Source organism: Asparagus officinalis, chromosome 4 (genome assembly GCF_001876935.1).
Source record: "Asparagus officinalis chromosome 4, Aspof.V1, whole genome shotgun sequence".
Classification (NCBI taxonomy): domain Eukaryota; kingdom Viridiplantae; phylum Streptophyta; class Magnoliopsida; order Asparagales; family Asparagaceae; genus Asparagus; species Asparagus officinalis.
Window position 1 is genome coordinate 26,536,003 of NC_033797.1, and position 72,089 is coordinate 26,608,091.

General features: G+C 36.6%; 1 protein-coding gene across 1 annotated transcript; it reads left to right on the forward strand.

The window, feature by feature from the left end:
• Positions 22,636–52,881, forward strand: LOC109837028 (protein ENHANCED DISEASE RESISTANCE 2-like). The gene is made up of 22 exons (XM_020405109.1): positions 22,636–23,318; positions 23,397–23,471; positions 24,756–24,809; positions 26,311–26,376; positions 32,681–32,787; positions 33,763–33,827; positions 33,927–34,043; positions 34,175–34,215; positions 34,308–34,408; positions 34,488–34,583; positions 37,781–37,845; positions 37,924–37,995; positions 41,057–41,212; positions 45,475–45,710; positions 45,782–45,821; positions 45,920–46,074; positions 46,171–46,272; positions 47,615–47,659; positions 48,513–48,653; positions 48,795–48,890; positions 50,913–51,014; positions 52,421–52,881. The coding sequence occupies exons 1-22, from the start codon at positions 23,181–23,183 to the stop codon at positions 52,532–52,534; spliced, it is 2,184 nt and encodes a 727-aa protein (XP_020260698.1). The 5' UTR covers positions 22,636–23,180; the 3' UTR covers positions 52,535–52,881.

Here is a 72,089-nt window from a genome sequence, read left to right on the forward strand (position 1 = left end):
GAAACCCTCGCCTCTCACAAAATATTCTTGAATCAGGCTACGCCCTCTGCTAACCCTAGATTATAAGAATATTGACTCTCTCTCTCTCTCTCTCTCTCTCTCTCTTTCTACTACATCTTCTCTCTACTCTCTTCTTCTTAATTTTTTTCTCCTACAATAGAAGAATACATATAGGAAAATCAAAACCCTATCTCTAGCCTAACTTCCTAATTAGAATAGGATTCAAACTCCTAATCATGATGGAACCCAAATTAGAATAGGATTCAAACTCCTAATCATGATGGAACCCAAACTCCTAATCATGATAGATCTCTAACCCTATCTAACTAATCATGATGGAACCCAAACTCCTAATCATGATAGATCTCTAACCCTATCTAATTCTCATGAAGTTCCACAAAGAATCAAAGACACAATCCCAACAAGACTACAAAGCTCACAAGTTTATTCAACAAGCGGTCCAACAAAACCTACCGTTTGCAGCTAGCACAAAGATGAGCCAGACACAGAAACGTGTCGGTCCACTTATTTTCAAATATATTAACATCTCGATATCAGCTAGGAGTAAATATGCAAAAACGCAAGCCAACAAGCCTTTAGTCTAGCGAAAAATGGCTTGTTCTGCCTTCAATGTCTTCACGAAACACGTATGAACATTAATAATCATGGGTTTCGAATCGATCTTAATCAATTGCATTCGGACGTTGGAGAGTTCATTTGCTTAATCATAATCATCTATTATTTAATGAATGTTGGATTTGCGATGCAAACTTGGATGGGGTGAATATGGTTGCTATCGTTTTTCGCCAAAAACTCAGAATATGTAGTGAAAATATAAAATAAAATGATTAACGATAATCAAACAGAAATAGCAATCAATTATGAACACACAAAGATTTTATAATGGTTCAGATAATAATATAACTTTCACCCTTCCTTCTCATGAAGGAGCTTCCTTAATATGCAAAGAGCTATCCTGAATCGCAAACCCGATTCAATATGCTTACAAGGTCGCATCTTAGAATCTACTTGAAACTAGTCATCTAGCCTAACTCTCCACAATGAGTAACACCTAGCTCTAACTAGTCCTAACCCTCAATTTCCAACTGGTTTGAGTGCGCCTTAAAAACAAACTTAAATAAAAACCAACACAAATAGTTAAAAGCTCAAAAAACAAAGAAAGATCTCTTACATCCCTTTTATTAAACAAATCGTCCTTAGATTAATATGAGTGTAGATGTATGAAGAATGGTGTAGAGAATCAATCCAAGGGCAACTCTTCTCGCTGAAATAATATGAGAGGGTGTGAGCGATAGCGAGAGTTTGTCAAGGCGCTAGGGCACAAATCCTTCAATGAAATCTATCACGAATCAAAACTGTAAAACTCTCCCCCCCCCCCTCTTCTCAATGATTTAAAGTCCTCAATAGGTCCCCCCCCCCCCCTCTTCTCAATGATTTAAAGTCCTCAATAGGCCCGGAAAGAGATGTCCTAGACTTGTTAAAAATTGGAGACAAAATAAACGATGAATGACTAAGATTAAATCTGCAATCTGCCGTGTTGACCATCGATGGTGACTCTCAACCATCGATGGCTAAGAGACCCATCAATGATACGAAAGTCTATATAGTAAATATCATCGATGTATGAAATAGGCCATCCATGAGCTTGTCCTACCATCGATGGTGGATGCCTACCATCGATGGTGAGGAGCCGAAATCAGCTTTTGAGCTGAATTTCGAGTCGTTTTGCCTTGTACACTTCTTATACATGTATTTACATGTACTATATGTGACACCCCTGAGTTCACACAAGACTGCAGTCCAAGGTAAAACCAGAGATGTTAAACCTACCATGCACCCACACTGTGCATAAACATGTTTCACCAATCACAGTAATATCCTCTAGTAGAATCAAATAAATGTGCAGGTACAAACAGGCAAAATAAAGGGAATAAATGTAATAGACATGATATAGAAGAGATATCTCATAAAAAGGGAATAAATGTAATAGACATGATATAGAAGAGATATCTCATAAATAAAAAGAATCATGTCTCAACTATAATGTAATAGACATGATATAGAAGAGATATCTCATAAATAAAAAGAATCATGTCTCAACTATAATACATCTAATATCTGAATAATAAAAATATCTTAACATGAATCAACTAAAAATCGTACTAAGGCATACTGCCTTTATAATATGAATATGGAACTCTAATGTCTGGATAAAACTCAAAACTACAGTGGAGTCTCTACAAGTAAAAAATACACGACGGCGACTATGCCAGAACTCTGTCACCATTCGGCTCTCCGAAACTCCGAACTACCTGAAAAGTAATTTAAAAGAAAAAGAATAACAACAAGAGTGTCAGAGCGCTACAACAAGATTACCTCCATCCGTCCCTAAGGGAAGGGCTACTAGATGGAGTGAAGGCTCTATCTATTAAACATAGTCTATCTAGATTTATTTTCCCCGTATCTAAGTAGGATTAATATTTAGAAACCTACAACACGAGACGTAGTACGTCGAGCGAAATAATCAAAACAAGGAAACCCTCATATATATACCATATGTCTCAAGTTGTAGATATCTAAACATTAATACCGAACTAAGAAAAGACAATCTAATGAAACCAATAATTAGAAATCCATAACACGAGACTGGTACGTCGAGCAAAATAATCAAAATAAGAAAACCCTCATATATATACCATATGTCTTAAATTGTAAATCTCTAATCATTGATCCCAACTAAGAAGTAAAGAAGATAGTAAAAGAAATAAGAAATCAACACATCATATTTATAATAACTTCTACTATCACTGGAGATATAGAATAAAATACCAACACATAATTTTGTATATTTTCAAAAGTAATGTATCTCAGTCATATAGTTCAATGATAGGTCGTATTCATAATCGGCATCTGTCATACTTAGGCTATCAAGTAATAGTCTCAGTGCAACGGACTACCCTGTAGGTATCCTGAACTGTATACACGGCTCATTAGTCTCATCGCAATCTCAATGCGTAACATGAGTGCGGGACGTACTACCAAATAGGTATCCTAGAAATACGGCTCACGAGCCTTATCCCACCCTAGTGCGGGACGGACGGCTAGATAAAGCCTCCTAAAATCCGACTCAATGGCCTGTACATATGGAATATCAACGCACTACCTCATGTAGTACTGAACTGAGCTCATCAACGATATCTACCTCATATAAATTTTTGTATCTCTGGTATGTCGATGCACTATCCTATATAGTACTGAGCTGTGCTCATCAATAACATTCACCTCATGTATAAACCATGTATATCTGGTATGTCGACGCACTATCCTATATAGTACTAAGTTGTGCTCATCAACGATATCCAACATGTATATGAATGATATCTAATTCAAATATGATCAAATCAAAATTTATCATAATCCCCTTGGAATTCTCAAATGTGTAACACAACATATTCATGACTATACGTGTAACATCAAGCGGCTCAAAACTCCACGAACGCACCTCAAAACGGCGCAACACAGCTCCACAAAACGAGCAGGAAAAACAGACGGGATATCTGTTAGTAAAATAAGCATATCTTTCTCTAGAAAAACTATTTTTACAAATGGTTATCTGTTTTGAAAACTAGATTCACACATCTTTCAAATGACATAAGTTTGGTTCAGTTTGGAGTTCATTTGTTATCCCAAATATCCAGTTAAATATTTTATATGTGTAGCCGTTTTTCTGCAGGACATGTTATCAGTAAACATAACATATATTTCACTATACAAAGTCTTTTTAAGAATGGTTTTCTGTTTTAGAAACTAGATACATATAGCTTTCATTTACAACTAGTTTGGTTAAATTTGGAGTTTGTTTGCTATCTTGAATTCTTAATTAAAGATTATACAAGTGCTGCAGTTTTCTGCAGAAAAACATATATATATAGTACATCACTTAAATTTCTCATATATGACTAAAATTATGAAAAACCCTAATGATCATGATCATGATACTATCATAAACAGCAAGGTAAGATTATTCATCTAGTATTTGTTTTAAGGTTTACTATCAAAAATCTGACTTTTAACACCTCAGGTTAAGATTAAAGCATGGAAACACATATTCAATATCATATTAATCATCTACACTAGTTATTTAACTATGAGGATATGTTTGGATGAAGATAATCTTGCCTCAAATATTGTTCTAAGTTTCTAAGATAAACAACAAGCAATCCATGAGCACAAACCACCCGTTCTCCCTCGTCACACGTCGATGAGCTCGCCCTCATGTCGGTATTTTGCTTCACAAAGCTCTCCAAACTCATAAGAATAAGATCTAGGATTTTTGAGGGGAGAGGGTGGATGCTAGGGTTCATAGATATGATAAAAGAAGATAATTTTTGTGAAAACACAGGTATTTATAGAGGTAAACCCGAAACAAACCTGTTTGACCCGAACTAGGAAACCTAGTCTGACTAGGAAAATAACCTTCGGTATTTTGGCCATAACTTTTACATCCGACCTCGGAATGAGGTGATATAAGATTTGTTGGAAAGCTCTTGAAGATACATATAACTTTGGTATTTTAAGTTTTTCCAGATTATAACTGTTTCAGTATGTAAAATGAATATATTTTTAACTGGTCTTTTTTCCCAGATTCAGGCCCCTGCACGTGTGCATGATATCACTTCTATATTCACATATATACATTGAATTGATCTCAAATCAATTCTTAGCATATTAAAACATTAATAAATATTATTTTTTCATAATACAACATATTTATTATTTATTATAAAATATTCAAATTTTTAGGGTTTTACATTCTTCCCCCCTTAAAAGAATTTCGTCCCCGAAATTCCGCAAACGTATCGTAGAGGTTAATAATACATTACCATAAATCTTCAGATATAAAATATTGAAATATCTACACTTAACACTCTAAAATGCGAATATTCCCACTTAACCCCTAACAAAACGGAACTAGTACGTCGGGCAAAAAATCCAAACAAGGAACCCCCATATATATACCATGTGTTCCGAATGATTAGAAGTTAAGTGTTAACACCTTATTCTAGCGTTAAATTTAAATATGACCATATGGGTAATCATGAACACCAATCAAAATCAATCAACTTACATGTTCAAAAAGGTTCGGGTAGTCGCGATGCATAACATCTTCGCGCTCCCAAGAATCTTCCTCGATATCTATACTTAACTATCTAGAATACAAATACTCCTACTTAACCCCTAACTAAGCGGAACAAGTACGCCGGGTGAAAATTCCAAATAAGGAACCCCCTATATATATACCATATGTTTCGAATAAATAGGAGCTAAGTGTTAATACCACCATTCTAGTGTTAAATATAAATATGAGCATATAGATAATCATAAACATAGACAAATCATATCCAAACAATTTACTTGCTCAAATAGGTGTAAGTAAATAGGTGCAAGTCGTCGTGATGCATATCCTTATTGCGCCCCAAGAAACTTTCTCAGCTCGTTTCCGATTCCATTGAACTTTAACTAAAGATATCACTTTGTTTCTAAGTCTCTTGTCCTTATTGGCAAGAATACACACATGAATTGCAATAATAGTTATATCATCAAGAATCTCAACCTCTGACGTGTCTAACATTCGCTGCTGCTCCTCGTCACGTAGATGCTTCTTAAATATCGAAACATGGAAGATATCGTATATACTCGACATCGATGCTGGAAGATCTAGCCGATATAAAACAGCTCCAAAGCGCTCCACTCTCCTGAATGGACCAATATACCTCAGGGAAAGTTTCCCTCATCTACCAAATCGCTGAACTCCCTTCATTGGTGATATTTTTAATAATACATAGTCCCTAACCTGGAACTCTAATGGTCATCGTTTCTAATCTTTATAATTCTTCTGATGACTCTGAACTAAAAAGTACGCTCCTGAATTATTGCTACTTTTCTATAGTCTGTCTCACTAACTCCGGTCTAAGCAATAGGTTGTCCTCTGGTTCTGCTCAGCAACTAGGCGATCTACAAGGCCTCCCGTACAACGCCTCATACGGTGCCATACCAATTGTTACTTGGTAACTGTTGTTATAAGTGAATTCAATCAATGGGATGTGATCCTCCTAACTGCCCTGGAAATCTATAACACAAGCCCGCAATATATCCTCCAACCCTTAATTGACTCTCTCCATTTGTCCATCTGTTTGTGGGTGAAACCCACAAGAATATGACAACTGGCTACCGGAAGAATTCTGGAAGCTCTTCCAAAAGTACGAAGTAAAAACTAAGCCTCAGTTTGATACAATCTTCTCTGGAACTCCATGAAATTTCACTTTCTCCTGGATGAATATCCTCGCATAAGTCTTTGGTCTAAAATCAAACTGGCTGAGGATGTAAAGATCTCGGTACAACGAGTATCTCAAAGTTGAAATCTGATGTCGATGCTTCTTGTTCAATGTGTCTGCCATAATGTTTGCCTTCCCCGGATGATACTGAATCGCGAACTCATAACTATTAATAAACTCAACCCATCGTCACTGTCTTTGATAGTTCTTTCTGAGAAAAAGATATTTCAAGCTCTGGTGATCCGAAAAAAATATCTCGAATTGCATTCCATATGAGTAATGTCTCCATGTTTTCAGTGCGAAGACCATTACTGCTAGATCCAAGTTGTGTGTGGGATTGTTCTGCTCATGCGTCCTTAATTATCGTGAAATATATTCTACTCTCTGGGTCTATATCAAAATACCCCTAGACCCGATAATGGTGCATTTGTAGGTCTTATCACTACTCGGAAACTTAGTCTTCAAAGTCTTAAAGGCCTCCTGGCACTTCGTGCCCCAAACAAACTGTACACCCTTTAGTCTTCAAAGTCTTAAAGGCCTCCTGGCACTTCGTGCCCCAAACAAACTGTACACCCTTCTTTGTAAAACGTGTAAGCAGTCTTAAAGGCCTCCTGGCACTTCGTGCCCCAAACAAACTGTACACCCTTCTTTGTAAAACGTGTAAGCAGCGTCGCAAATCTTCGAGAAGTCCTGAATAAACTTTCTATAATAGCCTGCTAATCTTAGGAAACTACGAATATTTGTAGCTGTTTTCGGTAGTTCCTAATCTAGTACGGCCTCCACCTTAGCTGGGTCTATTGCAATACTCTCCTGGCTAATAACATGGTCTAAAAATCTGACTTCAGAAAGCCAAAACTTGTACTTGCTGAACTTGGCGTACAACTGATGCTCCCGCAATGTCCGTAATGCCAAACGAAGATGCTGCTCGTGCTCTGCCTCTAATCTCGAATATATAATGATGTCATCAACAAAAATGATCACGAATTGGTTCAAGTATGGACGGAAAACCAGGTTCATCAAATCCATGAATACATCGGGTGCATTGGTCAGCCTAAATGGCATGACGAGGAACTCAAAAGATCCATATTGAGTCAGAAAGATGGTCTTGGAAATATCCATCTTACGAACCCGTAACTGATGATAACCAAAACAAAGATCAATCTTAGAGAAATGCTACGCTCCCTGTAGCTGGTCGAACAAGTCGTTAATCCTCGGTAGTGGGTACCTGTTCTTGATAGTAACCTTGTTCAACTCATGAAAATTTATACATAGGCACATACTATAGTCCTTCTTCTTCACGAAAAGAACCGGCGGTCTCCATGAAGAATAACCTCTGCGAATAAAACCCTGAGATAATAACTCATCTAACTAGGTCTATAGCTTTCTCATCTCAGCAGGTGCCATACGATAGGGTGCTCGGGATATTAGTACTGTACCTGACTGTAACTCGATGCAAAAACTCGACCTCTCTCACTGGAGGTAAACCCGGTATGTCCTAAAAGACATCCTGGTACTCTGAGACCACTCACGTCTCACTCAAATCGGCACCACGATCCCGTAGCATCACCTTCTCGATGTACGCCAGAAATGACTCCACAAACTGGTTGCCTTGTGAGGTCGCTACTATCAACTCAGACCCATAGGATGCTCGCAAGCTGACTGTTTTAGCAAAACAGATACTAACATAAAACATGGTAGGATGATAGCTAATCCATACCGAGAATGACGGCGAACACCGATATCTACAAAATGATTAGATCTATGATAAACTCGGACTCATCTAAACTGATGACGCATCTCCTATGGACACTCCCTAATAGGGACACCTCCCCCTAAAGGAGTAGAAATAGATAACGGTACATCTAAAGGATGTGCAACCAGCTGAAACCTATCCATGAATGTATGAGAGATAAAGAATGAGAAACTTCTGAATCGAACAAGATCCGAGCTAGAAAAGAATAATCACTAAGAAAGCTCCGCTCGCACCATGATCACGCGGTACGATTGCATAAACTCTGCTGGTGGCTGGTGACTGCTATGTTACTGGCGGTAGAATTTATGGGACTATCTATCCCTTAGGAGTTTCCTAGATAGTGCGAATCTGGCATGCTGGTCCCTCTATCCTCGGAATGGTAGGTGGTGCCTCGATATTCTACTACTGGCCATAACCGTGGTCCTGCGACTATTGACCCTGACCACTGATCTGCTGATGATGATAAAAAAAATCCTTACCCCATTGTTGGGTTTCTCACAGTCTTACAAAAAGGTTTATTGTCCTTGCTCTGGTCTCCGGACAATTCTACTTTCAAAATTAACTCTTAGTACGTCTCTCTGCCCCAATCGGGTTAGGTCTAGCTGCTTCCCGAAATAGTAGATGAAATCCTTCTATGAAATTATCATTCGCTGCTCCGGTATAACTGGAATCAGTGCTATCCTCCGGCGTCGTCCTTAAGCTGAATATAACTAATCTCCGTCTATGTACTGAGTCAACAATAAGTAAATATAAAAATATTTCCCATATATTTTCTCCATTTATAGGTTGTAACTGAATCCGATGTGCCCTAAAATTTTTGTGCTCCCAACTTCTAATATCTTCCTCAATCTTACCGAGCCAAGCTTTCTATTCCGCGACTCTATTAATAGTTGGATGTAGCGATGGTGAGACCTTCGGCATTACCTCTTCAATAGGTATGACTGGTACAACTGGTGGTGGGACTTCAGAGAGTAAAATTTGGCTTGTTACTCACTCCTCGGGTGTTGCTAGTCTCTGCTTCTGTAATCGGTGTTACCAAGTTGATCAGATACTTTGGAGCCTACTACGACTCGGGTTCTACTTGCCTAGCTCTCCGGGTACAAGCTTTACCTCGACCACGTCCTCGTTCTAATGTTTATAATACCAAGAGGAGAGCTTATTTGACACAGTAAGTGAGATCCCAATCATAAATAACATAACATATACCAATAGGAAAAATCGTATCACTTATCATTCATGCATTTACTTTTCAATCAAAGTAAGGTAGTTGTCACAAAAAAAAATTATAAATTTTCGAATATACGTATATAACGTCCTCACTCATTCTAGGAATTCCTAGCAGACTCTATACACGATTCCTAGGAAACTCTATACTAACTCCACGACTCGACACAGGAATAATCCTAGGATGTTGGAACTAGAGCTCTGATACCAACTGTGACGTCCTTGGGTTCACACAAAGCTGTAGTCCAAGGTAAAACCAGAGAAGTCAAACCTGCCATGTACCTACACTGTGCATAAACATATTTCACCAATCACAGTAATATCCTCTAGTAGAACCAAATAAAAGTGCAGGTGCAAACATGCAAAATAAAGGGAATAAATGTAATAGACATGATATAGAAGAGATATCTCATAAATGAAAAGAATCATGTCTCAACTATAGTACATCCAATATCTGAATAATGAAAATGTCTCAACATGAATCAACTAAAAATCGTACTAAGGCTCACTGTCTTTACAATATGAATATGAAACTCTAATATCTGGATAAAACTCAAAACTACAGTGGAGTCTCTACAAGTAAAAAATACGCAACGACGACTATGCCAGAACTCTGTCACCCTGTGGCTCTCTGAAATTCCGAACTACCTGAAAAATAATTTAAAAAAAAGAATAACAACAAGAGCGTCAGAGCGCTACAGCAAGATTATCTCTATCCGCCCCTAGGGGAAGGGCTACTAGATGGAGTGAAGGCTCTATCCATTAAGCATAATCTACCTAGATTCATTTTCTCTGTATCTAAGTAGGATTAATATTTAGAAACTTACAACACGAGACGTAGTACGTCGAGCGAAATAATCCAAACAAGGAAACCCTAATATATATACCATATGTCTCAAGTTGTAGATATCTAAACATTAATACAGAACTAAGAAAAGACAATCTAATGAAACCAATAATTAGAAATCCATAACATGAGACTGGTACGTCGAGCGAAATAATCCAAACAAGGAAACCCTCATATATATACCATATGTCTCAAATTGTAAATGTCTAATCATTGATCCCAACTAAGAAGTAAAAAAGACAGTAAAAGAGATAAGATATCAACACATCGTATTTATAATATCTTCCACTATCACTGGAGAGATAGAATAAAATACCAACACATAATTTTATATACTTTCAAAAGTAACGTATCTCAGTCATATAGTTCAATGATAGGTCGTATTCATAATCGGCATCTGCCATACTTAGGCTATCAAGTAATTGTCTAAGTACAACGGACTACCCTGTAGGTATCCTGAACTGTGTACACGACTCATTAGTCTTATCGGGATCTCAGTGCGTAATATAAGTGCGGGACAGACTACCAAATAGGCATTATAGAAATACGGCTCACAAGCCTCATCGTACCCTAGTGCGGGACGGACGACTAGATCAAGCCTCCTAAAATCCGACTCAATGGCCTGTACATATGGAATATCGACGCACTATCTCATGTAGTATTGAACTAAGCTCATCAACGATATCCACCTCATATAAATTTTTGTATCTCTGGTATGTCGACGCACTATCCCATATAGTACTAAGATGTGCTCATCAACGACATTCACCTTATTTATAAACCATGTATATCTGGTATGTCGACACACTATCCCATATAGTACTGAGTTGTGCTCATCAACGACATCCAACATGTATATGAATGATATCTAATTCAAATATAATCAAATTAAAATTTATCATAATCCCCTTGGGATTCTCAAATGTGTAACATAACATATTCATGACTATACATGTAACATAAAGTGGCTCAAAACTTCGCGAACGCACCTCAAAACGGCGCAACACAGCTCCACAAAACGAGCAGAAAAACAGACGGGACATCTGTTAGTAAAACAAGCATATCTTTCTCTAGGAAAACTATTTTTATAAATTTTGAAAACTAGATTCACACATCTTTCAAATGACATAAGTTTGGTTCAGTTTGGAGTTCATTTGTTATCCCAAATATCCAGTTAAATATTTTATATGTGTAGCCGTTTTTCTGCAGGACATGTTATCAGTAAACATAACATATCTTTCACTATACAAAGTCTTTTTAAGAATGGTTTTCTGTTTTAGAAACTAGATACATATAGCTTTCATTTAAAACTAGTTTGGTTAAATTTGGAGTTTGTTTGCTATCTTGAATTCTTAATTAAAGATTATACAAGTGCTGCAGTTTTCTGCAGAAAAACATATATATAGTACATCACTTAAATTTCTCATATATGACTAAAATTATGAAAAATCCTAATGATCATGATCATGATACTATCATAAACAGCAAGGTAATATTATTCATATAGTATTTGTTTTAAGGTTTACTATCAAAAATCTGACTTTTAACACCTCAGGTTAAGATTAAAGCATGAAAACGCATATTCAACATCATATTAATCATCTACACTAGTTATTTAACTATGGGAATATGTTTGGATGAAGATAATCTTGCCTCAAATATCATTCTAAGCCTCTGAGATAAACAGCAAGCAATCCATGAGCACAAACCACCCGTTCTCCCTCGTCACATGTTGATGATCTCGCCCTCGTGTCGGTATTTTGCTTCACAAAGCTCTCCAAACTCGTAAGAATAAGATCTAGAAATTTTGAGGGGAGAGGGTGGCTACTAGGGTTTATAGATATGATAAAAGAAGAGAATTTTCATGAAAAACACAGGTATTTATAGAGGCAAACCCGAAACAAACATGTTTGACCCGAACCAGGATACCTAGTCTGACTAGGAAAACAACCTTCGGTATTTGGCCATAACTTTCACGTTCGACCTTAGAATGAGGTGATATAAGATTTATTGGAAAGCTCTTGAAGATACCTATAACTTTGGTATTTTAATTTTTTCCAGATTATAACTGTTTCAGTGTATAAAATGTATATACTTTTAACTAGTCGTTTTTTCCAGATTCAGGCCCGTGCATGTGTGCATGGTATCACTTCTATATTCACATATATACATTGAATTGATCTCAAATCAATTCTTAGCATATTAAAACATTAATAAATATTATTTTTTTTATAATACAACACATTTATTATTTATTACAAAATATTTAAATTTTTAGGGTTTTACACTATATCATCTCAATTAAATATTAGTATTAAATAAGAGTCTGTTATCATTAATCTTGCTATATCTGGAATTTATGATTGGACAAGAGTGAATAGAAGATCTTCTGCAAGGATATCAGCTGAGCTTGAGAACAATCCTATATTAGGGCCAGAGGTTATATAAGTCAGTGACAGTTCAGTCAGAAGCTAACAACAGTTGTTTTGTTTGGATTGTATATATTAACATTTTTTGTTTTGTTTTGCTCGTTGGTTAATATAAAACTTAGTTTCTGATAATTATATGTATAGCTGGCTTTGGTTCCTCATTATATCTGTGTCAACGATGAATGACGATAAGGCCTTCTCTTCATCTTCATGGATCTCTGGAAGAAGAAGGTTATACATCCCTAATTATTGACACTCTTTTTTATAATTTCAACATTGATACAGTTCGTGCCTGATAACTTTTTGTACTTAACACTTTTGATTATGAATGAACGGGGTATCCCCTTATTTTTTTGTCAAAAAAAAAAGAGTCTGTTATTACTCAAACAAAATATATTGTAGGGACAGCATCCTAACATTGAAATGTTACGAGTCATTCCCAATTCAGTTTTTTTTATTCTCCATATTTGCACGGATATTCCTCTTTCACTCAATATCAATACAGACCATCCTTTAAGAAATCAATTAGTTGTGATTGGGTAGCTAGTTTGTCTCCATTGTATGTTTTTCTTTATATTTAAAGTCTAAAACTTAATACCACTACTATTTCTTGATCAGATACGATGTCACTAGGTTAGTACCATGGATTGTAAATGTATGAGAAAAGACATTTGTTTTAGATGTTTGAGCATTGCTCGTGAACGAATCCAATTGTTATTAAAAATAGATTAAATTTCAAACCTTTTGATGCATGTACAGAAGATATTAGAACACGTTGATGCGTGGTCTGCAATAACTTTTTCCTTTAATCTGAGGTTATACATATGAAATAATTTCTTGCGCTGCATGGATCAAAATTATAAGGCTAAATTGCACTTAAATGATCTATAGTTAATTTCACCAACCATACACTTTAATGTTCTCTTCTCTAAAATCATGCACTTAAATGCCCCAAGGCATTTAAATGCTGCAGAGAGAGAGAGAGAGAGAGAGAGAGAGAGAGAGAGAGATTTTCTCTATGTATCCAACAACATCCTATAACAGAGGATCCCAAAGTGAGACTTTTACTATCTTTTGGGTGTTTTAGTAATGACATTTACAATCGAAGTGTATTTGTATGCAATATGTAGACAATAAGGCACTGGCGTGCAATATTTTGAAACTTTAGGACATTTCTTTGCAACGCTAAGATACATTGGATATTTAAGTGCACGATTTTAAAATAGAGAGCATTAAAAGACAATGTTAGTAAAACTATAACGCATTAAAGTGCAATTTAGCCAAACCGTAAGTTTTTTACACACCTATCCATGAATCACGGTACCAAGGTTTTTACACATTTGTCCATGCATGAATCACCGCACTGTAAGATTGACATTCCACATTTTCCAAACAACCTAACCACTGCAAAGATTGTCAAATTGAGTCTCAAGCACATAGTTTTCCTGAGAGGCTGAGACCAAGATTTTAGACTAGAAAAGATATAAAAAATATGGATCACATTGGTAACGGCTTTGAGTTTTGGACGAATGAGGAGAAAACACCTGTTATAATCACGGATATTCTGTTCCAGACACACACAACAGAAATTTTATTCGCATATTATAATTAAGATTTGTAAATAATTAATAAAATTATAATTGACAGGGTTTACTAACTTTAAATCTTTTGTCAAATCTAGTTGATTTGTGCAGCGTCGCAGCGTGAAACGTGTATATGATGCATATTTTTTATGTTTGAGTTGTATTTAGAGAAGAGTTCCATTTAATTAGCTCTTTGCTATGTTTTCATCAAGCCTAGTTGTCCGATACTCCCTTGTATATTTTTTGAGATTAGTCCTGCAAATCAATGAAATTGCTATTACCTCGCTCAACATTTAATTTATTTTGAAACTGATCCCTCACATCATTGAAATTGCAATTTAATCCCCTAGTTCTAAGTTATTCCCAAATTAATCCCTCCAATGAAGAGGAGAAGTAGCAATTTGAGGGATTACCAAGTAAAATCTATTGCTATGAACATCAGTCCCCTAATTCTTATAAGTTATTTCAAATAAATCCCTCCAATTGTTACTTCCGCACTTGGTGGAAGGACTAATTTGAAAATAACTTAAGAATTGGGAGACTTAATATCAATATTAATGATTTTAGGAATAATTTCGTAATGGCTTAAGCTTTGATGGACCTAATAGCAATTTGACTGATGTGAGGGTCTAAATCAAAATATGAAAGATTAAAGGGACTGATACAGGAAAAAAAACCCTTTTTTCTAATTTGACTTAGAATATAATGTACATGCATAGGAGACACATGCACATATGAAAAGAAAATGTCATTTCTCATGTCAGTTTTTTGGGACTACTAGTTCTTGTGCACGTGCAATGCACGTGGTTAAATATCATAATAATTATTATTTATTTATTTTCTTACTATAAAATAATTCAGATTCATTTTGAAGTAAAATCTATAAACATGAATAATTACATTTGCCATAAATTTTATTTAAATATTTTTTTAAAATTTTATGAAATAGAATTGTGTGTAAAACTGGGATCAATACACTTTTCTATACTTGCATACACAATATTATTCTTTAAAATTTGTATATATCAAACTTCATGTAACATCTTTATTTAACATCTTTATTTATCGCATCAAATCCTGATCTCCAATTTGTTTATCTTAGTCATTAAATGTAGTGTTAAGTTAAAAAAAGTTACAATAATATATTGTTGATTTGTTAATAAAAATATAACCAAATATTTAATATTAAGATGACTTGTATAAGCTCAGCTAAGATCAATCCTTCACCTTTATTTTTTTCCTGGGCAATTCTACAGTAGTGTCTTTATCATCTATATCAATTATGATATCAAGTTGGATATAATAAAGAGCAAAAGACAAGACAATAGTCTAGAAATATATTAGGATATACTTGGATCCAGAAATATATTAGGATATACTTGGATCAATCAAATTATATTATTACTCATAATTGATATGCATTAGAGACAAAATGTGTTGACAATCTTAAACTATAAAATAGTCTGTATCGGCCCTCTAACATAACTTTTTTAATGCAAGTAACTCTCAAGATTAATTTTAAAATCTTTCGGGTTAGGAATAAACAACTAACAAGTTTGCAATGCAAGCTAGGGGAATGTAGTACATTCTTAAGAATTATTAATCTTCAATTACTTAATTTATTTATAATGACAGGATCTCATTATTAACTAACTACAATGCCTAATACATTATTTTTGTTGGTGTTCAAGGCAGGCAGAGGACCCATGTGAGCCCTCATTGCAGTGAATGTTATACAATTTAAGCACAAAAGAAAACAGGAGAGTTGATCAATGGTGTAGTTAGTAAGGGGGAAACTCCAACAACTTAATTTGGGTATGTGAATATATTATAAATGAAGATGGAGAATGGTTGTTTTGAAAATAGTGAGTGTGTGTGTAATGATCATGAACTTTCAATACTAGTTAAAATAATTTTTTTGGTATTTTAAAATATTCAATTATTATTTTTAAAAGAGTATTTGTATTTTTCTCGATTTTTCATAATTTTTATGATTTAAAGTCCAAGTTTTATATTTATTTAAATAATTTAGATACTTATAGATTTATTTAGTGCAGTAAATTTTTTTAAAATTTATCCGTTGTGTTATCGATACTATTACGTATTATTTTAAATAATATGTTGTATTATTATTATTATTATGCATTATTTCATATAATACGTTGTATTATTAATTACGTATTATTTGTATAATTTTTTGTTTTATTATTTTACTGTTACATATTATCGGTTGTATTAGTACAACTGGTACGTTTTATTATGTAGATAATTCTTCCATAATTATTTATTTTCAAATGTAAGTAATTATATTTTTATTAATTATACTTGTTTAATTATACAATTTGTTGTATTATTACTACTATTGTGTATTATCTGTCATATTAGTATAATTGGTACATTTTATTGTATAGATAATTTTTCCATAATTATTTGGTTTTAAATGTAAGTAACTATATTTTTTATTAATTATTCTTGTTTAATTGTATAATTTGTTGTATTATTTCTACTATTGTGTATTATCTTTTTGTATTAGTATAACTGGTACGTTTTATTTTATATATAATTTTTCCATAATTATTTGTTTTAAAATTAAAGTAATTATATTTTTATTAATTATTTTTGTTAAATACCCTAACCCTAATTTCTTTCATATATATACTACTACTATTATACTAATATATATTTATATATATGATATATATATTATATATATATAATGTTTTTTTCTTATTCTTTCTGCTCCTCTCCTCTCGTTTCCACGCCCGCCCTCACCCTCTCTCTCTCTCTCATCTCTCTCTCTCTCTCTCTCTCTCTCCTTCTCTCTCTCTTCTCTCTTCCCTTCGTCTATCCCGCTCTTCTCCAAACCCACCGCCACCACTACACCCCCCAAAAACAAAAACAAAAAAAAAATTTCGCTTTTTTTTTTCCCCCTCCCCTCGAACCACACCGCCCGCCAAGCACCCCCAACACCACAACAACCTCCTATCAACCACCAAATACGCACACGCCAACACCTCATCCCCGACGCCACCATCTTCACCTCCGCTTCCTCTCTCCCCTCCTTGACCGAGCAACCCCGTCGGATCCCGCACAGCCCCATCGGAGCCCACCGAGACACCCCGATGATCCTGACAACCTCCTCCCACCTCCGGCAAGCTCGGACAGCAAGGGAAGACTCCGAACAGCGAGGAATGAGCCCGAACAGCTACCGAGCAGCGAGCAGATTTTTGCAGTTTTATGGCGACTTCGCATGCACTTTTCGATCACCTCCAATCTTTGTTTTTGCCGATTTCTTCTCTGGTGAGTAGCCCTACATGTTGCCTATCACCTCCAATTTGTATCACACTCTAACTCATTTTCTATCTCTCTCAGTAATATTTGAAACATCGCTCGACGGTAACAGCGAGCAGAAAATAGCAGCGCTGTGCCGACTTCACATGCGTTTTTTGGCCACCTCCGGTCTCCGTTTTTGTCACCGTCTTCGCCGGTGTGTAGCCATTTATATTGTCTATCACACGGTATCTCCCTCTCACTTGGGCTTATTTTTTACCTCTTATTATATCGCTTTGAATATCGCTAATCGCTACTAACACCTCCCTTTTTGTATTCTATCACACGATTCACTTTCCGACGAGCCACGGAACCCGTTGTGACCCGTACAGCCGTAACAACCCCCGCTGCTCCGTTCACACCCACGAACCCGAGGTAAGATCCCGATATTCTTTGACTCGTCATTCAATTTTTAGATTATGTTGTAGTGTGTATATTGTTATTAACTACGTGGGCTTGTGGATGATTAATATTAATAATGATATTATGATAAGTAATTTAAAGAAATAATTATTTTGTGTAAAAGTGGTTATTTTGACATGTTTTTAGAATTATTATGATGAGAAAAGAGATTATTTGGAAAAGGGTTTGGTTTTGAATAATTATTAAAATAAATAATTTAAAATAATTTATTTTGGAAAATGAGTTATTTTGAATTGTTAAACTATTTTGAGAAAAGATTATTTTGGAATAATTAATATAATTTAAAGGAATTTTATTTTGAAAAAGAATTATTTGTTTTGGAATTAATTAATTAATGATCTTGTTTTGGTGGTTGTAGACCGCGATATTTCATGTGTAAAACAATCGTGGTTTTCAATTTTCTTTTTGACCGTAGTTGTATTTGATGTTATTTAGTTGCTAATAATTTTTATGAGTAGTTTAGAAGTTCGAATAACAAGATATTAATAAAACCAGATTGCATGCATGATTTTACTATTCATAATTACATTTTATGTTTTGCGATTTATTTTAATATATTTGACCTGTCATCATGTTATTACATAGAATCAGTTAGATTTTTTACTGTTCCTTGTTATGTTTGAGAACCATTAGTAGTTCATGACTTAGTGGCCTCGTGCGTCATGAACAGACCTAGTGACATGTGTGGGTGTGTTGACTGAATTTAGGAGGTGGACCAGAAATCTAGTTTAGGTTATGATTGTTGACTTAGAAAAATGAGAAGAGTTAGGATGGGAAAATCTTAGTTCGCATGATTGAATGTGATTGTTGACTTATCTTCCAGGCTCACACCAGTGACCTGTTTCGTCCTGGGGTAGGTTTGTTGGACCAAGTGACCTGTTTCGCCACTTGGGCCTGTGACCTGTTTCGTCACCTAAGCTTTGCCTGAGTCCAGACCAGGCTGAGATCGGATTGTGTGTAGTCCTCTAGCCGCATGTTTTGTAGGATTGGATGCGCGTAGGGGATTGTGAACAGTCAGCCTTCCGGTGATGCGAACTTGGACCTATTTGAGAGGTGGACCAGTGAGTTTTAGGATGGTTAGTATGCGACCCGGTTACCGTATGCAGTTAGCTTTATGTTTATCTTGTTTTAGTAGTGAATTTGCATGTTGATTTTGTTAGATTTCCAGTTGCACGTTTCTTTGTCATTTCTGTTGGTGTTTTATTTTTCGCATTGGCTTTTCGTTCGTTTTTTTTCTTTTGTGGGGTCTTGTCGTGTGCCATGCACGCTGCCGTACACCTGTTTTCTCTGGTGTACATCAGACTTAGAGGAAAGACAGGTCCAACTGGGAGATCGCCAGGTGCCAGAGGATTCTCATCAGGAGTGCCTTGCAGATAGAGTTGAAGAATAGGCCGAAGTTCAGTTATCTCTTCTTAGTTGATGGTCTTAGTTTATCTTTTATAATATTTCCTTTCTTTTCCGTTGAACGAGGTATTTTATATTCTTTCAGTTTTCAATTGTTCAATTTTGTATAAGGACATGTTTAACCCCGAATATTATGTCTTGGATGATATTCACTTGTGATATGGATATTCTGTTCTGAGTTGTTTATTATATTCTCGCTATCTGTGATTAGAGACTTGTGCCTTTGCATTTATGTCTTGACGCTTAGCGTATTAGGTTGAGGAGAAATGTTTATTTTTATTTATTCTCCTTAATCTAATACGTCGCAGACTTGTTCACGTTCCGATTCCCTAGTATTTTAGAAAGCGGGGCGTGACAGTGTGAGGGTAATTAATATGTTTTATATTTGTGTGGTTTTTTTCATTCATTTTTAAGATATTTATGGTCCTGTGGATATATATATATATAGCTATATCATTACTACTCTCTTTTGGTTTTGTGGAAGAATTTGGGTGTAAAAAATAAAATAAAATTATCTAATCCGATTAAAGTATGATTATATAAGTTAAGCCCATGCATAAAATTTATATTAACTAACACCTATATGTAAGTATTACAGTTGGCATTGAGATCTAAAATACGTGTGAGATTTTCTTTAATTTTTATATAAACAATATTTACTTAAGTAATTATAGTATAATTAAACTTTGTGGTTTGAAAAAAAGATCAAATATACAATATCATTAATTGCTTTAAAATATTTGATCTTTGCGATCTGAAAAAAAGATCAAATATACAATATCATTAATTACTTTAAAATAATCTAATCTAATCTAATTAAAAGAAAATAGATGAAAGTGATGTGAAAATTATTGCAATTTCATAATTTATAATTTTTAAACAATCTAATCTAATTTAATAATTTAATCTAATAAGAAGAAAATAACAAAGACACATACATGTTGAATGAGATGAAAGTGTCATGAAAATTATTGTAATTTCTCATCTAAAAAGAATCAAATATACAATATAATTAATTATTTTAAAATAATCTAATCTAATCTAATGATACTCCTTTTAAAAGTACGAGTTCAAAAAAAAACTTTCCATGGTCAATATTACCCTTTACTATTTTGGATTTTTTATTTAAATCTTGATCTATCTTAATCATAATTACATCCTCTCCAAATCCCATGTGAATTACCTACAGCTCAATAGTTAAAAAAAATAAGACTAACAAAATACATGAAATAACTCCACAGTATTAATTTATTAAGGTAAAGAACTAAAAAACATAATATGTGAAGTATTACAAAATAACCTAAGAAGTTTCAAACTTTGTATGAAATATTCTCAAAATTTTAAAATTACACAAAACATCCCGATGTTTCAAAACTTAAAATAATGATCATAAAATCTAAAAATTAATAGCAACATATGAAGAATTTAAAATTTACAATTAACACCATCAACGTTTTAAAAATTATAAAAACATCCTTAAAAGTTTAAGTAATAAGAAAGCACCCTGAAATTCTAAAATTTTAAAACTTACAGACAACAAAGATAAATTCAAAGGATTACCATCACACACCTAAAAATTTAAAATTTATAAAAAATAGCCTTGGAGTTATAAAAATTACAAAAACTCATTTAAATTAAAAAATGATTAAAAAACCTTAAAATTTCAAAACCTATTACAAGTACATATCAAATCTAGAAATTATCAGCAAACCACTAAAAAATTAAATTTTATAAAAATCAATCTAAAGTTTTAATAATTATAAAAAACACCCTCAAATTTTTAGAGTTACAAAAATATCCTGATATTCAAAAACTTATCACCAACATATAAAACATGGAAATTACATGTATCCAAATTAAAAGTTAAAATTTTTAGAAAACACTTTTAAAATTTCAAAATTTATAAAATATACCCTCAAAAATTCAAAATCAGAAAAAGGACTAAACTTTCAAAACATAGCAAAGAAAAGACTGGTTGTTTGATATTCTTTCATTAAGATACATAAATTTAACTTCCATTTTAAGGTTTACTATCCATTTTCAACATCTAAATATAGTCTAATTTTATCGAAAAAGATAAATGTGGAGAAAGATTGATGTCTGCTCAATAAAAAATAAAACGGAAGGCGTATGATTTTCAATAAATTGTATTCTTTCTTAATGGATTAGTATTTGAATCCAAATATATTATCCTCTCATTAATTTGTTTAGTTTTTGCACGTACGCCATTCATCTTGTATACATTTATAAATTTGGTATTTAATAATTTCATTCAGTTTTACATTTCAATTTAAATTATATCATTATTTTCATACTATGTATATCCAATAAGAATTCATCAATTTATCAACTTATTCTTACTTAATGGATTAGTATTTAAATTCTAAGGGTATTTTTATCTACCAAAAGATTTTTCCAAACTCATACTTTTAAAGGGAGTATGATATGATAATTTTATACTATTGTCATGTTTTTCCTACATTGGCTTGAAAGATACTATAGGCTATAGCATATCAGCATATGGCACACATGCACATATACAGCATACATGTCATTTGTTGTGTCGTTTCGGACTATACATACCACACCATTGTCATGTTTTCATGTCCTATCTCGACAATCATGTCATATTGAGTGCAAATTAATATAAAATATATGCATAGATATTCATTTGTTCCTTTTTATGGATATTCGTACTAATATCATTTAAAATCTTCTTTAATTTTGGGATTTTATCAGAAATCCTATTTTTGACAAAATCCCAACATCAAAAGGAATTTTTGATAAAATCTCAAAGCTAAAAAGGAAGTTTTGTGATAATCCTTATACTTAAGGGGAGCTTTTAGATATTTTTTCAAAGGTAATGGGGTTTTTTTAATCGTCCAAAGATAACGGGGATTTTCTGATATTTACCCTCAATTTAAATTATAGTTTTCTTCAATTTCACCATTGCCACTTGTTAATATTCAATTGATATATAGCAAGTATTTGAACTTGATGCAGAAACAGAATTCGCATCTTATCATTCGACGTATTGGATTCAGTTAGAATATGCATATACAGATTCCAAAATAACAAGACAAATTAGGAGAAAAAGAAATAATATTCACCTATATGCGCTCCAATATTCCATCCAGATGCGTCCTTTTGTCACCCTGCCGAAAAATGCTTGTCCCAATTTGAATCTAGTATCTGAATCTCATGCTCATATTTGGTGGGCCCCACAAGTCCCGGTCCGTATCAAATGCCGAATCCGGTGATTAATTCCGCTTACCAAAGTGTAACCATCGTTGGCCCTAGGGGGGGCAAGCTCGGAAGTCAAGACGAAGCGGCCAGCCAGTAGACATCCAGCTGGCACGATCGTAAATAACCCCCAACCGTGTTGGCATTTCCCCAAACACCTCTCCCACTCCATCACGCTGCCGACGTCAGACGCCCCAGACCCGGCGCTGACGACACCCAAAATCGCCGGCGAGTGCTGCCATTTTCGCAGTTAGCCCCTCAAGGATTCCCAAACTACCCTTACCGAAGAATAAAAATATTGAAAAAGTTGCAGACCAGTAAAAAGCCCCAATCGCACAGTTCTCTTCTTGTTTGTTTCTTTTAGGACTCTTGTTCTTCGCGATCGGGCCCGGGATCGAGCTCGAAGGAGTCAAAAACCCTAGTTCCCTCGATCTCTCCACTTCTTTTGTCGGAATTTGCTTGGAATTTAGTTTGATATTGGGGAATTCAGCGATCGGTTAGGTTTTGCAGAGATCCCCTACTCCCTTCTTCTTCTTCTTCTTCTCTATATTGTTGAAGATTTTGGGGGCAGGGGAGAGATCTGGAGCGATGTCGAAGGTGATTTATGAAGGATGGATGGTTCGGTACGGGAGGCGAAAGATCGGGCGATCGTTCATCCACATGCGGTATTTTGTGCTTGAGACTAGGGTTCTTGCTTACTACAAGAGGAAGCCTCAGGATAACATGGTAAGTAGAGATCTTTACTTGTTTAAATGCTTCAATCTCAGTATTTAGTAGTGATTTTGTTGGGAATTTTTTTTGTAGGTGCCGATTAAGACTCTGCTTATAGATGGGAACTGTAGAGTGGAGGACAGGGGCCTTAAGATGCACCATGGACATGTAAGTGATGCTTGTTTGCTCATTCTCAGTCGTCCAAGAAGTGAATTTGCGATTTGATCTTGATTATGCATTGGATTTTTGCTATTTTTTCCACATTCTTGACCTCTATAATTCTAGGCGAATCAATGTATTTTAGGGGAAAACACATATCGAAATTGACATAATTGATCTACAGGTTGGTCAGGTAAAATGGGTTTGCCTGTTCTGTTTAATTTAAACTTGTATGTTTAGGGTGTGCGTTCGCAAATGGGACTCTAACCTCATCTTACTTGTATCTAATTGAACTTCTCCATATGCGTATATCAAAAGTCAAGTTCTAAGTATGTCACCATAAGTGAAAAACATTGAAATTCAATGGTCCCAAGCATCTTAATTAAAAGTAGCCAAATGATAGTGAGACTTACAGTTCTGTCATTTCACATTTCTTGAAACCATGAGTTTCAAAGTTACTTGATGGAGCCTCCCCTTTTGGAGGATGAAGAGGTAGGCACTGAAGGGAGATTTAGGTTTGAAGGCTAGTTAGGGTTCAGAGAGAGAGAGAGAGAGGCTAGCTAGGATTCAGAGATAATCTGAAGGCTAATTAGTGTTCATAGAGAGAGAACAAGGAAAATCTGAAAAGATAATGGGATGGGAGAAGAAGAGAGAAATATTAGATCTGGAGAGAATTTTGCACCCTTCTTGCTTTGGGTTTTACACCTTTATTAGATTTTCACCAGGAGATTTTAGGTTTGAAGGCTAGTTCGGATTTAGAAATAAAGAATAGAATAAGAAAAATCTGAAAATACAACATGAAGGGAGAAAATATAATTAAGCTTGGAGAAAGTCTTAACTTCCTTGCTTAGGGTTTCCCATCTTTGTTAGATATAAGCATTACACCAGCAACCCAGCAAAATTTTAGGAATCTGACATGTGGTAAGCGAAACTCCTGGCGCGTTCAGAGGGCTGTTATGGCCTTATTTGGATTATACATTTGGCTAGCCTTGTAAAATTAGCTCCCTATTTTATGGCAAATTGTATCTTGAAACTTGTCTAATTATCTCTTTGAGTTATTTACACTTTATGGAAATTAATTCTGAAAGTATTTCTTTATTCTTTTCATTTTAAAATCGTACATTATACCTTTCCTTTACCATGAGGTATCAAGTTATTTTTTCATGCATTTGTACAGATGTTATTATGAAGTTATGACCACATTCTTCTTTCTCTTCTGTATAAATATTTTAACATATTTTGTTTATCAAGTTGTTATAGTGACGGATATTCTGTCTTTTGTTTTGTTGGCAGACGGTTTATGTTTTATGCATCTACAACAAAAAAGAGAAGTATAATCGGATTACGGTGCGTGGAGATAAATATTTATTTTCACTTGTTTCTTTCATTTCTACCTTCTTTTCCTAAATGAATTATTTAGCCACGTACTTAAATATCGCCATGTATATTGTTGCTTATTTCATTTTCATTACCAAAGCATTAGAACGTACCTATCGTCCCATTAGTTGATCAAGGATTTGAGCTAATCAATTTTTGTCATGGAAAGAATTAACTTTTTCAGGGTGCAATGAGGTTTTATGTACTCTTGTATAAAAGCAGAGATCAAATGTATGAAATTTGTTGCATGCTTATATACATGTATACGTATGAGATGCAGAAAGATGGCTTAGTGCAAATATTTGTTTACTCTTTTCGATAAACATAATATAATAAGATTTTATTGTCATAAAGGAAACCCTATACGAGTTACATGTTGCTGAGCAAGACTATTGAGATGCATGAATAAAAGTACTCTGAAGATGAGATATGTGATGAGTGCATCTGTAAGAAGTTACTATTAGCTTCATTGTGGGTTATTAGACAAGGCAGAATATATACTTGTTGTGGATACGCAATGACGTCCTGTGACTGTGCACTAGATAGAAGAAGCAGTAGAATAATGGTCAACTAGTCAAGGACCAATGAAGACTAATGGTAAGCCTTAACTAACTTGTATTTAGTTAGCAAAAGTGGATATCAAAATTGTCTTACTCGGCAGATGTCCTTTAATAAAGGTGAATGAAGAAAGAGGAGTTGAATCGCCTCTCAACTAAGAGGCTAGATTAAATTTTGGTCATAGGAGTTGAATCGCCTCTCAACTAATAGGCTAGATTAAATTTTGGTCATTACCTGCAACAAATACTTCCAACCTAATGAAATAAGGTAAAGAAAAATAAAGAAAGGAAGGAGGAAAACGGAAAAAGAGAACTGGGATTATTTTTATTAACTTAGACATCATGTTCTAGACTTTAGTGTACGACATAACTGTATGACATGATTGTCAATATTTTAGAACTGCATCCCTACGACATTATTATATGTCTTGAAGCTCATGCTTCTAATGCCAGTTATGCATTTTAATTCTTCTTGGTTGAATGTGAGCCATTGTTAGCGGCCCTAGTCTGGGTCTGGCTTAAATTATTTAGAACTAATTCTGATAGGGCTACCACTAACAACATCAACATACATGTACCTTGCGTCCCTGCTCATATGCAACCTGGCTTCAATCTTCTTATGGTGAACCAGCATATGTGCCTGACTTGGATTAAATTAATAAAATTTGAAGTAATCCTAGCTTGGTCTGAGTTTGGTTTAGTAAAGGCAAGGTAGGCATTGCACATCAGAATTATATTTGAGATGGATTTCTTCTATATTTTCCTTTTCATAATGTTGAATAATCATAATAGGCATATTTATCTAAATATTTTTTTCAGGGATAAAGGTCCATTTACTCCTATATACTTAGGCGCTGATATTTCATGATTTTATTTCTACATAAATTTTCTCGTTGACTATGTTATTTCAACAGATGGCAGCATTTAACATACAGGAGGCCTTGATTTGGAAAGAGAAGATAGAACTTGTCATTGATCAGGTACGTTACACACGAATCAAGTTATTGTGTATCATCTTTTTGGTTTGCTAAAGATGAAAATGTTATTGATTTTCAAGATGGGATATTGTATTGCCTGTATGATTAAATTTTTTTATTAGAAAAGCATTAAAAGGTTGAAATTTTTTTGGTCTGTAAGAGTAGCTAGTTGAATGCAAATAACGTATATATGTTGTTTTATAGATCAATATAGCATGTTATTTAGGGTTCTATGGGAAATCTATTCACATATTAGACCCTAAATTGTGATATGTGCCATTTAGTGATTACTAGTACTCTAGGAATACAAGCATGATGTGCAAAGCGTGGAGAAATAAAAGCTACAGAGTTTCTTAGTTATACATTGTCGTGAAGTTGTAGTTTCCAATTAGATGATGAACCTCAGATTAGAATAACAAATTCGTTGAATGTTGGTATTTATATATTTCTGCCTTCTGAGATATCAGAGATGCACATCTTACAGATTCTGAATTTTAATAAACAATGCCTATTTACTAACCAAATTAGTACATTGTCAGTCCGTGAAATGTAAGAGGTTATTGGAAATTGTGTCTGAGGTTTGTTTTTTAAGGTTCCATCCTTTGTCTCTTTCCCCTAAAGAAAAAAATTAGCCTTAAGTGTAAGATCTGTAAATTATAAATTGCCAGTAATAATCTCCAAAATATTTAGGTTGGTTGTTAAGACATTTAAGATGCCATCAATTGCGTTATATATGAGGTTATTGAGTATCATTTGTCATTTCAGGGTATTTCTTCATATACAATGATGTGCTACAATCTCCAATCTCCATCAAGTGATCACTTGGTGGAGACTGAGCCGCATCATTGTCATATGAGGGAATCCTCTCATATGACAAGGATACCTATTATATATGCAAGGAACATCAAATCTAAAACAGTGCAAAATATGCACTCCAAACACAAAACAAACGACCAATCATCAATCAGACATCCTCTTGGTCTGTTGCAGCAGCTGCATCATCATCATCTTCTTTTTCTTCATCTTCTTTGTCTTCTTCACCAAACTCATCGTGGAACTTGTCTTCATCTTCATAGAACTCAGCATTGACAACATGTCTATGGGCGGTGTCTTCTTCTGCTTATTTGTCATTTTTGTAACATTTTCATATAATTTGTCATAAGACTTGTCTCCATCTTCATAGAAATTATCTCTATTGAAAGCTTCTCCATTCGATTGATAACCAAAATAATTGTCGTACAATGTCTTACTAAGTGTCTCGGCTTCAACCCTTATCATTTCTTTGGTTGGAGTCACGCCAGTACGATCAATCCGAGAATTAAGGAGGAAGGAGACACCCTTGTATAATCCTTCAGAATTACCATATTCTTTCATCAATTACTAGTAGCCTTTTTCATCTTCTTCCTTAGGCCTGTATTGCAATTCACGTATAAGTATGAAATGCTCAAGTGACAGTTCTTTATAGGCTTCAAAAAAATAGTAATTTGTCAACATTTTTCAAGAAATCTAGCATGCATCTCCACCATACATTTCTTAATTATGAAATGAAGCCCAAACACCTGGGCCATTGCTTAAAAGCCTAAAGGAGATGAGCTAAATCCATGAGTTAAAAACTCCAATTAGAGTGAGACGTGTAATTGTTTTAAAAGAAAACCTACAAAATTAGTAGAAATACCTAAAGACATTAAAAAATTATACATTTTGCGCCGAAACCCAAAATACTTTAAACTATTGAAAATTTTGCAGAAAAATCCCGGATATTACAAAATCTATAAAAAAATTCTAGATTTTATGAATTTGTACAAAATTAATTATCCTAATTAATAGAAATATCTTTAATATGATTCTAAAATCCATAATACTTATCCAACTTATATAAATCCCCAAATGACTTTCGTAACTGGAATAAAAAAATCAACTTACAAAATGAGGAGAAATAATCAAAGTACTTTCGAACTTGTATATTTTGTGAAAGAGTTCATAGAACTTAGCGAAACCCTAAAGACTGTAAAATATTAAATTTTTTGAAAAAGAAATCGTAGATTTTAGAAATTTTTAGAAAAACTCAGATTTTACAAAATTTGCAAACAATTTCATTATTACAAACATTTCAATTTTTTTTCACAAAATTCTCTAATTTAACAAAACACTAGAAATTTAAAGAAATTAATGGAAGAAATAACCATGAAACTTCAAAAGACCCCTAAAATTTTATTAATTTAGAAAAAGATCCTTGAAACTTCACAAAATTTGGTCAAGTAGGGTGAATCTAAGCGACAAGAAAATATCATGAAATTTGATGAAAAAGCTCAAGAAGGAGCAACATTAGAATTTAGAACTCATTTATGATTATCATATACTGAATAGCTTTTGCAACGAGAGCAATCATGTATCCATTTATTCATAAATTATTTAAATTAATAAGTATACCGATATTTTTTTTAAAATTTGTCTCTTAAACTCATTAGTATTTTTAAATTACTCCCTTAAATATGCATATTTTGATATTACTTCCTCAACTTGAAAAAAAATATGTAGACATTAGTCGCTCTGTTATGTTTACTATTCGAAATCATTAATCGTTTTTAGGTCTACATTAACCATGGTTATTTAGCTACTAAAATGCTCTCCACCTATTTAATTCACCCATTAAATAGTCTCTCTCTCTCTCTCTCTCTCTCTCTCTCTCTCTCTCTCTCTCTCTCTCAAAGAGCCACTGAAGAAGCTAGTTTCATTGTGTTATTGGGTTATTGGAGAATATAGGTTCTAAAAACAGGTTTGGGTGGGGTCTTTTATTGGGTTTCGTGAGATTAGCGATATGGGGTATTATTACTAGGAGTGAGGGCATAATTAAAAATTTCCTAAAAAAGTTAAACATAACAAAATATTCTCCATTATTTATAATCCCAATTAACCACAGAAACTAATATCAACATATTTCTGTAATTTAAGTGACTAATATCAGAATATAAAGATTCGAGGGACTAATAACAAAATACTAATGATTTAAGGGATTGTTATAAAAACCCCTACATGCCCGTGTATTTATTAATAAATTATATACATTAATAAATATATTAATGCATATGTATAGGTGTCACTTAATTAAAATAATTTATTGAGGTGATAGCTACGTTAATAACTAGGAATCAGTCAACCGATCATCAACCTTGATACACATGGATTTGGTGGATAATTTCTACTCTTTTCACCCTTAAATTCGTGTATTATTATATGTACACTCTAAATTTCTTTATACTATTTCTCCTAAATTTAATTCCTTTCTTTTTGATTAACTTTCTCATTTTTCTGCCAACAAAACAAATTCAACCTATAGATTAATTATGTCCATAATGCAATTATAGTGAATATATAAACTTAAAAAAATAATTAAAATATTTGACCACACGTAATGCACGTGCATTCCACCTAGATTATATATACATATATAGAGAGAGTAAAGCTCTTGTAAACTTATCCGCATAGAAATAGGGGTGGTAATGAACCAAATAAGTAACAAATAGTTCGATAATTGTTCGAATAAGTATTCGGTCATATTCGATTCGGTAGTTCATTTACCACTATAACAAATAGTTCGATAATTGTTCGAATAAGTATTCGGTCATATTCGATTCGGTAGTTCATTTACCACTAAACAAATATTTTTTAGTTCGGTCATATTCGATTCGGTAGTTCATTTACCACTAAACAAATATTTTTTAGTATTCGAGTTTACTAATAAATAGAATTTAACCAGATGTATATTCAATTTGTTTGTCTATTTAATATTCGTTTAAAATTTGATCACAACTTATTACTTGTATTATTGCACATATGAATATTTTTAAACCACATACCATTTCTATTTAAGTTTTATATACTGATTTTAAGACTTAAATAATCTTAAATCTATTTTTTAATTAAAAATTTAATTTACATATATATATCATATATTATAAAGGAATAAATTTTATTTATGAATTTTAATACTATTTGAAAATCAAATTCTTTAGTGGAATAAATACACTTTGATATTCGATAAGTATTCATGAATATTCATGAATATTTATCAAATACCAAGTATTCGAGTTCGAAATCGAAAAACTAGATATATGAATATTAGAGTCCACATTCGAATCCGATAATTTTAAACAAATACATATACGAACACCTTAGGATTCGATTCGATTCGATCGCTTACCACCCCTAGATATAAGCTCTTGTCCACCGATTTTTTTATCCATTTAATTTGCTTTGAGATTCGTGCTAGTATGTGATGCATATCAAGACAAATATTTCGAAGGTAGCATTAATGTGTATCACACGTCAACATGATTCTCATAACTAATCTAATGGAGGAAAGATTTGTTGTGTTTGTGTGTGTCTATAATTATATGTATATATATGAGGGTTTTTTTATTCCTAGGGCGTGACTAGTTTAGTTATGCCCACTTTGTGAAAATGTATATTATGCAATGAAATTGGATTATTAAGTCCGTTCATCATGATGTACACATCTTAAAAGGTCTACAAGTAAAAAATTATATATGTTGACAATATATTACACATGCATCAACTGGTCACAACAATCAATAGTTTCCTACCAATACAACAAGAGAGACCTCTTGATGCATAGGTTAGACTATTCCAATAGATGCTCCACCGTATTCATCATGATCTAAATGTTTCAAACCATATATAAACAAAAAATCATGATGTTTCAATACTTCGAAGACATGTTTTTCGTTGTCTCTTCAGTTGTATTGTCATGAAACTGGTAATTTGATAATCACTTTATCAATAAATAACTATTACCTAATATGCTTAATTTTTTATTTATATATCATCCAAAACTTATAGATCAACATGAATGGAGTGGATCAAGTAAATTGATGGGACATAGTATAGTTTCGGAAGGGGGGCATAACCAAGCTAGCTATTCTTTGGGAATATATGTGTGTGTGTGTGTGTATAGAGAGAGCTAGTTATTCTCTCAGAATATGTGTGCGTATATATATAGAGAGAGAATGCTAGTTATTCTCTAGGAATGTGTGTGTGTATAGAGGGAGGTGGTGTGGGAGAGAATGCTTGATAGCAAGCAGCAAGCACACTCTTGGTGCTCGTTAGTGAGGTTACTTATTCCCGTCCGCACATTTAAAGGCGCCCACTTGAAAATTTACCCCCATTATTTACTCAGAGAGAACAATGAACATGCTTGCTACCGAGCACAAATTTGATGCTTGGTAGTGAGTTTGTTTATTCCCATCCACACATTTAAAGGTATCCACTTAAAAATGGTCCATACTTATTTACTCATCCATTGAACGAGTGGATGAGAAGTGACCACCTCACTATCAAGCATACTCATTATTCTCATATATATATATATATATATGTATATGTATATATACAAGTGTATATATATATACACAAGTGTATATATACGTGGATGAGAAGTGGGCACCTCACTATCAAGGTGACGTCTCATTTTGCAAAATGAGCTACCAAGAGATGCACATGTGATGAGGCCCATCCTAATTGTCATGTTAAAAGGTTTGGACCTAACCATTTCATCACTTGGTAGCTCCTTTTGCTAATGAGCCACCACCTCACAACAATCAATCCCATATGTGTGTGTGTGGCTGTGGGTGTTTGTGTGTGTGAAGCATTTATGATTCAATGAGATAATCGTCCTTAGGTATTTGGAAGATATAATAAAAGGTGCGCCCGTGCATGTCAGTATGACTTTCAAATATTAGAAGATGTGTATTCCTATTACTTATTCTCTGTGGTGTACATACTTCTCATTCCATAAAAGAAAAGTTAAGTACATAAATTACCCCTATTTGCCATGAGGATATGAGACAATCAATTGAAGAGTCAGAAATAAAATGTCTTCCATATTTGCCATGAAGTTGTTAACACTTTCTTTGGGAGTAAATTAGAAGTTTGACCTCGAGTCCGTTTGTGTATATTCTGTGTGTATACACTTGTCTGCGTGCATGCATGCGTGTGCTTAGTGTCTTGTGTGATTTGAGTTGGACCTCTTGTCATCACCACCTATCTTAGTAGCATGTTTTGAACACTCGTATATTTGTATCGTGTGCATTTGAGGGATTGGTGCTCACTGTTTTCTCTAGTATGTCTTCATGTAGCCTGGTCATGCGGACATTATTTTCATTTGAACTTTTGATGCTGCCTATGAGCTATATTATCAATTACTGATCATTGCTTGTGATGGCTCCAGCTACTTTTTGAGAGCCAAATGTATTAGTATAACTGCTAATGATTCCTCTGTTTAGTGCAGCAACAAGGTTCATTGCCAGCTAATGGCAATAAGGTCTATGCTTCATTTCAGTATAAATCTGGGACTGATAATGGAAGAAATGCTTCTTCCTCTGACCGTGAAAGTCTGTAAGTCACTGACTGCTTTAGGATATTATTTTTGATGACAACAGAATGATACAAAGTTTCTTAGGATATTATTTTTGATGACAATAGAATGATAAAAAGTTGATTTTGTTGGAGATTTTCAGTGTCATCTTGGTTGGAGATTTTGAATGCTAAGTGTTTGCTTTTTTGTTCCATTCTTTTCTGCTGGTAAAATTTCTATAATATTTGATGGATCACTGGTATTCCTGTTCATATTTTTTTCCCTTCATGTCAATATTTTTTGCTCCTTCTTCTAAATGATCATTTTTGACATTGATGTTTGCAGTTTTTTAAAATATTGATGTTGTTAATTTGCCAGGAGTTGGGGCACTTGCTTGATTTGCATCAAGCAGCTTGTCTACGCGCACATGCAAACATACATTTCTGCTTTACACACTCAGACACTAAACATATGAATATGTTAGTAGAAGTTTTGTTGTGAATATATGTTGCTATATCCCCTTGCAAAGTATATTCCTATCATGGTTCCCTGTGATATCTGTGTTATTCACAAGGATGCATTGAGGTTAGATCTTGAGGCGTCATAGTTGGGGGCTGATCATACTACGAGTGTTGGCTATTATATCGAACAAATCTAAACTCTCAGTAGACTTTGATGGAGCAAACTTCTGATTATCTATAATTATTCAACATAACTTCGTATTGCCTCGGTAAAAAGTGGTATCACAACTCAGTGATGTGTCTGGCATCTTGGAGATTATGCTATGTGCACCCATATTTTAGAGATTCTTGGTGTATACTTTCTGTAATAGTTGGTACTGCTGTTCATTTCTGCTTCCGATGCCTATGTTTTGAGCTTCAGTTTTCAGTTCCACATTCTTTTTTGATTAATGTATATTATATCCATTCACCTAATATAAAAAAGCAGTTAGTTTCTAGTGCATGCTTTCCTGATTTCACTCTATGTCATTGACATACTTGAAAATATTTCTGTAGGTGCAGTCCTGAAGATGAAGAAGAGAGTCACCGAGCATTAATGCGGAGGACAACGATAGGAAATGGTCATAAAGATTGTTCTTATTACAATTTTTATAGTCGATGTTCTTTTATTAGGTAGTTTAGTGGCCGCAGTGGGTGATTGTGCTTTTCTCCACTGGCAGGTCCTCCTGAGTCAGTACTTGACTGGACGCAGGAGCAGGATTCCTGGATAACTAACGAGACCTCCTCCGATCAACTTTTCTCTAGAAAGCACTGGCGTTTAGTTAGATGCCAGAATGGTATGATTTCATTTCGTCTAATTTCTCTCAAAGATGCATGTGTACGCCCACATACACATATTTGTATCCAGTAAGGTTTCTTAATGTTGTCTATATATAAAAACTGATCTCTGATTTTTAACCTACTACAGGACTTCGTATCTTCGAAGAGCTTGTCGAAGTTGACTACCTTGTATGTTGTGACTACCACTTTATATACTTGCATTTGCTAGATATTATTAGTGGCTTTTCTGATTCCACAATCTATATACGTGTGTCAAGCAGCCAAGAAGCTGTAGTAGAGCAATGAAGGCTGTTGGTGTAGTTGAGGCCTCATGTGAAGCTATATTTGAGCTTGTAATGGGAATGGATGGAACACGTTTTGAGTAAGATTTTTCTATATGAATGATTCTTATTTATTAGTCTTGTAAATTGCTTACTTGTCTTTTCACGCTTTTGTTGCAGGTGGGATTGCAGCTTTCAGTATGGGAGCTTAGTCGAGGAGGTAGATGGACACACTGCTATTCTATACCACAGGCTGCAGCTAGACTGGTTCTCCATGTAATTTTCTAATATGAAATTGAGTTTCACGGAAGTAATTGGAATTGGTAACATTTAGTTTAATAAGAACCTGTTGATTAAAGTAATCCATGCGTTCACCTGAAATTGCAACTTTTAGAATGTCATATAGAATGTCATACTAGTGTAAACCATATTTTACCTTCAATTTATTCTGTATTTCCCCCCTTTTTATTCCTAAAGGTCTTTTAAATATGCTAACATCAACCGTGTGATGTCTTCAATGCATCTCTAATCATAAGAGTAAAGAGTGGCGATATAAATATATAGCCGTTCACTTAAAGTGACACATCATGGAACATGATTTTACCTGATGTTAATATTCTTTAATGGACTCTGGCCACAGATCATGTTCTGTCAACTAAAAGGCTAACTGGAAACTACTAGAGACTGGCTAGTATTGATTAACAACCCAAGACATGTAACTGTTAGTGTTAATAGTGCAAAACATTGAGAGAAATAAATTGATTTATTTTTCCATTTGAGCATTTAAATATGGGATAGCATCAAAACTGTTTTTCCTTCGCCTATATACTGCTGGTCGAACATGTTTTCATGACCATTCTTACCTTTCACATTTTATTGCTTCACAATTCACATTATAATGTTAGTACAGATGGATATTTAATATGCATCCATACATGAGAATTTGCACCTTTGGTGATTGGTGTGGGAAATCTCAATAATATTTAGTTTCACCATAACATGAAGGGAGCATCAGCAGTTTCTATAAAGGTTGGTTTGGAGGTTGCTGTACCTACCCATTTCTGAAGGGCCAAACACCCCCTCACTCCCACCCCCCAGCGCACACACTCTCTTGCAGACAGAAAAATGAAAAGAAAGAAAGAAACCTCAACTGCCACCAGATGACTAAGGCATGCAACTTCTTTTATTGGGTTTTATTAGCACCGGCGTTGTTTTAAATACCACACAGACACGCTGTTCCACTCAGATAGAAATTCTCTATTCTTCCATCCCAACTTCCAACTTCTCCAGTTTTCTTGCTTATACGTCATCCTATTTTTGAAAAATAATGTTTACAGCTCTCAAACTTATAAACTTCTCTAATACGAACTTGCTTCCTGCGACCAAGAAATGCTTCAATCTTTTGTTTCCCTTATTTTTTAAGAACTCTTGTGCTCTTCCTTTATATTCTCATACAATTGTCATAAGTCATCGCTTCTCCTTTTATCGTCTTTGCCTTTTGTCTTTCATTTAAGAGTACATCCCTGTTCTTCCTTTTCTCTTGTTTATTTTTTTGACCATTTTAATTCTTGGGTTATGTTTGTCCCTGTACTTTAAGCTGCCATGAAAGTTTGTGTAGCCCTTGGCTATGATGGCGCTTAAGTTCCACTTGTTAATTGTGTCCTTGGAAGCAATTATATCTATTAATTGTCCTGATAAGTTGTCTCACATTGATGATGCAAATCTTGTAATTGTCCTCATTGAGTGGAACCTTATGAACTTTCGGGTATATGTCCTGATAGAGTGGAACCTTATGAACTTTCGGATATTTTCCATCAATGCCTTAATTTAATTCAATTGTCTCCTTGAAGTCTGTTCACCATCTTCAAGTTAGGTGTTGACCAAATTAGCCTTTCCTATGAGTATTAGCTTAGGTAGGATTTTCTTCTTTGGGGCTACAAAAATTTAACCCATTTGTCCTATATCTATGGTTATTTCTTACAACTTTCTGTTCTGAGCCTACCAAATTTTTTCCTTCTTCTTCGTTCTGTTATTACCTTTTACAATATACACATCGTAGCACTCTAGAACAATGCAAACGTTGGACATCGCCAACACTCCCCACCATTTTGGTATAATTCCATTCCGAGCAAAGATATGTCATGTATGTGTTTTCTCCTTGTTCTGGGTTCTATTCTTCGCATTGTTGTTTTCAGTTGTGCTTGTTACTCTTTTCTACTTGTTTTCTGTTGCCTTTGTCAGAGTCCTGATCATATTGTTGATTGTTGAGTCTTTCCCTTCCATCTCCTAGAAATGATGCACTCTACCTTTGCTAGTCTACTAGTGCTCCTACTACCTTTAAGCTGCATCTTCTTTCTCCACTGCAGCCTACCACGGTATTATGCTAAATACTGATTCAAATAATGATCTGCAGCCTGCTGCAGAATGCTTCTGAATGAGGATCTGATTGGTCATATGATCTTTATTCTCTTTGAGGGGGTCAAATTTAGTTACTAAGCCCTTATATATTCCATAAAGTCCTTATATATTTCATAGTCATTTAAGACCCTTAAGTCATTTGTGGGTGATGGCTGCAGAGTTAAACCTACATTTTTTATTTCTATGTCATGATGAAGTCTAGCTTAATTTTAACAAATTGGCCTGGAAATAAGATTGGATCTATGTAGCGTCCCTATGCTTTGATAAGAGTTTGAAGACAAGGAATTTTCTGTCTGTGGGTTTAACTTTAATACAAGGCTTTCCCCCCTAGAAACGACTTTAAAAATAGAGTAATTCTACAAGAACCGCCTTTGGATTTCAATTTATACACAGCACCTTTAGAGTGGGTTTGTGTTGTAGTCAACCACCTCTCAATCAAACTTTTCACTAAAAACCCAAAAATACCCTTAAAAACTCACATTCATGGCACACGGTCCATTATGTTAATGTTTAGGTTTAGTTAGGATACAAGCCATACACCTTGAACGTGAAAATTTTAATTTTCTTTTGATATTTTAATGAAAATTTGAGTGAGAGGTGCTTGATTGCATCAAAAACCCACTTTAAAATGGTTTATGTATAAATTGAAATCCAAAGGTGGTTCCTGTAGAATTACTTTATTTTTAAGGTGGTTTCAAAGGAAAAAACCCTTAATATAATTAAAATGAGATGCCTTAATTTTGGTTTATACGAGTGTGGTAAAGCACATCTACCAGAACCATTGTTATATATTCTTATTGATGAAGAGATTACATTTAAATGTGGCTATCTCCTTTTGAATCCCATAAAAAATCTAAAAGATCATCCATGCTTTTGGTCACTACAGTGTGGAGCTCACCCTAGAATCTTGTTTATGACACATTTGATGATCTGAATGTCTTTTTGCATGTGGTACATGCCTTGGGATCTATTTGCAGCATGCAGATCTCTTTATTTGTTTACATTTCCTATTCCTACAGTGAACAAGCCTTTTTCAAATTTAATTGCTTGTGCAGATTTGTTTGGCCACGTGATCTATGTTATGTGCGCTACTGGCGGCGCAATGATGATGGAAGTTATGGTGAGCATTCGATTTTATATATTATTTTCCAGTGGCTTTATTGTCTAATACTGGCAGATATATGTTGTCATCGTGCAGTTGTGTTGTTTCAGTCCAGGGAGCATCCAAACTGTGGTCCACAGCCAGGATTTGTGAGAGCTCATATTGAAAGTATATAACCCATCATTTCTCTTTATTCATGCTTACATTTTGCATGAATTTTTAATGTAGAAAGATAGTTATCAACTTATTATGTTCAGTTTCTTTAAATAGTATTTTCTTATTTCTGCATTTCAGGTGGTGGATTCAACATCTTTCCCCTAAAATCACGAAATGGGCGACCACGCACACAAGTTCAGCATCTAATGCAAATTGATTGGTGTGGGAAATCTCAATAATATTTAGTTTCACCATAACATGAAGGGAGCATCAGCAGTTTCTATAAAGGTTGGTTTGGAGGTTGCTGTACCTACCCATTTCTGAAGGGCCAAACACCCCCTCACTCCCACCCCCCAGCGCACACACTCTCTTGCAGACAGAAAAATGAAAAGAAAGAAAGAAACCTCAACTGCCACCAGATGACTAAGGCATGCAACTTCTTTTATTGGGTTTTATTAGCACCGGCGTTGTTTTAAATACCACACAGACACGCTGTTCCACTCAGATAGAAATTCTCTATTCTTCCATCCCAACTTCCAACTTCTCCAGTTTTCTTGCTTATACGTCATCCTATTTTTGAAAAATAATGTTTACAGCTCTCAAACTTATAAACTTCTCTAATACGAACTTGCTTCCTGCGACCAAGAAATGCTTCAATCTTTTGTTTCCCTTATTTTTTAAGAACTCTTGTGCTCTTCCTTTATATTCTCATACAATTGTCATAAGTCATCGCTTCTCCTTTTATCGTCTTTGCCTTTTGTCTTTCATTTAAGAGTACATCCCTGTTCTTCCTTTTCTCTTGTTTATTTTTTTGACCATTTTAATTCTTGGGTTATGTTTGTCCCTGTACTTTAAGCTGCCATGAAAGTTTGTGTAGCCCTTGGCTATGATGGCGCTTAAGTTCCACTTGTTAATTGTGTCCTTGGAAGCAATTATATCTATTAATTGTCCTGATAAGTTGTCTCACATTGATGATGCAAATCTTGTAATTGTCCTCATTGAGTGGAACCTTATGAACTTTCGGGTATATGTCCTGATAGAGTGGAACCTTATGAACTTTCGGATATTTTCCATCAATGCCTTAATTTAATTCAATTGTCTCCTTGAAGTCTGTTCACCATCTTCAAGTTAGGTGTTGACCAAATTAGCCTTTCCTATGAGTATTAGCTTAGGTAGGATTTTCTTCTTTGGGGCTACAAAAATTTAACCCATTTGTCCTATATCTATGGTTATTTCTTACAACTTTCTGTTCTGAGCCTACCAAATTTTTTCCTTCTTCTTCGTTCTGTTATTACCTTTTACAATATACACATCGTAGCACTCTAGAACAATGCAAACGTTGGACATCGCCAACACTCCCCACCATTTTGGTATAATTCCATTCCGAGCAAAGATATGTCATGTATGTGTTTTCTCCTTGTTCTGGGTTCTATTCTTCGCATTGTTGTTTTCAGTTGTGCTTGTTACTCTTTTCTACTTGTTTTCTGTTGCCTTTGTCAGAGTCCTGATCATATTGTTGATTGTTGAGTCTTTCCCTTCCATCTCCTAGAAATGATGCACTCTACCTTTGCTAGTCTACTAGTGCTCCTACTACCTTTAAGCTGCATCTTCTTTCTCCACTGCAGCCTACCACGGTATTATGCTAAATACTGATTCAAATAATGATCTGCAGCCTGCTGCAGAATGCTTCTGAATGAGGATCTGATTGGTCATATGATCTTTATTCTCTTTGAGGGGGTCAAATTTAGTTACTAAGCCCTTATATATTCCATAAAGTCCTTATATATTTCATAGTCATTTAAGACCCTTAAGTCATTTGTGGGTGATGGCTGCAGAGTTAAACCTACATTTTTTATTTCTATGTCATGATGAAGTCTAGCTTAATTTTAACAAATTGGCCTGGAAATAAGATTGGATCTATGTAGCGTCCCTATGCTTTGATAAGAGTTTGAAGACAAGGAATTTTCTGTCTGTGGGTTTAACTTTAATACAAGGCTTTCCCCCCTAGAAACGACTTTAAAAATAGAGTAATTCTACAAGAACCGCCTTTGGATTTCAATTTATACACAGCACCTTTAGAGTGGGTTTGTGTTGTAGTCAACCACCTCTCAATCAAACTTTTCACTAAAAACCCAAAAATACCCTTAAAAACTCACATTCATGGCACACGGTCCATTATGTTAATGTTTAGGTTTAGTTAGGATACAAGCCATACACCTTGAACGTGAAAATTTTAATTTTCTTTTGATATTTTAATGAAAATTTGAGTGAGAGGTGCTTGATTGCATCAAAAACCCACTTTAAAATGGTTTATGTATAAATTGAAATCCAAAGGTGGTTCCTGTAGAATTACTTTATTTTTAAGGTGGTTTCAAAGGAAAAAACCCTTAATATAATTAAAATGAGATGCCTTAATTTTGGTTTATACGAGTGTGGTAAAGCACATCTACCAGAACCATTGTTATATATTCTTATTGATGAAGAGATTACATTTAAATGTGGCTATCTCCTTTTGAATCCCATAAAAAATCTAAAAGATCATCCATGCTTTTGGTCACTACAGTGTGGAGCTCACCCTAGAATCTTGTTTATGACACATTTGATGATCTGAATGTCTTTTTGCATGTGGTACATGCCTTGGGATCTATTTGCAGCATGCAGATCTCTTTATTTGTTTACATTTCCTATTCCTACAGTGAACAAGCCTTTTTCAAATTTAATTGCTTGTGCAGATTTGTTTGGCCACGTGATCTATGTTATGTGCGCTACTGGCGGCGCAATGATGATGGAAGTTATGGTGAGCATTCGATTTTATATATTATTTTCCAGTGGCTTTATTGTCTAATACTGGCAGATATATGTTGTCATCGTGCAGTTGTGTTGTTTCAGTCCAGGGAGCATCCAAACTGTGGTCCACAGCCAGGATTTGTGAGAGCTCATATTGAAAGTATATAACCCATCATTTCTCTTTATTCATGCTTACATTTTGCATGAATTTTTAATGTAGAAAGATAGTTATCAACTTATTATGTTCAGTTTCTTTAAATAGTATTTTCTTATTTCTGCATTTCAGGTGGTGGATTCAACATCTTTCCCCTAAAATCACGAAATGGGCGACCACGCACACAAGTTCAGCATCTAATGCAAATTGATTTGAAGGGATGGGGCGTAGGATATTTTCCATCTTTTCAGCAGCATTGTTTACTTCAGATGTTAAACAGCGTTGCTGGTACCAACTTTTCTCCACCTATCATTTGTTTATAATTTAGCGAGACTTGTACCATCCATTATGACTTATGAGTTATGACTTAAATTTGGAAAATTCATACTTTTTCCACTTGTGCATGCCTCGGAGTTGTGTCTACTCCCTGTGGTTAACCATACAAACTTAACATCTTTCTGAAGATCCTTTTGTCACTTGGATTACATGACCAAAATTATAGGTTGCTACCTGCCATCTGCTGTCAAAGTTCTGGGACATGTGGTTCCTTTTTAATTAGGAATTTCACACTAAATATTAGCATGATTTTTACCGTGTTAAGAAATGATTATAGAGTGCTGTTTTGAGCTCTCTTGAATTTCATTATTAGCATTCTCATTGCGATAAAAGGGCTTTAGATGGTCATAATAATCTTTAATAATTTAGGGAGTGTTTATTCTTTATCAGATACGTGAATCTATTATAGTATTAACTAAGAAGATTAGTTTCCTCAAAAAATAGAAAAGATTAAAAGTTTTTTTTGTGTAATCTTGCCTTCCGCTAATGGGTCCTTAGCTTTTCTGCTAGAATTACTTTTGAGATCCTATGTATTGTTCTGACTGACGTAGTTAAGGATATAACTTCTATTCGTGTGTAATGCCAGGCTTCTTAATTAGTGTATTTTGGTTTACTAGTATGGACATGTATTCTTTAAATTAAAGTAGGTGATAGGTGCGAAAATCAGTTCATGGGAAAGTAACACAATATCCCTTTCTAATAATATTTTCTTTGGCAATGAGAATCTCCTTGCATAATGCATTTTGCTTGATGTTTGATCCATCATACATGAATGGAGTTCGAAAGAGTTGTGACTACATGTGTCTATAAACAAACGGCACTAATCAGTTAAGATTTGTCGAATATATGAATGAATTTTGTGCTGAAGCTTCTAATTAGAACGACAAGTGATAACTTAGAGCTAAATAAATGTTGAATCCACCACCTAAATTTTTTGCATCAGTTATAAAACATCACCAGAACAATAGAATGAAGAACTGCTAAATGTCTTCCAGAAGTACACTAAATATTGTCTTGAGGGATGATAAGAACTTTCTCATTGGCAAACCTTCAAAAATTTTATTGTTTCACAATGTAAGGCAGACAAATAAAAAGTTAACATCAAAGTGCAGCGTGAATGGTATGACATGGCTGTTCACCAGAACAAAGAAAGATTACCCATTGTTCATTTTCTTATTTATATGTACTAAAATTAATAACTTACATAAGATCAATATAGTGTTTTCATTTACATATGGTCAATATATACGAAATAGATGTGAAGTGTAGAATATATGTCCAAGAAGTGTATGAGGAGTGTTTCAAATTAAAAAAAATGTATTATATAATTGACTATACGCCTAAATAAACATATGCATATATTGAAGAAGTGCCCAAGAAGTTTCTGTACGGGTATGGGTGCGTGTCGGATACAGGTATGTGTCAGGTACAGGTATGACTTCCGATAGAAGTACCTAGGTAACTTAGGTTTTAAGAGCATCTGCTGATAGGCGATGAAAATAACTGTCCTGCAATTACCATTATGGCTTCCTGGAACCCCAGTCTTTTGACGTATTTATGAGGCACTCTATTTCCACAAAATTTTTTACCTTCTTTTATTACTTCTAGTTTCAACAATGGTTCTACTCACTAGGGAATGATCTGTCTGCTTAATAGTAGACACGCCACCCAAGATTATTCTATAATCAAATCATATATACATGCATATATGTACAGCATGCATACAAACAGAAATCATCTCTGTGGGAATTTAGTTTTGCGTGTGAAGTCAGCTTTAGGAAAAGTTTCCTTAATTGGTATTTGGTAGTGATATGTCTGCTTCTATGTAGACATTTCTTAAGAGATTACTCAATCATTAAGTTAGATCAACTGCATGCATACAGACATACAAAAGGTGTTCGTGTTCCCGAGGAAGAGGGAGCAAGCGAGCGAGAGATCAGAAAACAGATAAGTTTTGTACTTTTGACAAAGCCGATAAGGTTGCATATAGTGATCGCCTGATGGGTTATTCCCATGAATGTAATTTTTTCTGAGATTAGCAATCAAAATTGATCACATGCTGCTATAGTTCCCTTTTTTGGATCTACGATACAATGCATGGAATGCACAAAAGTAGGATTTCATGCTTATGAATCTACTGGTTGATGTAAAAGTAGAACCATGCTCATGTGTAGAAGGCACAAAATTTATTTTGTTTCCTTTAAATGTCTAAATTAGTAAAAGCTTATTTTGAGCACGACCATTGAGGATGGTGCTATCAGGTTGAGACGACTCCAACATGCTCAACTCAATCTTAATTCAATTCCACCCCCTTAACCCACACAAATTTGCGTGAGTTAGGTTGTGACTAGTTCCAGTTTGGTACTTATGCACTATGAATATAGCTCTCTATACCACAGGTCATTGTCTTGCTTATTCCAGTCCTTTCGCTGATTAGGTTTATTTAGATAGCTCCTTTTTTTGCATGAGCTTAGTGTAATGTGCTAGAAACTAGGTTTAACTACTTAACAAAATACATGAGGTCATTCATTACAAGATTACCTTCACTAGGAATATGGTGTAAGCTCAGAAAGCTCATAAGCATCTGAGGTCAGGCACATGGTCACAGAAGAGTGGGTTGGTTCTTTCTGATGTTTGCTTGACGTTTTATCGTGCTTCATTATTGATCCAGTTTGATGGGAAAATTTTGTTTTACGATGATGAGTTCTGTTCATGTACCTTTATCCATGGTGCTGAGGAGGAGGGCTAGGGCAAGCGAACTGTAGGAACATAGGAAATAGTGTATATAAATATAAATAAATATATATATGTGTGTGTGCGCGCGCGCGTCTTATGTTTGTTCTTTATACTATTTCGTAACCAATTTCTTTCTTATGTATAAGTAGGCATAAAATGGATTGTTGAAACTAGCAAGTTGTTTACATCTATTGTTTAGTACCTGTTGATGTCAGTTATCAAACATGGGGTTATCTTAGAGTTTGTGAAGTGATTAGGGTCCTTTAACTCTTTCTGATGAATGGTTATGGAGCTTGCTGTTCTTCCCCGCACATGAAAGAACTCGTAAGAGGGCGGAGTTGTTCTGGTTGTTCTTCCGACGATCAAGTTAGTAGATGATCTTGAGTGGGGAAATATAGAATTATCTATTCGTTATCTCCTAGAAAAAACCAGAGAGGCTTACCTCATGCAGTGCCGCTCCTTTTATATTGGATCTGAGGATAAGAAGATAACTTGGACCGAGTCCAGCTAGACAGCTGAGTCAACAGACATGTGTTACGTGCCGTTTGCTAAAGGATGTGAGTCACCTGGTCATTTATTATGGGAATGACAGTAGGTGCTCGGTGTTGACTAGGTCCAATGAGTTATAAAAGCTATATGGCCTAGAATAATGATAATGTTGTCAGGGCAGTTAATGCGGAAGTAGTCGGCTAGCAAGGGGTTCGAGATAACTGTCGTCTTTCGACTCCTCAGATCCAAGGCCGAGAAACACCGCCTTTTGACTCGGTTACACGAGATGTCGGCTGAACAGAAGCCCGAGTCGAGTCGTTGTGGAATCAATTGAGGGGTTGACCGAGTAGTACCGTATTTTGACTTGGTTACGCAAGATATTGGCCAACTGAGTTGGTCGTGCTGAGGCGGAAGTTATCTTGGTCTTGAATTAGTCGGGTTAGGTATAGTGTAAGCCACGTGTCGGCTTCTCTGTGGAGATTAATATTTAATAATTCTAGTGGTATAACAGTACCCAACTAAAATTGGCATGTAAGAGTTCAAAATGTTTGGATCATGATTAAAGGCTTGGATTGACAACCGATATACTCCAAACCATGTATCTAAGCAGCGTGCTATTTTCACTGCCCATTTTTGCTACTTGATAGTTGATACATGAGCAAGAGAACGTTAGTTTCACCTGAGTTTTGGCTTTTAACCTCTTCAAATGATACATCAACTTGCACAAAGCGTAATTCATTTGGATGTTTTATATTATGTTTTAATGAGAAAGTTTCTCTTTCAATCCTTCCAGTTGCCAAATTTGTGCATGTGCACATAGCACTTGCTTGCTTACATTCACAATATAACAAAGTCAATTGTGTTTATTATACAAGGTTTTCTAACCACATCTTGTTGATAAATTGTCCAAATTAAACTTTTATAATTTTCTTTCTACTCTTTGTAAGCATTTTGTCATGTTAATCATGTATGATTTGCATCAATGGCAGGGCTACGTGAATGGTTTTCTCAAACAGATGAAAGCCCAAAAGTACCGAGAATGCCAGTGATGGTGAATATGTCAGCAGATTCTGTTTCTTCTAAGAAGGAAAGGAAAGATCGGGAAACTTCTGTTCAGCCCACTCCCACAGTAGATCAAATGCATTCTGGAAGTAGGCACTCTACGATGTTGGATGAAGATTCTGAAGAGGATGATGACTATCAAATTCCTGAACTGGAACCAGAGGTGAGTAGACTGCTTATGTGGTCATCTGCATCTTTGCTTTGTGTCTAAACATGAATGCTTGCTATATGCAGGTATATGCTCTCAAACTTGAAAGTGATAATAAGCGGACAGGTTAGTGATGAAGGTTGTTTTCCAATTTATATAGTGATATTTAATCACCTGGCAAAAAAGCAGCTAGATGTTTACTTTATACTTTTATGACTTTGAAGTTGTGAAAGAGGAGCCCTCAGATCAAATTGATTTATCCTGCTTCTCTGGCAACTTGCGCCGTGATGACCGGGATAAAAGCCGTGATTGTTGGAGAATATCTGATGGTAACAACTTCAGAGTCCGTAGCAAACACTTTGCATATGACAAAACCAAGGTCTTTCATTTCCCTTTTGAAGTTAGCCATGCTTTACGAGTAAAACTAATACTTCACATGCTTCTGTTCTTTATGGATTCAATACTTGAGTTGCAGATTCCTGCAGGTAAGCCTCTTATGGAGCTTGTAGCTGTTGATTGGTTTAAGGATGCTAAACGAATGGACCATGTTGCAAGGCGGCAAGGCTGTGCTGTCCAAGTATGTTCTGGGTCACCATCGACTTTCAAGTGCAATTTTCCTTTTTCATCTATTACCTTTTCATTGGAGGACAAACAATAGTTAATATTGATCACAATGCAGAACCCATTGCGAAACCTGATTTATATTTGAGTTATCTGGGTACCTTATCGGAATTTTCTTTTGATGGAACAATTCCTTATGCAAATTTATCATGTTTAGTTCAAATATTATGACATATGTAGTAAATTTATGTGGTTGCTGCAACAACATTTAAGCCATTATCTTTTTAAGGGTGCTACATAAGTAGTTTTTCTCCAATCTGCTCTGTTAAGAGCATGTAGGTGATCTATATTGTATTAATAACTGTTGTGACTTGCATGTGAAGTGCTGGCTGCCTCTTCTTTCCATTGATTTGTCTATGTGAAATTTGGTGAACACGACGCAGGATAACTTAGGGGTGCATTTAGATGGCTATGATTCATTTTTTTTTATGGTTTGAGTTTTCTTGTAAGAGAGATTTACGTTTTCTTACAATTATTTACTATTTTAGAGAGGGAAGGGGTGTGGAGGGAGGGGGAAAATTTTCCGCAGCCTTTTTTTGCTAGTTCCAGGGATGGAACTGGGACTTTTGACACCCAGTGTCTTTTATCACTTAAGCAGGTATAGTTACATACCATGGTCAATTGCTTCCCAGATAAACCACTGGATACATATTATGATTCTTAAGTAATAACTTTACTGTTTGTAGTTCAGCTTTATAGTTTCTCTTTAGTTAAAGCTAGAAAATTTTCCCATGTGATGCACAGCACAGGACATAGTATTTCAACATTGTAACAATTATATTGCAATATTATGATTATGATAGTTGTATATTGCTTTCACCCTAAAAAGTTATACTATGAGTTAGAAATATTGCTGTCGGGTTATGTTTCTCTTTTGGGAGAGATGGTAAAATTAATGCCATTTTATTGCCAAACTTGTACTGACACGGAATCTTTTGTTTTGTTCGGTTGGGCGTTTGGGTAGTGGGATTTTTTTGAGGGGTAGGATGATTATGATAGTTGTATATTGCTTTCACCCTAAAAAGTTATACTATGAGTTAGAAATATTGCTGTCGGGTTATGTTTCTCTTTTGGGAGAGATGGTAAAATTAATGCCATTTTATTGCCAAACTTGTACTGACACGGAATCTTTTGTTTTGTTCGGTTGGGCGTTTGGGTAGTGGGATTTTTTTGAGGGGTAGGGAATTCTTAAATGCTGCTCTTGCACATTTGTATGTTGGATATAACTTACATCCAGATAAGTTACTCAAGTTAATTTCTGAAATTTTATTTTAATGGTGTTTTCTTTGATGATGTAGGTTGCCTCTGAAAAAGGACTGTTCTCATTAGCTATTAACGTGCAGGTAAGCGATACTTCCATATCTTTGGTGCTGTTTGTATAGAGTGGGCTCATTTCTAATGTCTTTTTAGCAATGAGAACCTTTTTTTTCCCATCAGGTAACTACTTCACCAAAAACCTGAAGCTGATGTTTGTGGTTAATCTATATCAGTTGATGGCTGTGTTCAATATATATCAGTCACTCTTGATGCTTAAAGTTCCTCCTCGTGTGGTCCTTGTGACCATGTATTTATTAAGGCTTCCAGCATAAATGCACTAGGAGTTCTCAATTGAAAAGCAAAATAAATAAGGGCAAAAGAATAAATTTTTAAATGAGTGTGGTGCTCAGCCACCATGTTGAGGAAACCATTTTAATCAAAACTTAAAACTGATGGGTTCACTTTAACAATGTGCATAAGCACTTCTACAGTTAATAAATTGGTTTTGGAATGCACTCTTTAGCAGCAACATTTAACATGATGTCCAAATTGATTGCGCATAAGCTTTTGCTAACCTTACACATAGGGAGAGGGTTTACAATGTGCTGTATTATAAATGCTTGGTAAGTGCCTCCTGTTGCCTTTCTGTCATAATACTTCTTGATACTTTAATAGCTCCTAGATCCTAAGCTTGTAGTAATCACTCAACTGTCTATTCTTTCACGGGGTAACTTTCAGGATTATTCCCTTTCTGTATTTACTTTCTCCTTGTTTTTACTAGTAGGAAGAGCAAATACTCGAGCATTAGCCTGACACTGTCCTATTTCCATACTGGGCATGGACAACCTGTAGCAGTGCCTATGCATACTCATTCTTCTATCTAATAATCATTTTATATTTAGAGTTTTTCTGAGAGAAATTACTTCACTACTGTTGCAGGTTCCAGGTTCAACCCACTACAGTATGGTCTTTTACTTTGTGACGAAACAACTGGTTCCTGGATCTTTGTTGCAGCGTTTTGTTGACGGGGACGATGAGTTCCGCAATAGTAGATTCAAGCTCATCCCTTCTGTTCCCAAGGTACTTTTTCTTTTTTAATACTGACTTATCTGTTCAATTTTGCTGATTATTGTGGAAGGATTTGGTGATTTGTTCACATGGGAACCACTTGCTGGTGTTTTCCCTCACTAATGTGCTGACTATATACTATTTACTATAAAGGGTTCCTGGATTGTGCGCCAGAGTGTTGGAAGCACCCCTTGTTTACTAGGAAAAGCAGTAGATATTACCTATATTCGTGGGCCGAAGTATTTGGAAGTAAGTACTTGTTAATGCATCGGTGAAAGGGAAGTGAATTCTTGATGTGCTGCAGGAAGATAAATGCCCTATGTTTAATTGACTTTAAATTTCTGCAGATAGATGTGGATATTGGTTCTTCCACAGTGGAATTGCTTCCCAGATAAACCACTGGATACATATTATGATTCTTAAGTAATAACTTTACTGTTTGTAGTTCAGCTTTATAGTTTCTCTTTAGTTAAAGCTAGAAAATTTTCCCATGTGATGCACAGCACAGGACATAGTATTTCAACATTGTAACAATTATATTGCAATATTATGATTATGATAGTTGTATATTGCTTTCACCCTAAAAAGTTATACTATGAGTTAGAAATATTGCTGTCGGGTTATGTTTCTCTTTTGGGAGAGATGGTAAAATTAATGCCATTTTATTGCCAAACTTGTACTGACACGGAATCTTTTGTTTTGTTCGGTTGGGCGTTTGGGTAGTGGGATTTTTTGAGGGCATTTCTGTTGTGGTATCTGTCTACTGAAGTTACTTTCCACTGAATTCTTAAATGCTGCTCTTGCACATTTGTATGTTGGATATAACTTACATCCAGATAAGTTACTCAAGTTAATTTCTGAAATTTTATTTTAATGGTGTTTTCTTTGATGATGTAGGTTGCCTCTGAAAAAGGACTGTTCTCATTAGCTATTAACGTGCAGGTAAGCGATACTTCCATATCTTTGGTGCTGTTTGTATAGAGTGGGCTCATTTCTAATGTCTTTTTAGCAATGAGAACCTTTTTTTTCCCATCAGGTAACTACTTCACCAAAAACCTGAAGCTGATGTTTGTGGTTAATCTATATCAGTTGATGGCTGTGTTCAATATATATCAGTCACTCTTGATGCTTAAAGTTCCTCCTCGTGTGGTCCTTGTGACCATGTATTTATTAAGGCTTCCAGCATAAATGCACTAGGAGTTCTCAATTGAAAAGCAAAATAAATAAGGGCAAAAGAATAAATTTTTAAATGAGTGTGGTGCTCAGCCACCATGTTGAGGAAACCATTTTAATCAAAACTTAAAACTGATGGGTTCACTTTAACAATGTGCATAAGCACTTCTACAGTTAATAAATTGGTTTTGGAATGCACTCTTTAGCAGCAACATTTAACATGATGTCCAAATTGATTGCGCATAAGCTTTTGCTAACCTTACACATAGGGAGAGGGTTTACAATGTGCTGTATTATAAATGCTTGGTAAGTGCCTCCTGTTGCCTTTCTGTCATAATACTTCTTGATACTTTAATAGCTCCTAGATCCTAAGCTTGTAGTAATCACTCAACTGTCTATTCTTTCACGGGGTAACTTTCAGGATTATTCCCTTTCTGTATTTACTTTCTCCTTGTTTTTACTAGTAGGAAGAGCAAATACTCGAGCATTAGCCTGACACTGTCCTATTTCCATACTGGGCATGGACAACCTGTAGCAGTGCCTATGCATACTCATTCTTCTATCTAATAATCATTTTATATTTAGAGTTTTTCTGAGAGAAATTACTTCACTACTGTTGCAGGTTCCAGGTTCAACCCACTACAGTATGGTCTTTTACTTTGTGACGAAACAACTGGTTCCTGGATCTTTGTTGCAGCGTTTTGTTGACGGGGACGATGAGTTCCGCAATAGTAGATTCAAGCTCATCCCTTCTGTTCCCAAGGTACTTTTTCTTTTTTAATACTGACTTATCTGTTCAATTTTGCTGATTATTGTGGAAGGATTTGGTGATTTGTTCACATGGGAACCACTTGCTGGTGTTTTCCCTCACTAATGTGCTGACTATATACTATTTACTATAAAGGGTTCCTGGATTGTGCGCCAGAGTGTTGGAAGCACCCCTTGTTTACTAGGAAAAGCAGTAGATATTACCTATATTCGTGGGCCGAAGTATTTGGAAGTAAGTACTTGTTAATGCATCGGTGAAAGGGAAGTGAATTCTTGATGTGCTGCAGGAAGATAAATGCCCTATGTTTAATTGACTTTAAATTTCTGCAGATAGATGTGGATATTGGTTCTTCCACAGTGGCCAATGGAGTTCTGGGACTTGTACTTGGTGTCATCACTACATTGGTAGTTGATATGGCGTTTCTTGTACAGGTAAGCATATCTGTTATAATTTTCAAGTCTTGTATGGTTTTGTGTTATCTTCCAGAGTTTACATGGCTGATATCAATGAAGAAACACACTTAAATCTTTATGGTACTAGTGTTCCAAGAATTAAGTAGAGACTTTCATGTGTTAGTGAAATAGAAGGTAGGAGATTAAGTTTCATGGTAGTTTATAGACAAAGGATCACTGTGCAGGGATCAGTGTGGAATGGATTAGATGATGTTCTTTTATATCTACCTTTTCTTAAATTGACTCACTATTTTATTCTTAAGATTTCTTTCTTCTTTTGAACCGTCATAAAATTTGAATGGCTTTGTTTAGAGATTTGATGCGTATCATCAGCCTATTCTTTTTCTATCCTCTTCTTCCTTTGCATTGCTGTATCTGAATCCCATATTGTAGTCCTTGGCTGTAGACACAACTGGAACAAGGAACTAAAGTGTTTCCTCCATTTTTTTTTTTGACTTGAATGTCCAGTGAGCTAAATGCTAGCATGAGTAAAGCGAGTGAAATAGAAATAACCACCTACTGCACCTATAAAATTTGCAGTGCTAAGCTCAGTTGCATCTAGCACTAGAGTAAGACAGCTCCATAACAATAATAATTGTGAAATCACTGAAATGATCACGAGTCAAACTCATCCCGAAGCATCAAAATGAAGGGTAATTGATAACTTCGTAGCTTGCCCTAAACCTAGCCCCAAAATTCGCACAATAATCAGCTGGACAAGAAATTAGCTATGACGCTCTTAAACTCTCAAATGAACATCAAACAAGAAAATACCGATGATGCTCTTACACTCCCATATGAATGTCAATCTCAAGATATGTCCTGAGCCTTATAGAGGTTTCTTCGCAAGTTCCAATTATGCTTCCATGATCATGCATGCCAGCTACTTGGAAACTGCTGCACTCGATTCAGTGATCATGCTGGATATCCCAAGTGCCAGAATCATACTTTCTTGCAAATCTCATACTACGTAAACCCCATGGCCAGATAAATGCCAGGTTGCACCACACCAAAGATCAATTTGCGATAACATCAAGCTCCATACAGGATGTTCCGGCTATGGGTTAATTTTGAAGCAAACAGATGCATCGGCCCCTTCTCTCCTATGATCTACAAGAGGTCACTAGTAGTTTTCCGTTCAACAAAGTGATTATTTAGTCTTAGAAGCAACTACAAAGCGTTACATGAAGTATTTAATTCGGGATAACTCTCAAATTTCAGCTCTGAAATCTATATTTGCTCATCTGTTCATCTTCACTTCCTATGTACTAAAAATTTTGAAAATCAGAAAAATCATATTGCCTGCTGTAATTTAAAACTAAAACTTTTCTTGAGATTCTTTTAGCCCAAGTCTTCTGTTTTTTAAATTTGGTAAGTAATCACAGGGAAACACTTTTGACGAGCTGCCAGAACGGCTTATTGGTGCTGTTCGTGTGTCACATATTGAACTTTCATCTGCAATAGTTCCCGTGCTTGATGACAAGTCCAAAACTGAATGAAACTGTCAGTGAAAATTATTCAATTTGTTGTATCAGAAATTCTTTTCGACCTTCCTTGGGATGTCAACTCATTCGCGGATCTACCTACTTACTCACCAATGTGATAAAATTCAGATACTACAAAATTACAATATACACCAAAAATCCAGTTTCAATGATGCAGCGACACCAGTAGTATGAAAATAGGGAGAGTTATCTTGTATATTGGTTCAGATTGGAAAGGTGCCCTTTTTTATTTTTTATTTTTTAAATGTGGTTCCCCTTATACTATTGTTTTACGAACTAATCCTCATTGTTCAAAGCTGAAGTTTGTTTCATTTATTCAGAAAATCTTTTTGTGCTTGTAAGTATCTTGGCATTTGGTACTTAGTCCGAAACCAAACTATCATACATGTACCAGTCATTCTTATGTGTTCACAGATCAGTCTGTAGTTCTCAATACACTTAAAAAAACATACGTAGTTGGCAGTCAACGTTTATTGTGAACTCAAAGCTATTGGCAGTCTGGCATCGGCTGCATCTCTAAGAAGCCTTTTCAATGAGTTGGTTTTCTGTTAATTGATGGACAGGCATTCGCCTGGGGAGCCGAATCTTTGTTTGGTTCTAATACTGTGTAAGAAAATATGTGTAATTTATTGAGTATTATTTTCATTCTGATAAAGCCATGATCATGCTCTCAATCCATCAGCATTCACTGCTATCTGCTTAATAAAGTTGTGGAATTCCTTGATGGTTTAAAGGGTCATCTTTGTCTTTTTAGAACAGCAATTAGCTCCGCAAGGGAGTCCATTGAGAAGTTATCTCCAAACATCCCTCAACCTTGAAATGATTTTTTAGAATATTAAATTTTTAGAAAGTACCAAACTACCCTAAGGAAAGTTTGTTAAGAAGTAAAAAAAAAAAAAAAAAAACTAGCCTGAATATTATTAACTTATTGTTAGTGTATGATTTGGAAGGTTGATGACGAAAACGAGAGGAAAAAAGTTTAATATTCTAACTCTTCCGGAGTTGGGTTGGACTGCAATTAATTGTATTTAAGATGCAAATACTATCAATTCAATTTTAAAATTCAGGATCTTAAATTTAAAATTCAACCTAAGGGATGTTGTCTACTACATATGAGCTTATTTAAAAACAAAATTTCAAAGATTTCAACATGCAACTTGTGGAAGTTTTGAAACATCGATTTTAGCGACGCATGATACATGAGTTGGTCAAAATCCTTGAAAATTTTGTCCTCCTCAAATTGGATTGGGCTGTTCTTAAAAATTATTGCACAGCAAATGTTGACAATTCCATCCATAATAAGCGCCCAACAACGTCCTAGATCTAATTTGAAAAGAGGCGTCCATTGCTGGTTCATCAACTGTTTTTTTTTGAAAAGGCAGGTAGGACAACCTAACCAGTTAAGTCCTTAACAACACTCTGTTTCAAAAATAAAAGGACAGAAACAGACAAAAAAATAAGAGGACAAATAGTCAATCGACTTAGCTAGGGCATGAGCAACACCATTACCGGTGCACCTTACATAAGAAACTTTAGAGCAGCCAATAGCAGACAAAACAACGCGAACTTCATCCGCAATAGGAGCTATGGAAGCAAAAGGAGAAGGAGAGTCCACTAAGGGCCTGTTTGGTACATTTCCGAAAAAAAAGAAAACAGAAATAAAGAAATGAAATGATTTCAAGACATTTCCAGTATGTTTCCCAGTTTTCTGATATTTTGTTTGTTTCACAGTGAAATCAACCCCTTAAAATGTATTTCTTTGTTTCCACATGTTTGTTTCATTACTTTAGAAACAAGAAACCACCTCACTCTTTAAATTTCCATTTCCAATGTTTGATATGCACAAATACCCCAACATAAGAAGAGTTGCATGTGATTACCATGGTGAGCTTACCGCCCACAGCAAGGAGTACACACTTCACCGCAAAAATCCCAACGGATAACAGACCAACGGTCATATTTTAAAAACAGATGGCAAGTAAAGATCTGGCAACGGTCAAGTAAAAACCCCTCTATATAAAGTGTGCACTTGGGGGAGTCTTTTACCGTTGCAGCAAAGCTAGAGCCTCTTCATTTTGGGGGCTTCATCACAATTCAATTACCCAAGAGCCTTCTTCATTGATAGTGCTTAGCCATGACTGCTGCCCAAAGAGGTACGCACAAATCTCCTAAGATAAAATGCTTGTGCAATATACCAACTCCATTGAAGCAGTGCAAAGGGGGTGCGAACAAGGGGAGATATTTTTGGGGTTGTGCCAAATTCCCAAACAGAGCATGCAAATTCTTTAGGTGGGCCGAAGATGAGAAGAAAGAAATCAAAATTACGGAAACCAGAAATGAAGAAGCTTCTCTTCAGGCTGTGTTTGAATTAAAAGAGCTGGAAACAAAGCTTTTGCAAAGAGAATTGAAGCATGCAATTGAACAAGTTGAATATATGAGAAAATGTATTGTGGTTTTGGGGCTATTCAATATTTTCCTTGTTCTTGTAAACATTGTAATCTGCATCTTGAAAATATAATGAAAATGTTTTGTGTAAACACTTGGGTTATAAGATATAATGCAATTCCACTTTTCTCAACTCATTGAAAAAAAAGGCTATTCCAATACTTAATAGTCATGTAAAAGGTAACTTATGCACATATATATCATCAGAGAAGCATCAGCAGGTTTGTATCACAATTGTGCTCAGGTCTACGTCAACTTCATCACATATTCATCACCAAGATTGCAAGACAGTGTTGGCTGCATTCCACAAAATGGACTACCTCGCCATATCATTGCATGCAATTTCTCCTGGATTAGAATATCAGAAAACGTGACATTCATCACTGCACAAATAGGGGCTGAGCAAAACAGAAAAAAAGATCACAGCAAATCAACATTGACCATCTGAAAGATAACAAAAAACACTCCGTAGGGACTAAGCAAATAGGAACTGAGCAAAACAGAAAAGCCATATCAGAACAAAGCTTCATTGACCATCTGAAAGTTAACAAAAGTAACCCTGTAGGGACTGAGCAATTAGGGACTTAGCAAAACAGAAAAAACCAAATCAAATCAGCACAAGACAGCAGCCCATCTAGCAGTCAAAACAACACAAGGCAACAGCACATCTAGCAGTCAAAACAGATGAAGACAACAAAGAACAAGTTGTTTATCAGGGGTTTATAAAAAAGAATTACAGTCCAAACAGCATGGTTCAACAACCAATCAATATTAGGTGTATGAACAAGTGTTTAGATCATGCAAGAGTCAAAACAGCAGTGAGAAAGAATAACAAAATCAGGTCACAACAGCAAAACAATAAAATCAGGGGATTGAGCAAATATACAAATTCTCATTGACCATGGCATTCATCACTGCATAACAGGGGACTGAGCAAAACAATAAAATCAGGTCACAACAAATTCTCATTGACCATCTGAAAGATAACAAAAATCACTCTGTAGGGACTGAGCAAAACCAGCTTAACCAGCTAACAAAAAATCACTTTGTAGGGACTGAGCAAATAGAGACTGAGCAAAACAGAAAAGCCATATCAGAACAAAGCTTCATTGACCATCTGAAAGTTAACAAAAGTAACCCTGTAGGGACTGAGCAATTAGGGACTTAGCAAAACAGAAAAAACCAAATCATATCAGCACAAGGCAGCAGCCCATCTAGCAGTCAAAACAACACAAGGCAACAGCACATCTAGCAGTCAAAACAGCACAAGGCAACAAATTACAAGTTGTTTATCAGGGGTTTATAAAAAAAACTTAACAGTCCAAACAACATGGCATTCATCACTGCATAACAGGGGACTGAGCAAAACAATAAAATCAGGTCACAACAAATTCTCATTGACCATCTGAAAGATAACAAAAATCACTCTGTAGGGACTGAGCAAAACCAGCTTAACCAGCTAACAAAAAATCACTTTGTAGGGACTGAGCAAATAGGGACTGAGCAAAACAGAAAAGCCATATCAGAACAAAGCTTCATTGACCATCTGAAAGTTAACAAAAGTAACCCTGTAGGGACTGAGCAATTAGGGACTTAGCAAAACAGAAAAAACCAAATCATATCAGCACAAGGCAGCAGCCCATCTAGCAGTCAAAACAACACAAGGCAACAGCACATCTAGCAGTCAAAACAGATGAAGACAACAAAGAACAAGTTGTTTATCAGGGGTTTATAAAAAAAATGAAGAGTCCAAACAGCATGGTTCAACAACCATGGTTCAATAACAGCATGGTCCAAACAGCATGGAAAGAAGCTTTATGAAATGGGCTGTGAACAAATCAGCTCAAGGGCTGACTGAAGGTCTGTGTAGAGGATGAGTCACGTGCTCTCAAACATATTACAAACATACCAGATCTAGGAGTTTAGCCAAATAATAGACTCATGTTAATAGGGCCTGAGCAAATTGTATATGGTAATTGCTAGCTCCCCACAGGTCCTGCAATATATATAACCAATTAGCAACGATGAATCAAAAATGGCAGCACAAGTATAAAAGCACAAGTTTGGTGTAAAATCCTACCTTCACCAACACTCATTTACTTCCCCCGCAGCACAAGTATAAAAGCACAAGTTTGGTGTAAAATCCTACCTTCACCAACACTCATTTACTTCCCCCACCTTGCATCTCCATGAATTTGTCCAACAAAGCCCTTTGGCCAAAGTCACTCTTACCTATAAAATGCCTGGCTTTGGTTTCATTTTCAAATGTGGTATCATAAAATAGCTCCAGCACTTCTATAGGGTAAGTTTCTTTGTGCCTAAAGATGGCTGCAGACAATTTCTCAGTTCAGTGCTGATTAACAAGATTGAGAGATGAGGAAAAGTGCTTAACTTCTTCCACCATCTGTTGCATGATGTCACGACCAACATCTGTCTTTCTCGTGCGGCCTTTCACCGATGAAGTGATTTTATGGTAGTCCTTTCTGGAGGCGTTATCATTGTTGGTTTGAGATTGATTATCTTCATCTAAAAAGTTAATTGTGGGAGGGAACTTCTGAGGCACAGACATGCTAACATTTTGATCTTCGTCATCATCTCCAAGGTTGATCGCATCGTGGCCCCCAAATTTCTCCATCGAGGCCTTGGCAAAGTTACCTCTTGATTGATCATCGCCACAGATGACAGCTAGGTTCTCATAATACTTCAGCGGCTTATTTATGTAATCTTTAAGCCTACTCTTATTTTTATCCTGCATGTCATCAATATCCAATTCAGTATAAAGAAGCATATTCATTTATTAGATAAAGTGAATTAACATTTTGAAGATATGTAGGGTTCATTTTACCTCATTCCATGTATCAAAGCTCTCGGGATCCAGCATGATTGTTTGTGTTGCCTCATCCCAACCTGCACCACTGATATTACGCGCAGCCTGCATGTCTTGATACCAAGAACGAATAGTTTTCATGTGGTTAACAACACTCTTGGTAGCAAATGATGTACCAAAGTGCTTGTTTACTTCAGCGGCCGCCATTGCAAAGGCATGTTGCTTAAAGTTTTTGTCTGGTTTAAGGCCAGACCTTGCCAAATTTGCCAAGAAAGGTATGAGCACGTCATCGTGAGCAGGGGTCCACCATCTGGTTGGGGACCCAGATGAAGCTGCTTCACCACGTGGTATTTGTCTTTTCTTGTGGGCCAAAGCCTTGAATTTTTTGGGTGAACTAGCTGAAGTGGCAACTACTTCATCCCTTTCCAACCGTTTTTTGCTACCTGAATCAGAAGTAGTCCCTGTAACACTTGTTGGGGAATGAAAGTAACTGGAGGAATTGGAGCCTTGAAATGGTTGTGGCAAAGATGGGGCGTTACTGAGAATGTGCATGTAAGATGAAAGGGGGTGTGGCATAGGAAAAAAGTTACCATCGGTATTCAGAACATTGGGAAAACCAGAGGGTGATTGCACGAAGGGGGAGGATGGCTGGAATATTGGGTTGAATGGGTGATTGAACCCACTGCTTGATGGAAGCACGGGAGAGGGTGGTTGGCTCCTAGCTGTTGGGGCGTGAGTGGTTGTCCTCACATTGGCCAAATCATGCACAACATTGTTTGCATTATCAGCCATATCCTATAGTCCAACAATTAATATGTTAGTCCAAACAATATTAAGACGGTCATATTTTAAAGTGACTGCTTTGGAATGGAGCAAGTATAAATGATGTGAGACACATGAAAGAATAATACAAAAGATAACTAAATAGTATTAAAGCACATGACATAAGAGAGGAATACAGGATACCCTGCACAATAACAAGATGTAGATTGATGCCCTAACCAATAAATAAGTCACACAATTGGATATAACCAACACATGGTAATGTAGCAACAAACACAGAGTGCGCAATAAGTTACAATAACCACAACCATAATAAACTAAGATAAAATACAGGTATAAACTAAGATAAAATACATGTATCATATAAAATCACACCGCAGACTCAGTCGTGTCACCATGTCGGTATTTATTACAATAGTCAATCCACATGTCCAACGCGATTTGATCTCTGCGAGATCTCCATTCATCCTTTGAGGCTCCTTGTTCTCTAACACTTTGTGACTGCAAGAAATCAATAACGTTGTCATCTTCATTAATGGCGGATTCAGTATCATCCTCACAAATGTCGATATCCTCATTCAACAAGTCATCGTCTGGGTCCACTGTTGCAATGTAGTTATGGAGAACCGTGCATGCCAAGACAATATCAACTTGGGCCTGGAAGGGGTAGTGGGGTTTTGCTGTGAGAATCTTGAAAACGATTCTTCAATATAACCAATGTAGCTTCATCCTTGACGCTCAAAGAGGAATGTCAAGATTTGAATACTCCCCTCCTATTTTGAGGTGTTCTCCTCCGCCGAAAATTCTTTAGAAATGATTAACGACGGCACGATACGAGGATATAAATCCCGCTGGGTTTGTGTACCCCCGCATGCACAAAGGTAGTATTTACCTAAATAATGCAAAGTATTTTAATTGAGATATGAATTAGTAAGTTTAGCGAACTACAAGCTTATTGAGCATTTTATTCCCTGAGTTTTTGCAGAATTGTTACCCGTGTACAACCCGTAAGCCATAAGGTTGTGGTCTAGATAAGGCAATCTTGAAGGATTCTATAAAATCGTTAGCACGATCCTCCACCCAGCAGAACATAGGTAAACATTTTGTTTGTGTGGCAAGCCGCAAGACATATTTTGTGTAGCACCTTTGCGCCCTCTGAAACGCGCAACAAGTGAGGCAGGTAGCATAGCATCCACATGCGTACCATCTATCATACCTATGCAATCCTATAGAATTCAACTTGCTATGTTAATGTAATGATTGAGCAGTTAAGAGATTCATTTGCGCTAGTAGGTAGAGTGGTTGTTATACCTTGAAAAAAGGATAGAAAGATGGATTGTTTTGGATCTCGTGAGGCACCTCATTTGGTGCTTGTTTCATAAATCGCCCTTGTATGCACGAAATTGCTTGCAATACTCTGTTGAAGTATCGACTAACGGTCTCCCCCGACCGTATAAATTGCGTTCTCATCATACGATTTTTTGATTTATGACCCAAAATATTCAACGTTATAGCAAGCTGCTCCTCCACAGTTATAAATCTTGAGTCCTTTAGGAGATGATTTGTCCTCATAGTACGGGCTAGTTTAAGAAAAGCACCCGTCCGCATTCTAACAAAGTTTTGACAACTATCACTATAACCGTGATAGATACGACGCATTAATTCTCCAGATCGTAGCGTTCTGCGGCGAGATCTCATTCTCCTAAAAAATGTAACTACTAGAACCATGACAGAAAATGCAGCCCCAACAGACATTCTTATAATGCTCTCTTCATCAACATAATCACCATCCATCTAGACAGTATTGCTTAGAAATTAGAAATATACATAAAAACCCCAAAAAATACTAAATAAACAGCTACAAGATATGCTTCTAGTAGTGCTATTATCTTCATAATACCCATTCTAGCCCTGTTTTAATATTAGCTCGCTTAACAAACCTAATCTATGCGTGCACGTTAGTTACTAGGGTATACGAGCAAAAGCAGACAAGAATTAGCCCTTCATTATGATGCCCACTTTGCACGTTAGTTACTAGGGTATACGAGCAAAAGCAGACAAGAATTAGCCCTTCATTATGATGCCCACTTTTTTCGAATATGCAACAACATGATTAAATATAGCTAAAATACATATTAAATGTGATTAAATATGGCTAAATTCAAGATTAAAAATGATTAAATATGATTAAATATGATGCAACAACAAGATCTACTACAAAATTAAATCCGCAAATTGGGGAAAATGCGGATCTACTATCGGAAAAACCAACGCAGTCTATACAGGTTTAATTTGATTTAACCCAGAAATTTTGTGGCACCAAGAAAACGATAAATAGCTTGCTCAACAAAGCTAATCTACAGGCTATAAACATTTCTCCACAGAAAACACCAATACCCGAGCCTGATTATTTCACAAGCTATAAAAATACATGAGATGAAAAATATCTGCAACGAAATTAAACCCCCAGTTTTCAGAAAATGAAGATCTCCTCTCGAAGAAGCAAACCCCTAAATTACAAGTTAATTTAAATTTAGAAAAAAATCTTGCCAGTTTAAATACGGAGAAACACTGCCCTTGCTGGCCTCAAATGGTAAGATCAAGCTACTAACAGCTACAAAAACCAGCTTTCATCTTCACAATCAAAGTCGAAATCAGAAGTCACATGCATGCACCAAAAAATTCGACTGCTGCTTTTGCTACAAAGGAAAGCGACCTGAGGAAAAGAAAGCAAACCTCGAGATGTTTTGACGGCCGGCGAGACCCCAATAACAGCCAACAAATCACGGTTCAGCTCTAGCGGATCCTCCCAGCCAACAGGAATAAATCTAGAGCGACTACCTCCGAACGCCGCCCATCTTCAGATCCGGAGTTTTCTTGGAGATTAACGAAGAAAATGGAGCTCTGCAATGGCGAAACAGTCCCATCTTCAGATCCGGAGTTTTCTTGGAGATTAACGAAGAAAATGGAGCTCTGCAATGGCGAAACAGTGAGAGGAAGAAGGAGAGCAGTCAAAGGCGGTGAGGGTAACGAAGAGAGAATGAAAAAGTGGAAATCCTCTTTTACTCCGCCGCTTCGTTCTTCGTGCAAGCTGCTTTTTTTAATCACGGATGGGACATTTCCACCCGTTTTCAGCCCAAATTAGGCTGAAAACACATTTCCGAAAATTCTGACGTGGAACCCCATTTTACCATCTCATTTCTCAAAAACCAAAGGCGAACCAAACAGATGAAATGGAAATCTTTGGAAATCAAAATCTGATGTGGCACCCGTGTCAGATTTCATTTCCCAGTTTTCAGCGTTTTTTGGGCCAAACAAATAGCCCCTAAGGAGACAACCCTTAGAGAGTCAATCTCCACCACCGAAATCCTCTAGTTCATACGCCGAACAAAGTGAATGCCTTCCAGGACAGCTAACAGTTCCACATGATCCATAGACATAAGACCCCTAAGTCACATAGAGAAGGAGCTGATCACATGCCCATGGTGATCCCGAATAACACCTCCCAACCCAATAATATTTTCTTCTATAGGAACAACAACATCTGTGTTGAGCTTTAGCAGATCAGGAGCAGGGGGATACCAGGCAGACGACCATTTGCAAGGGGTAGCAACGTCACGGGAGAGGCCTCTAGCCCTATCCCCTTCCTCCACAAAACAGAGAATCCGAGTTACCAAGGCCGAAGCCTCCTTAACACTACCACCATGAGAGCGCATATTCCTTTCCCCCCATATAAACCATACAGTCGTTAAAGCCAAAGCCAGAGAAACCCCTGGGCAAACAGAGGTGAGATGGAAAAGAAAATCACCATAAGACATTCCTTGAAAGGCATCAACCACATCCCAAAGATCTAAGGACTCCCACGCTAAACGAGTAAAGAAGCATGCAGTGAAGATATGAAGGACGGTCTTAAAGGCAGCAGAGCAAAGGCAGCACTTAGGGGACACAAAGATACCCCTGCGAGATGAACCAGCTAAGGTGGGGAGAGCATCATAGAACATGCGCCAAAGGAACACTCTAATCTTCGGTGGGATCTTCGCCTGCCCAGATCAAGGACCACTACTTTGCCACCCTAGAATCCGAGGTGGAAGCAGCATCAGACATAGTGTGGCGAAGAAGTCGGTACCCACTTTTGACTGTGTAGCACCCCTTCTCCTCATAATGCCAAATGAGTCTATCACGGACAAGAGAAAAGGGTAGTGGAATAAGTGAAATGTCCTCCCGATCCACCTGCCAAAAGGAATTAGCAATCAAATCATGAATCCAAGTACCCGAAGCAGAGATCAGCTCAGCCACCCTCCTGGATGGGTCGATCGGAGAAGTAATTGGCTTGAAAGAAAAGGGCATTAGGATCCATGGGTCAGCACTGGTAGAGACACTCTTGCCATCACCTATCCTCCATCTCAGACCTCGTGCCAGGAGCTCTTGCCCCAAGATAATGCTCCGTCATAAATAAGAACAGCCAGAGCCGACACCAGCTGAGAGGAAGTCCGAGTCCCTAAAATACTTCCCCTTCAAAACCTTACTAGCCAGAGAAGAAGGGTCCTGAATGATCCTTCAGGCCTGCTTAGCCACCAGTGCCTGATTAAACATCTGTAGATCTCTAAAGCTCAGACCACCCTCTGATTTTGCTCGACACACCTTCTGCTACCTGATTAAGTGAATCTTCCTCTCACCAGAAGTTGATCCCCACTAAAATCTCATAATGATAGACTCAATCTCCCTGCACAAAGAAAGAGGAATGCGAAAGATACTCATCACATAACATGGAATCTCCTGCAAAACAGCTTTCACCATAACCTCTCGCCCCTAGCTGAGAAGAGAACCATCTTCCAAGCTTGGACTCTTTTCCAAACCGAGTCTCTGATGGAGACAATGGCTTCTTCCAATCGTCGAGGGGAGTCTTAAGTACCAATTATGTGATTGGGCCCTATCAAGCCCCAAGACAGAGAAAATAGAGGCCCTAGTATCCTCATCTACATATTGGCTAAAGGTAATGGCAGACTTCTGAAAGTTAACTTTCTGACCGGTTGCAGCCTCATATAGTAACAGAGTACTCTGGACAGCCTGTGCAGCGGCCTGGGAAGCCTGAATAAAAACTAAAGAGTCATCTGCAAAGAACATGTGAGAAATCCTTGGCCCCGACCTAGAACAAGATAGCCTTCTGATGCATCTATTCTCCTCCTGTCTCATGATCAGTGCCGAGAGAGCTTCCGTACAGAGAAGAAATAAATATAGAGATAGTGGACATCCCTGCCGTAGACTACAAGTAGGAGTAACCTTACCCACAATCTTCTCATTGAGGCAGAAAGAGAGTAAGAGAGTGGAGATACAGTCCAAAATGAGATGCCTCTAATGATCTGGGAAGCTCATGACCTGAATGGCCCTGTTAATAAACCTTAATTCCACTTTGTCATATGCCTTACTCATATCCAACGTCAATGTTGTAGGCGTCAAAAAATGCTTATGGACATCCAAATATCGCTCAAGACAAAGAGAGGGTGATGCGTGTCATTTTCTAAGTCAAAAGGGATTATCCAAGGTCAAAGGAAGCAAAGGAACAGATGGAATAACATAGACTGACGCGCGTTAACACAGTAACCAACGACTGACGTGCATTGACGCGACAGTGCAGGGTGACGCGCTAAAGCGCGACAGCATATCGTGACGCGCTATAGCGCGGCAGCGTGTCATGACGCGCATAGACGCGACGGGATATGGTGACGCGCAAACAGCAGGGTAATCTCCTATGTGATTTGCTGACGGTTTTGAACATCTTTTGAGAGTCCACGTGGCATCATAGCAAAAGAAGAACATGCTAACGTGGAAGGATGGTTATAGGCCGAGAAAAGTGACATTTCGTGGGCCTAAAGTCGTGGGAGAACAGTTACAAGAGTGGCTGAATGTGACTGAAACTACCTCTTCAGCCGCGCCAGTCCACACTGACGCGCTAAAGGCCGTGGCAGTGGTGACTGACGCGCCCAAAGAGTTTGCAGCGGGTTGGTTATTTTGTTTCCATCTTAACGGTTATGGACCCTTATCCCTATAAATACCTCCCTACACACGAAACAAAGGACATAGGGCATATTAGAGCAGGGAGACTTGAGCTTTTGGTGATTTGGAATAAGAGAGAGAGTCTTCATTCTTCATAAACACTTTCAAGAAGCTTTTGGCGATTCCTAAAGATCTAAGCTCTGATTTGATCTTTAGAAGAGTGAACATCTTACATCAATAAGATATTCGCTTAAAGATTCTTACTTCGATAAACGACGAAGAATATCCAAAAGCCTTCACAATTCAATCAAAATCTGTGAATCAGTGGTCCACGGGCTAACGCACCCCGGCACAGGCAAAGATCCCACAAAAGCAGGAATTGATAAATAATTTTTGTATTATTTTTTAGAGAGTTGTAATTTTCCTTTTGTTGTGTAAGAGAAGTCTTATAAAAAGGCTATTTTCTTTTGAATTCGTTATAATCGATCGAAGATATAATAAATTTCATAATAGCATTAACTTTTGACGAAAACAAACTGGCGACCACAGTGGGAGCTAACGGTCTCGTTGTTGAGACCGTCGTGTCGCAGCCGATCAAGATTCCAGTTGAATCCACGATCGAATATGAGTTCAACCAAACCAAGTTTGAGGAATATCTCTCATCATCCTCTTCAAGATCTTTATTGTCTCACAAGTACAAGAGGATCTCACCATTGAAGAAGGCTTACATGCCAAAGAAGGCCCAAGGTGAAGACTCTCACCCAATCGTTGCCGAGACCTCCCCTCGCAACATTACCCTGGCAACCCCCAAAGCCGGAAGCTCTGCTCACAATGATTCCTCCCTAATTAAGGAATCATTCGATCGAAGTTCACCAACTCTGATGAAGAGGACTCGTCAGAGGCAACGCCAACGTCTCGCTCGTCAAATGGCTAAGGCCTTAGAACAAACTGACGGGGTTCGCTGCTACGCGGACTTAGAGTCGAGGAAGCATCAAGTGATCCAGTCGTCCCAACGACAAACCACTGACATCTCTGCACAACTCACGATGGAGGAATGGACTCTCGTCAAAAGAGCTCGTTTGACTCTCCAAGAACGCATACAAAAGCGTCGGGCAAACATCGCTCGTGTCCGTGCTCTTTTGCAACAAAGGCGAGAAGAGAAGAAGAAAATGGTGTCTGAAAAATCACCAAGAACCAGCCAAGTGTGGATCCCCAAATCCAAACTCGTACAAAAATTAGACCAACATGATCCATCCTTCTACCGCGGCAGTCTCCACTGTCGCGACACAATCTTTAACCGCGGCGCGTGAAAACAATCTTTACACGGCGGCAAAATGCCAACAATGTCGGCGGCAGCAACCTTTAAGCTATGTAGATAGAAGACATGCGGCAGCGGTCAAGCTAACCGCGGACAAAAAGCGTACCGCGGCACACCTTTCAACCGCGACAATCACCCCTGTCGCGCCCAAAAAGAAGCTTCCAAAGCCTTCCCTTTGGCTCCATCGACGTCCGTTCCTGTACTGTCTACTGCAGCCACATCTGCTATTTCACCGGAGAAACCAGGGGTCAATCCTGACTTGTCAAAATCCAAAATTACAATGGCGGATTGTCTTAGTCCTTTACCTGAAGATCGAGGCAAAACTCCAGTCAAAGAATGCTTGGGTTCGGTGAATAAATTCCAAGTGACTTTTCAGGCTGGGGGTCGTACGCATCCTCCCACCAACCCAAAGCAATTTCAAGTTGGGAAAATTTTGATTTCCACCCGCTTGGGGGTTCGTAATGAAACTCAGGAGCCCGTTAAGACTCCGCACCCGCAAAGGGGTGATTCTAAATGTGCAACTCCTGACATAATATTGGATCGCTCAAAGGCAACAATAAGTTGTCCTGAGAATGCCAACAAGACTTTACATCCCCAGAAAAAGACGTGTTCGTCAAAAGACATCGTTATACTTGGGGGGTCATACCAACAGACGATAGGATTCTTCGGTAATCATACCGATGGGTTGTACTATCAAGCTTGGGGTGTGAACAAAACTCGAAAGAGGATTGTCCGAGAAATGAGCCCTCATTGTTCCTGTACGAGATTCATTAGGGCAGTACTGTCGGAATGTGACTACTCACAACGAGAAGCCATGCCGCAAAGAGTCTCAGTGTTCCAGAGGCTTTTCACCAAAATGTCGAAGCCTAAGCCGAGACATTTTCGCAAGAGAAGATCAGTTGTCCAAGAGGATGAATTCCCTGAAGTCACCATTAACATGGCTGATAAAAAAAATCTAAGTGACATTCAAGTGAATCAAATCCTGACTTTCTCCCGGGAGGAAAAGTCAATTTAAGAATTGCTCAACGGATGTCTCGACTCCAGTTAAGAGCCATCAGACGTAGGGACTACAAGAGAATGCATGAAGGAATGTTCTCGGAGGATGAACTCTCGGACACTTGTTTAGCGATTGCTTCTGATGATACAATGTCTAGCACGGGACAAATCAGAGAAGTGCTCACAATCACTCATGATCAGTTTGCTCAAATACTTCAAGAAGCTCTAACCAAACAACGTGAAGAAATTAGAGCTGAGATAAAGACAGAAATAGAGTTGGCTATTCAACAAATGAAAGAATTACAAGCTCAACGGCTTCAACCTCCTGAGTTCAGTCAGCGAGCTGAATCCAGACGTCGTACTCAAAATGTTGTAGATGACAATGATTCAGAAGTGGATGAAGTCATTTTTGCTGATGCACCTCCTAATAACAATAATGAGGGTGGTTCAACAGATCCTCCCAACAACAATATTAGGGGTGGTTCAATTACACCTCTTAATAACACTGGGGATAGCCTAATTATTTCTTCTGAACATTACTCAAAGAGAGATGAAGATGAGGATAAGAAAATACAAGACCTTGAAAACAAAGTCAATGCTTTGATGTCCGCTCAGGAAATAAAAAAACGGGTATTCCGTGTCCCTATTCAAGAGAATGGGATTCAATTCCATACCCGGTAAAATTCAATCTGATTAACTTCACACCGTTTGACAGGAAGAGCTCGCCTACTCAGCACTTGATTTATTTCAAGTCTTATTTAGGCATGATCTCTGGAAATGAGACTTTAATGGTTCGATCATTCATTGGTATCCTTCGTGGGGCGGCCTTCGATTGGTATCGACGTCTCAAACCAGGGAACATCAATTGTTAGGATGATATGGAAGGTTTGTTCCTCAGCAATTTCCTCGATGATGATACTGAAGTGTCAATCGGAACCCTTCTGGATGAGAAGCAAAAAGATGGAGAGTCAATCGATAATTTTATCAAGCGCTTTCGCAACAAAGCAATGAATTGCAGGGGTCCTATTACAGAGGAGTTCATCCTGCAAACATGCCACAATAATCTCTCCATCGATGCCCTGGAAGCTCTGGGGGTCGTACCATCCAAAACTTGGAAGGATTTGAAAATACGCGGTAAACAAGCTGAACATTTTCTTAAAAGAAAGAAAACTAAGAGAAGCCAACTGATGATATCTGCAATCGCTGTGAACGCGGCTCTCGATCCGAAGTTCCAAAAGGAGTATTTTTTCAAAAATGATGAAGCTCCAGCCATCTCGAAATACCTCCTTGCCAACGATAAAATCGAGCTACCACCTATTAAAGATCAGGAGGAAGCTAAGAGGATTATGGATCCAAATTACTATGCATACCACAGAAGGGTTCTTCATCCCACTAAGGTTTGCTTTGGACTAAAAAACAAAATCCAAGCCTTGATTGACTCTGGCATCATAATGGCGAAACAAGCCAAATAAAGACGACCTTTACTCCATTGGATACACGAGTATAAACTGTTATCCCAAACTCCAAAGAGTATACGAGTATAAACTGCTTCTCCATGTACTCCGAGGAGCATACGAGTATAAACTGCTTCTCCATGCACTCCAAAGGGTATACGAGTATAAACTATTTCTCAAACCTCCGACCGATATAAGAGGTTAAAAATTTCTTCCTTAAATTGCGCGCTCCAATAATTTCAGTCCATGACAATTGTCAAATCCCTTTTCGTGCCAAGGTTTTGTCACTTGATACTGAAACGCCCTCTCGATTCCTTCCATGAACGAGAGGTCCACAAATTGAACGATCAAACCTTTAAACAATTAGGATCGTCTCAAATCTCCATCTTGGTCAAACCTTTAAACAGTTAGGACCAAAGCCAAAACCCCCTCTTGATTCCTTCTATGAACGAGAGGTCCACAAATTGAACGATTAAACCTTTAAACAGTTAGGATCGTCTCAAATCTCCATCTCGGTCAAACCTTTAAACAGTTAGGACCAAAGTCAAAGCCCCCTCTCGATTCCTTCCATGAACGAGGGGTCCACAAATTGAACGATCAAACATTTAAACAGTTAAGATCGTCTCAAATCTCCATCTCAGTCAAACCTTTAAACAGTTAGGACCAAAGCCAAAACCCTCTCTCGATTCCTTCCATGAACGAGAGGTCCACAAATTGAATGATCAAATCTTTAAATGGTTAGGATCATCTCAAACCCCCACTCAGTCAAACCTTTAAACAGTTAGGACCAAAATCGGAATCACCTCTCGATAAATGAAAGGGTTCCACACATTCCCCTCTCGGCCAAACCTTTAAACAGTTACGACCGAAGTTAGAATTTCATCTCGATAAACGAGAAATTTAACTTCAGATTAGGTAATCAAACCTTCCGACTGTTAGGGTTATCAAAATCTTTCGGATTCTCGGAGTGGAGATCCCACTCTTAGTTTCACATTTTCGGATTCTCGAAGTGGAGATCCCACTTTGAGTTTCTTTTACAGCATGAGATAGAATATAAAATTCTTCCTCTCCAGTATCAGGTTCATCTCTACCAACAAGAAAGAGACCAAGAAATAGAATATAAAATTCTTCCTCTCCTGTATCAGGTTCATCTCTACCAACAAAAAAGAGACCAAGAGATAGAATATAAAATTCTTCCTCTCCATCATCGGGTTCATCCCCACTAACAAAAAAGAGACCAGGAGATAGAATATAAAATTCTTCCTCTCCATCATCGGGTTCATCTCTACCAACAAAAAAGAGACCAAGATACTCCAATGGGTATACGAGTCTAACCTGTTTCCTACCATTGACGGAAAGTTTCTAGAGAATATCACTCGGATTATTCTTAAGGATAACCCAACTACCTCCCAACAGGTATACGAGGTTAAACTATTTTCCGAAAACTTCGATAAGTATATGAATATGAGTATAAACTGCATCAGTTTAGCAATACGAGCTAATTCACAAATTAAAAGATCAGTTTCAGTTCAAGATTTCGACAACGGTCAAGCGATAAACGCAGCACCAGAAGAATTTTGGCTATTTTACAAAGCACTGAGTAGACTAAAAGATGAAGAAATCAAGAATTGAAGCCATTCATAGACCATTCTACACAATCTCCTCAACTAAGTACTGAAGGGATTGTAAGTAAAACTTATCTTATCCAAAGTGTTCCAAACTCCTCTATAAAAGAACAAGTCTGAGATACTTTGGAGGGGGTATTTGTAGGTATCAAAAAATGATTATGGACATCCAAATACCGCTCAAGACAAAGAGAGGGTGATGCGTGTCATTTTCTAAGTCAAAAGGGATTAACCAAGGTCAAAGGAAGCAAAGGAACAGATGGAATAACATAGACTGACGTGCGTTAACACAGTAGCCAACGACTGACGCGCATTGGCGCGGCAGTGCAGGGTGACGCGCTAAAGCGCGGCAGCATATCATGACGTGCTATAGCGCGGCAGCGTGTCATGATGTGCTTAGACGCGGCAAGATATGGTGACGTGCAAACAACAGGGTAATCTCTTATGTGATTTGCTAATGGTTTTGAACATCTTCTGAGAGTCCACGTGGCATCATAGCAAAAAAAGAACGTGCTTACGTGGAAGGATGGTTATAGGCCAAGAAAAATGGCATTTCATGGGCCTAAAGTCATGGGACAACAGTTATAAGAGTGGCTGAACGTGGCTGAAACTACCTCTTCAGCCGCGCCAGTCCACACTGACGCGCTAAAGGCCACGACAGTGGTGACTGACGCGCCCAAAGAGTTTGCAGCGGGTTGGTTATTTTGTTTTTATCTTAACGGTTATGGACCCTTATCCCTATAAATACCTCCCTACACATGAAACAAAGGACATAGGGCATATTAGAGCAGGGAGACTTGAGCTTTTGGTAATTTGGAACAAGAGAGAGAGTCTTCATTCTTCATAAACACTTTCAAGAAGCTTTTGGCGATTCCTAAAGATCTAAGCTCTGATTTGATCTTTGGAAGAGTGAACATCTTACATCAATAAAATATTCGCTTAAAGATTCTTACTTCGATAAACAAAAAAGAATATCCAAAAGTCTTCACGATTCAATCAGAATCTGTGAATCAGTGGTCCACGGGCTAACGCACCCCGAGCACAGGCAAAGATCCCACAAAAGCAGGAATTGATAAACAATTTCTGTGTTATTTTCTAGAGAGTTGTAACTTTTCTTTTGTTGTGTAAGAGATGTCTTATAAAAAGGCTATTTTCTTTTAATTCGTTGTAATCAATCGAAGATATAATGAATTCCATAATAGCATCAACTTTTGACGAAAACAAGTGTCATATAGTCAGACCGACCCCGTCTCCTCTTTTGCAATGTGTGGAGAAGTTCAAAAGCAACAATGACATTGTCCTGAATAGATCTCTCTGGAATAAAAGCACTCTGAAAGCATCCGATCAATCCACCAAGAACCCGCTTCAATCTATTAGCAATGGTCTTCGTGACATCCTTGTAGACCACATTACATAGGTCGATAGGTCTAAAGTCTGTCACAGTCTCAGGTGAATCCTTTTTGGCGATGAGAACTACATTGGTCTTATTCCAAGACCTGATAGATGAGCCCCTATTTAGAATCTTCAAATACGTAACCGAAATATCTGGGCCAATAACAGACCACTGGGACTGGAAAAAGGATGAATGGAATCCATCTGGGCTTGGTGCCTTTGAAGGACCCATTGATCGAAGATCACCCCATACCTCCTTACCTATAAAAGGCTTAGAAATGATCCGGAGGTCATCAACTAAAAGCTAGGAAGAGATAGCCCTACCTACTTCAGCCAAAACCTCATCTGAAGGGGTGGAAGAAGAAAATAGCTCCGAGAAATAATCCTTAATAAGCATTGCAATTCCCACCCGATCTTCTACATAAGTGCCATTCGGATGACGTAGACGGCTAATAAAGTTCTTCCCCCTCCTAGTGGAAGCTCTTATATGGAAGAATTTGATGTTACAGTCCCCATCTCGAAGCCAATCAACCCTTGCTCGCTATCGCCAAAAGCTCTCTTCCCTATACTCAAGAACCTCCCTCTCCTTATCAAGCCTTCGAATCTCAGCCATACGATCCCACACATCAAGAGAAGAGTAGAGGGACTGGAGCTTTTATTGAATAACTGACAATCTTTGCCTCCATATGTCAAAACGCTCTTTACTCTAATTACT

What these genes read in the sequence shown, in the direction of transcription:
- LOC109837028 (XM_020405109.1), top strand. Translation starts at nt 23,181, where the DNA reads ATGTCGAAGGTGATTTATGAAGGATGGATGGTTCGGTACGGGAGGCGA. An exon ending in AGAAGTATAATCGGATTACG is followed by an intron (nt 24,810 to 26,310) that starts GTGCGTGGAGAT and finishes TTATTTCAACAG; the next exon opens with ATGGCAGCATTTAACATACA. An exon ending in TGTGAGAGCTCATATTGAAA is followed by an intron (nt 37,996 to 41,056) that starts GTATATAACCCA and finishes TCTGCATTTCAG; the next exon opens with GTGGTGGATTCAACATCTTT.